The 70,999-nt window shown below is 37.8% G+C and overlaps 7 protein-coding genes and 1 pseudogene across 11 annotated transcripts in view; 4 read left to right on the plus strand and 4 right to left on the minus strand.

The window, feature by feature from the left end:
• Window positions 1–11,542: 11,542 nt before the first annotated feature.
• LOC133728732 (uncharacterized) lies at window positions 11,543–15,678 on the minus strand. Its single transcript, XM_062156165.1, has 4 exons — window positions 14,679–15,678; window positions 14,389–14,538; window positions 12,758–12,943; window positions 11,543–11,996 (listed from the first exon to the last, which is right to left on the minus strand). The coding sequence occupies exons 1-4, from the start codon at window positions 15,618–15,620 to the stop codon at window positions 11,916–11,918; spliced, it is 1,359 nt and encodes a 452-aa protein (XP_062012149.1). The 5' UTR covers window positions 15,621–15,678; the 3' UTR covers window positions 11,543–11,915.
• A 15,819-nt stretch (window positions 15,679–31,497) lies between these two features.
• LOC133733307 (transcription factor MYB86-like) lies at window positions 31,498–33,495 on the plus strand. The gene is made up of 3 exons (XM_062160948.1): window positions 31,498–31,710; window positions 31,807–31,936; window positions 32,309–33,495. Exons 1-3 carry the CDS (start codon window positions 31,581–31,583, stop codon window positions 33,063–33,065), a joined length of 1,017 nt encoding a protein of 338 aa, XP_062016932.1. The 5' UTR covers window positions 31,498–31,580; the 3' UTR covers window positions 33,066–33,495.
• Window positions 33,496–34,381: 886 nt separating this feature from the next.
• On the minus strand, window positions 34,382–37,905 carry LOC133733472 (NAC domain-containing protein 54). The gene is made up of 4 exons (XM_062161098.1): window positions 37,595–37,905; window positions 37,238–37,518; window positions 36,091–36,453; window positions 34,382–34,877 (listed from the first exon to the last, which is right to left on the minus strand). The coding sequence occupies exons 1-4, from the start codon at window positions 37,749–37,751 to the stop codon at window positions 34,635–34,637; spliced, it is 1,044 nt and encodes a 347-aa protein (XP_062017082.1). The 5' UTR covers window positions 37,752–37,905; the 3' UTR covers window positions 34,382–34,634.
• Window positions 37,906–45,874: 7,969 nt separating this feature from the next.
• LOC133732466 (uncharacterized) lies at window positions 45,875–47,803 on the plus strand. Of its 4 annotated transcripts, none has more exons than XM_062160022.1 (3): window positions 45,875–46,114; window positions 47,080–47,309; window positions 47,538–47,803. In XM_062160022.1, exons 1-2 carry the CDS (start codon window positions 45,917–45,919, stop codon window positions 47,260–47,262), a joined length of 381 nt encoding a protein of 126 aa, XP_062016006.1. In that variant the 5' UTR covers window positions 45,875–45,916; the 3' UTR covers window positions 47,263–47,309; window positions 47,538–47,803. The 4 variants fall into 4 exon arrangements, with proteins under 4 accessions (XP_062016006.1, XP_062016005.1, XP_062016007.1 ...); XM_062160021.1 differs by lacking the exon at window positions 47,538–47,803 and adding an exon at window positions 47,446–47,526; XM_062160023.1 differs by lacking the exon at window positions 47,538–47,803 and adding an exon at window positions 47,463–47,526.
• A 2,961-nt stretch (window positions 47,804–50,764) lies between these two features.
• LOC133731129 (uncharacterized) lies at window positions 50,765–51,758 on the minus strand (annotated as a pseudogene).
• A 358-nt stretch (window positions 51,759–52,116) lies between these two features.
• On the plus strand, window positions 52,117–54,239 carry LOC133732628 (pentatricopeptide repeat-containing protein CRR2, chloroplastic-like). The gene has a single exon (XM_062160216.1). It carries the CDS (start codon window positions 52,315–52,317, stop codon window positions 53,929–53,931), a length of 1,617 nt encoding a protein of 538 aa, XP_062016200.1. The 5' UTR covers window positions 52,117–52,314; the 3' UTR covers window positions 53,932–54,239.
• Window positions 54,240–54,566: 327 nt separating this feature from the next.
• On the minus strand, window positions 54,567–60,481 carry LOC133728734 (E3 ubiquitin-protein ligase RGLG4). Of its 2 annotated transcripts, none has more exons than XM_062156166.1 (11): window positions 59,688–60,481; window positions 57,151–57,235; window positions 56,894–57,034; window positions 56,664–56,777; window positions 56,418–56,515; window positions 56,246–56,325; window positions 55,851–56,004; window positions 55,633–55,760; window positions 55,246–55,372; window positions 54,924–54,980; window positions 54,567–54,843 (listed from the first exon to the last, which is right to left on the minus strand). In XM_062156166.1, exons 1-11 carry the CDS (start codon window positions 59,910–59,912, stop codon window positions 54,757–54,759), a joined length of 1,296 nt encoding a protein of 431 aa, XP_062012150.1. In that variant the 5' UTR covers window positions 59,913–60,481; the 3' UTR covers window positions 54,567–54,756. The 2 variants fall into 2 exon arrangements, with proteins under 2 accessions (XP_062012150.1, XP_062012151.1); XM_062156167.1 differs by having other exon boundaries at window positions 55,851–55,956; window positions 59,688–60,478.
• A 9,314-nt stretch (window positions 60,482–69,795) lies between these two features.
• Window positions 69,796–70,999, plus strand: part of LOC133728736 (protein FORGETTER 1) — a 14,866-nt gene continuing 13,662 nt past the window's right edge. Inside the window, exon 1 of the mRNA XM_062156168.1 lies at window positions 69,796–70,432. Coding sequence (XP_062012152.1) covers window positions 69,977–70,432 — 456 coding nt within the window. The 5' untranslated portion in view covers window positions 69,796–69,976. The remainder of the gene's footprint in view (window positions 70,433–70,999) is intronic.

A 70,999-nucleotide genomic window follows, 5' to 3' on the forward strand; every position in this document is an offset into this window, starting at 1 on the left:
ATTCTTTTTACATCCCATTAATAATACCATAGGGCAAAACTCACACAACCTATCACCCGCTCAACATGAGCTAACTTAACTCTTACACTCCTGTCGCACATACATGAGCCAAACAATCGAGTTATGGCTTATATGTTCGGGTTGAGTAAGTTAAAATTCCTTCCTCTAACCTATACTTGGGGGAATATCAAGGCCACGCTCTAATCCCACCAGAGTGACCAGCAGTTACTTCAATATCAAGAGCTCAATGCTCGTGCCTCATCGACATCCTCAAGCTCAATGCTTGTGCCTCAACAGCATCCTCGGACTCAACGCTCGTGCCTTACGGGCATCCTTGAGCTCAATGCTTGTGCCCAAATCCTCAGTCTAAGCGAGGCAGCCCACTGGGCTAACCCAAGTCCAAATTTCTATTTTACTAACTACATGACTTGGGAGACTCGGCGAGTAACCACACTCTCAATCCTAACACATGTGCATCATATGCATACAACATATACATATCATTGTGTATGTACCATCATGTTCATCATCCATTTATGCATCATATGCACTTTATTTGCTATCATAACCACATACATTTCAGACTCATAAGTCATATTAACACTCTACAATACTAGCATACACACAATTTGTAACATACATCTCATATAAACATTTATGCATTTGATTCAAACGTCACTTAGATTGCCCTAGTGCAGTCAATATGCTACTTATCCACTCTTATCTTATTTGCAGGTATTAGCTCGATGATGGGCCCTTTGGCACTAACCTGACATGAAGACTTTACAAGGCCCGCGCGCAGAGTCCCTTCTTGCTTATGGAGTTGGGGAACTAGTATTGGTATGGCTTGCACAGACGTCACTTATACTAGGCGGCATCATGTTTAACTCCTCAACCAGGAAACGCCTCTTCCTCGGAGACTTATGACGCCTCTTCCTCGGAGACTTAGGAGACTTGTACATACCGCTTATATTACATACCGCCAAGCATAAGCAACGACCTCGTAAGTGCTCCCCGTGACATGGCTAGCACCGCCTATGGCATGCATCCAGTAGACCGACACCCGAGCTACCGAGCTATGGTGGAAGTCAGCCGATATCTCGCCGGGAGGCCACCCTCCCAAACTCTCTAAACGGCTTCAAGAGAAGCAATATGTGCATTGTGTCCCACATCAGAAATGTAAAATAGAATGAGACCTCCTTTAGCTATAAAAGGGAATCCTCCCCTACTTAGAAGAGGATGGGATCCATGATCCCCACACTTATATTACTACAAAGGCTACTTAGCCTCACTCATAGTGAAATCTCTAAGTGGATGTAGCCTTGTCTCATGGGCAAGGTGAACCACTATACATGCTGTGTCATCTCTCTCTCTATCTTGCTTCATACTTAGTCTCTAAACTCTCACGCAGAAAAACAGAGTATTGCAAAAACCTATGTCAAAGCAAATTGAGAAGCCATTCCTGCACTATTTGCTAACTGGTGCTTGTTAGAATACATAGATTTTATGGAGAATCCTGGTATTATTTCGGGATGTTCTCTTTATGCTTATTGTAATCTGGGGTTCAGGCTCTATGTCCCCCCCATGTATTCTGCAATTTCATTAATCAAGGCTTGAGGGCAGCCGCACCAGCCCCATTTCAAAAAAAAAAAAAAAAACCTATATATTCGTTATTTTTTTCTATTTAAAATTTTATTTGAGCTTTTCCTATCAATAATTAATATACATACTTGCAAAATTACTTAATACACTGCCATTTTGTGCACAACTGCACACTGCTATCTGTATTCATTGTTATTGGGCATGGATTTCTATATGAAGGCAAAACAAAATCGATTTGACTACTTCTGCCATTTTAAGATAATAAAATCACTTTTATATATATTCCATATAAAAAACAAACAAAATAAAATAAAATCAGGAAAGTATAGTGATCATGTATGTGTGGGTATTGATAGGTTCATAATTTCATACATTTTTATACCCTTAAATGTAGGATTCTAGGCTTAGTTCTTATCATTTTTGAGTCATTTACTTTGTGTTTGTGTTTTGTAGGTTAAATTGGAGAAAAGAAAGATTTGGAGCTTAAAGTCAAATGCAGGATTGAAAGGGTGTTGGCTATCTTGAGCTAGCATCCAGAATTATCTCTGCTGTGCGTCAACTTTGAGGATTAAACTGTACCTTCTCAGAAGGAATTAACAGGCGAGCCTTATACCATTGGAAATATACGGATGTTAGCTTTCTGAGGAATTTTACGGAAGTGGATTCGCATTCTTGTGGAGCAAGTTATGACGATTTAAGTGAACCTAGTTCGGGAAGGCAGATTCTAACGGATTTTACATATCTTTTCGGAATCTGACTTGTGAGGCCCAAGTCCGTTGTTCTTAGCACTTGAATGGAACAAGGCTGAACATGTTTGACATATTTGGAGTAATTTCTTGCATTGACTTTAATAACCCTGCGTTTCTTTGGAGAGAAGAAATCTATTCCAAGTTGGACTAGAAGACCTAAGAAGCCCAAGTCAAGTGGGAATTGGGAGGGACATACAAGGCAGAAAACCTAGAACGTCTAGGGACACAAGAGGCAGCATATTCCGCAGAGAACGAGGAGAAGAGAAGCTCTCACCATCGCTGGACCCGAGTTCCTCAATTCTTCCATTGTTTGTTTCATGTTTTCTTTGATTCTAGTCATGTTTTTCATAGTTATGGATTGCTAAACTTCTAAGCTAGGGCTGAGATGAAGCCCCTAGTATGACTATTCTATTTACTTAGTTGGTTTGCTATTGAATTTCTGGATTTCTATGTTAAACTCTTAATCACCGTTTCAATAGAACTTTTATTCAAAATCTTTGCTCGGGATCAATAAGACCTAGGTTTTGTCTATGAGTTATTTGGTTGGAGAACATGATGCTTGATCAATGAGTAGATGTTTTCTAGGGTGCCAAAAGATAATTCAATCTTGTGATTAAAGAGTTGTGAATTAAGAATACAAGTGCTTGATCATAGTCGATATTCTTGTTTGCATGATTTTCTAGTTCTTTTGTGCTTAATGGAATTGAACATGTTTGATTGAACCTGATCATTAAGTGGAGTAAATTGTAGTTTGGCTACTTGAGTTCTATACAGGATCAATAAGTTGGAATTCATAGGTTAGAAGAACTTTGGCATATGTCTGGGATCAATAAGGCTTATGTACGGAAATCTTTAGCATAAAATCTAGGGAATTCAATTGTTATCATCTAGAGAATAGGATAGAAGTATTAGGTGGTGGATTCAATGCTTTAGCATCTTCATAATCTGTTCTTACACTCTAAAGAATCTCATTGCTCATTCTTGTCTTTAATTTTAGTTTTTCTTTCTTTAATTTTCTGTTTAAAACTCTATCACACCATAAAAATCAGTTTGTTTCACTTAAGTATAGCACATTTGTCATAACAAAATTGTTTCAATCAGTCCTTGAGGGAATGACCTCGTGCTTGCACCTCTATTCTACAATTGATTCGTGCACTTGCGAGTACTAAATTAAAATTGACAAAAGGTATGTTGTGTTGTATAACCGTATAAGGATGGCCTTCCATTTGCCAGGAGAGATTTTCATCCAAGTTATGAAAACTGTTTTTCGTTTACGTACCACTTTCAGATTTGGCTTCTTTCTCGCAAAACAAAAATGATGAAGATATGGCTTCATTCTCTGATCTAATTTGGCAAGGCGCGACAACAGGGCTGCAATCTCCTCAACAATTGGTATTGAAGTAGATTGTAGTCAAATTTCAGTTTTATACGTATGACATACTTCCTAGGATATATCTTTGACATGTTTATCTGCTTCAGGTTATGTCAACTATGGGCATGTTTTGGGATTTGATCATATTCTGAAGGCGGTGAAGCATATTAGAGGGTTCTTAAGTTTGAGTCGATCTGTTTCTCCGGTGGCGATGGGTAGGGCACTTCCACGACGCAGTTGCTTGATATGGCCTTGTTGAGATGAAGAGAACAGAGAAAGAGAAGGGAAGCGGGGGAGAGGATTTGGTTGCCGGAGCCAGCTGCGAGATTGGAAACAAGATATGGGATCTCCCATTTACTATTCTACGTATAGTTCAAAAACATACGGTTCAGAGTACAAATACAAACAAATATGGTGATAAACAAATAACAATTGATGACAACAAGAAAACTAAAGAAATAACAATAATTAATTTTTTTTTTTTTTTGAATAACAATAATTAATACATATTCTGAAAATAGAAAATAATTAATATTTATTTAAAAACAAAATTATTATATTTCAAAAAAAATAAGGAACAAAATATTTATTCTGATAAAAAAAATTAATAAGAATAAGAAATAAACCCAAGAGATAAATGTGGTGGGACCAACATTATTGGAGAGACACAAAAATAAAATTGTATCCTTTGATTACTAGAACCTGTGATAGAAAATACCATTTTGTATTCCGTGGCCGCACCGTATCTAATGAGTTTTTTATACGGTTATCTATATCCTATAAAGCAAAAGAAATGGAAGAAAATTTGTATCCTATGAGACTTTTATTAGTAATGGATAAGCATGCATGATTTTGCCTGACACGGCAAACATGTTTTTTTCCTCAATATGAGAGAGTTAGAAGAGTAAGAGTATTCTAAATAAGGGAAAAGAAAGTATTTAAAGCACGCATATTATTGGATGACTCAGAGCATCAGATCTTTAAGACTTAATCTTTCATGAAGATTGAAAGACTTGATGTTAGTATAGGAACTTGTATGTTGGCATTCCCTTTATACAAAACTAGAGAGTTCTAGCTTAAGAGTGTGTTTGAGAAGAATGATCTTAACAATTGGAATTGAGGTTCATGGCTTGAAACACAAGACAAGATCCTACTGACTCGTATGGAATGTCTGGTAAGGTTCATTCATTACATTGTGCATGATTGAGTTTCAGGATTGTTAGCTGTGCTTCAATCCTGAAGTGGTCTATTTAGTATTCTCACCTTGTACGTTGTCTAGGTGTCTGGGTTTTTTAAATTAATGTCATATCAAGTGGTTCTGTCAGTGTTTAATTCTGTGATTTGGACGTGTATTGTTTAAGGCACATATCTCCTTTTATTAGGGTAAAATCAGTTCTTATTGCATATTATCTTTTAGGGAAATTTGTTTCCTATTAGGTATCAATTTACTTTTATTGGAATTTATCACACCCTAATTGTTTTAGGGGGAGTCTACTCTTGACGCATATATATGTCCTGCATTAGGTTTCTTTTCTTCAAGCTTTGCACGATAGAAAAGTTCTTTTGTTTCATAAGGCAAAGTTGTATCTTGATCATTAATTCATTTGTTCCATGTCTAAGTGAATTAGTGAGTCAAGAATTCATTCATACATCATCCATATCATTCTTATGTTTTGGGAGTTCAGTTAGGAGTCAAGCATATTCAAGAATTGAAGATTGACGAGTTGATACGTGTGAAGTGCATCTAGAGGCAGTGAGAAAATTTGTGTGAAGTAGTTCAACCGGCTTGAATGAGTTTAGCTAGAGGTAACCGCGTTTAGAGTTATCCGAGAGGTTGTAAGTCTACTTTGTAATTTGACTACTATCTTATAGTGTGTGCTTGAGCACTTGGCCTTCAAGAGTTAAGGCCACGCAGTTGTTTACCTCACTTTAAGGATTTTTACTGCGTAAACATCTTCTGTGTTTCTTTGGTTCTTATATGTGTGTTTGCTTAATACGTTGATTTATGCTTGTTCTATTTCTCATTGTCTTGGGATAGCAATCTTATTACAATCCTTGAGATCAGTTTCGATTTTGTGCATACATTCCAGAGCGTTGCCTATTCACCCCCCCCCCCCTCTAGGCCATTCTAGTACTTTCACTTGATCATAATCTGATCTAGTCAGGACCCAGGGGATGTCAATATTGAACAACACCGATACTGATGCAGAGAGGAACATTGATTACCAAGAAAATAACAGGGAGATGGTTGAGCACCACATGCATCAACGATCCCTATATTTTTTACTTATACATGTACAATATGATGCAAAACAAAACAAAAAAAAAAAAAAAAAGTTAGAAGTATGATCTGTACAAATAGAGTTGGCTTTGAGCCTATAAATTACACTTGAGCAAAAGTCTGTCATCTAAAAAAAATAGCAACGTGTCTGCATTTCTCGCTATATTGTGAGGTTAATGAAAGGGAGAGTCTTTTCAGACCTCCAAATTTTCTATTTGGACCTCTCATACTGATTAGACCTCCAACTTACTTTTTCAAGTATATGAAATGCTAATCAAACCTCCTTAATCTCACGAAAATACCCTTGACCAATAAAATCATTATCAATTCAAAACCCCATAATTTAAAATCGTCCGAAGATTAAAGCCTACAACAATGGGTTGTTTGTCGGTTTGTCCATATATATGTATAGATTTTATCCAGAGCGGAGCTCCGCTTTGAAATTAACGTGTGAAGTTCGAGTTTTCTGTCGCATATCCACATCTCGACCGTTCAGTCTTTAATTAGGTACTACTGTATAGATCATCTCTGCAAATTTTCAGCCAAATTGATGATCGTTAAGGTATCTAACTCGCTTAAACTAATGAACAGACTGAATTTGTCAATCTGAACCGTACTAGCTTTAAGGCAGTTATCAATGCCTTAACGATCATCAATTTGGCTGAAAATTTGCAGAGATGATCCATACACTAGTATCTAAAAACTGAACGGTCGAGATGTGGATATGTGACCGAAAAGTGACCAGAAACTTTGATCTTAGAGTATGCAGGTTTCTAATATGGGGAGTCATGGATTATTTGTTGTGTAATACTCAGCATCCAAATCACGAATAGCTGCTAGGAAAAAGGGAGCCAATGCATACTGGAATTCGTATCTTTCTTGATCGAAAGAAAAAAATTGCATACCAAAAGTAATGCCCAGAGACATCGATATCAACTATCAAGGGTTTCAAACTTACAATCGATCATATACTATAATTAATTTTCATTTGATCTGTGTTGTTTGCTGGCTCCATGATTAGCTTGTTCACTCAACTTCCTCATGTGCCCATTGTTTCTCTCTACTTCTTCCCATATCATCATAGTGAGCTCATAGTTTTTGTGAATCAAGACTTTGATAGGAAAGACTAGAAAATTGGAAATTCCTATGGAGGTATCATCTCTCAGACTAAGGAGGAAGATGCTTTGAAAATAGTAGACAAACCGATTAGGTCTGTCATAGAGGACTGGAGGTAGGAAAAGAATGTGTTGATCTGGGTTTTTTCTTTTGGTGTCCTTATTAGTCTTTTCATATGAGTTAACAAAATCAACTAATAATTGAAAAAAAAAATAGAGGTTCAAATAGCAAATTTGGAGGTCTGAATAGACCCTCCAACTGAGTCGACTAAAAAGAATAGTGTATTTTTCAGACATATAATAGTGGTGATCTAGTTACTTTTTCAATTTTACACTTTTATCTATTTATATTTTATTGGCTTAATTTGATAATTATGTTATGTAAGGGTATTATGGGTACTTTAAAATATGGTGAAGCCCTTTGACACCAAAAGAGCGCCTCCATTTGTAGTAGTAGAGATAAAGTAAAAAATGTATCTTTATAGAGAAGTTTTATACACCCTCAATTACTTAATGCACTCCCTCTATATTTTTTTTATGGTCCTTGACCCAAAGCACCAAAATGAGCCAATATTATCCCACTTACCCCAGCAACAGATTTTTATTCTCACTAACCCAATATAATATAAAAAGACAATTTTATCCTCAACCAAATTAAACAATTACCCATGTGTCTCTCATTCCTCCGATCTACACACTCTCTCTCCCCGTACGTACAGATCGCCGGGAAATCTCTCTCTCTCTCTCTCTGTCCTCTGATCTGCAGTCTCTCTCTCTTCGTCGGAGTCGATGCATCGTCAGAAGCCAGAGATTTTCAGACGAAGATCACAATGAGTTCAAATTCGGATTTGGTGCGGAAGCTGGAGTCGACGCTTGCGGTTTCGTTCGGAGGCTCAACGACAGACACAGAAGTGCTGATTGCGACGACTTCAATTGCGTTGATAATAGGGGTTTTGGTGGTTCTTTGGTGGAGATCTGGGGTTGAGTTCTTCATTGCAGTGGTTTGATTCCTTGCCTCCAGTGATCTGGTTATCATTTAAGTATTATGCATTGGCTTTGTTGCAGTTTTGGAGTTGGTTTATTTCAAGATTGCAGGCCCGTCATGTTGGATACCTGGCACCACTATTGACAATAATCGATTCCCCATATTGTAATGGACTCAAATGGGAATAATTTTTAAGCATATCATCATGAAGGGATAATGGGTTCAGCTTTCAAGCAATAATGGGATATATTGGTCTAATTTTGAGATTGATTATTCTAGTGGCCTCTCAGCAACAATTGCTGTTGATTGGACATTGTTTCTACAATTATGGTTTTTCATTAGTTGGTACTTGTCATGAGATTGCTGCTGTGTTGCTTCAGAAAGATTTCAGCGTGATCTCTCTGGGCTTTCCTTCTTTCAGCTATATATATATATATATATATATATATATATATATATATATTCTTTTTTGGTAAAATGAGGGCAGAAAAAAATATTAAAAAATGTTTTATTGTCTCCCAATAGACATCTATTGGGGGGCAATAGACGTTTTGAATTAATGTAATCTCCTTGTTATTTTTCTGTAATCAAAGTTTTATTTGTCTAAATTTAGGGAGATTAGTTCCCATTCTAGCTTCTGAAAATCCTATTGGGGGGCAATAGACATCTATTGAGGATTTGAAGGGCAATACATGGCTGATAGTCGTCTATTGGGGGGCAATAGACCTCTATTGCCCCTCTATTAGGGAGCAATAGATGTCTATTATTAGGGGGCAATAGATGTCTATTGGGGGCAAATAAAACCTTTCCGGTGAGATTTTCAGCAAATTCCGGTGGGCGATGGCCGGTGACCAAATTCCGGCGGCCGGCGATCGAAATCCGGCGAAAGTTGGCCGGTGACCGGGCTCCGGCAAAGTCTCTTATGGTTTCTCTCTCTCTCTCTCTAAGTAACGAAGGGGTGAGGATAAAATGGTATTAAAAAAAATTAAAAAACAAAAAAAAAATCTTAATGGGGTATTAGGAAAGACCTCCTTAGAGTGTTTTGATGAAGAGAGAATTAAAAAAACTTAATGGGGTAAGTGGGAAAAAAATCTCTAAAAATGGGGTAAATGGACAAAAACCCTTTTTTTTATCATCAAACTTTCATTTATACCCCTCCTTATTAATAAATAAATAAATAAAAAGAAGAATTCACAAAAATAAAATAAAAATTAAATATTTTATATTTCAAAATATTAATTAAATATTTTCTTACAAATCTTTTAATCAAAAAAAAAAATCGTTAAGGACAAGTTAATTTTCTCCTTGGCTTCATGATACAATCGACCTCTCTTCAAGATCATGCGTGAACGTTAATGACAGATAAAATCATTGTAGTCCACATGAAGAATTAGCAACCAACCAAATTGATTGAAACATATTGCAAGAGGTTACAAAACCATCAGATATATCTTGGATACATGAACATATCATTATCAATCACTTCGTTTGCAAAACAACCACCATGGCTCATTCTTTACCTATTTTAATATTGACTATGACTATATAGACCACGAAGATATTGACATATTGAATATTTTACAATCTTAGAGGCATCAAGTTTTTCAACTTGAAGAACAACAAAGGCTTTGGACCTCTGCTGGTGACCTTTTGTCTTCAATTGCTTAAGTCATAGCTATTATTTTACAGTTTATATTTTGTTTTTAATAAGTCTCTTCCATGGTACCAGGGTAAGACGAATAGGGCTTTGTGCCGGACCATGCACCTTGTGTGCCTTGTCTGCTCTAGGTAAGCGGCGAGTTCCTTGCTTGGTCAAATGGTCATAGCCTCCTAGTGGCAGGGTGAAGCTAAGTGTCGCCGGATTTATATTCCGGTGGCAACATAGTGGGAAAGCCGTGTTATTTGTTACGATGCTTTTTTGTAATAGAGTTATCTTTCCGGTATGTCACCATCGTTGTAAAGTGAATAAAGTAGCCCGTGATGCACTCTTCACTAGTTGGTGCTTGTTAGAATACATTGTTTTAGTTGAGACTCTTGTTATTATCTCAAGAAGTTCTCTTGATGCATATTGTAATTAGGGGTTTAGGCACCATGTCCCCCCATATATTCTACAGTTTTATTAATCAAGCCTTGAAGGCAGCCACATTGGCCCTTATTTTAAAAAGAAAAAAGAAAAAAAGGTAAGAAAGTTAAGTTATTCAATCTTCTAGCGATATACCAACTTCATTGATGTGATACAGAAGGAATGTAATTTGTAATTATCATATTGATATGTGCCAGAATTAATTAGCAATTATTCCTAAATAAATCAAAAAAATTATAGTAGAAGATGTATTAAATAAAGTATATAATACATAGCCAACCTTTTTTTTTTTTCTTTCAAGTTTTTCTCATTTATTTACTTTATGAGAAGGGGCATAGATGGAAGTTTAATGAAAAAAAATGAGACAAAAAAAAATATAAGGGACATTATGTAATTGAGGGGGTGTAGTTAAAATTTTTCATCTTTATACCACAGAATATGTCCCGCAAAAAAATAATAATGAAAAGAGACATTAGCGACCAAATTTTTGTCAGCAAAAGTGCATCTTTATACAATGGATAGCACTGGCAAAATGATTAGTCAGCAACAGCAGCAGTAGCGGCAGTAGTAACAATAACAACAACAACACATCTTTTGCGACGAAGTATACGTCGAAAAAGTCTTATCATAATAAAAAATTATATCAGTTAGTTGAAATAGTTATATGTACTGAAATGTTTCAAGCACCTCCAAATATGCTTCGCCTTGAGTCCTTTTTTTTTTTTTCCCTTTTTTTAAAAGAGGATCAAAGGGTTTCACTCCTGCCCCCATGGTGACTCGAACTCATGACTTCGTACATAGGTAGTGGGTGCTCTAACCACTGAGCCCTGTATACACAGAATGCATCTTTATACAAAACCTCTCAGACAACCAAAGTCAACAGATCGATGTTAAAGGCTAAAAGAGCATTAGAAGAAAGGCCTTTTACACAGTTGGGGGACGACTAAGATCAGATAAACATAAACTTGAAGGTAGCCTCTGGAAGCACATGATTCAAGAATAATGTGCATTATCTGAATGATTGTCAATAATGCAGTTTCTTAAAACACAATCGATGAGGGATCAAGAGTTGACGAAGTTGCATTGATGTTTGTTATGCTACAAGCCCAGGCGCCAACATCCGCTTGTAATGGAGTTCTTGAAACTTATGAAAATAGTGCTAAAAGGGTTGCTATATCTTTAAGCATTGTGTAAACGGATCGCAATCTATCCCACCATGCTGTCTTACAAATCCACAGCTGAACTGCTCCAGAACATGAACAGAGCCCACGACCAATCCCATTCCTTAGCCGGAAAGATATGGCCATGAACCAGAGATGTGATCAAGAAAGAGTACAACTGATTTAGCTACCATCAACAGTGAAAATGCAAATTATCATTGTGATACAACACAATTGACATAATCAGCTCATTCAGGGCAGTTACTGATGGCATTCAATCAAAAGCAATGCCACGTTGCCTGAAAATGATTTCACTAGTGCTATGCTGCATAGATAGCAAATTATTACAAACAAATGCCGCGATTCTTCTTTGATCGTAGCTGAGAACAATTTAAGAGAACTGAGCTATTCTTTTGTAACAACTAAAAAATGGTACAAGTACAAAAATTTTGGGCAAAATAACTTGAAGTGAAAAGTTTACAGCATCATTGACCACTTCTTTTCTGCATTATGAGCTTCAACAGTGACCATGTTCATCATTAAGTATTAGGAACTGACCATTCCACGGTCACTTGTAGTGCTTGGAAACCTTTTCCGTTAACTTATCCATGAACTGGCATTTCCTGTGAAATCCCCAGCCAGGGTTGCCCTGCAAATCAAAAGTGTGTCACGAACAATAATCATGCATTACCTTTCTTCCATACAAATTTTCATAGGAAAAAAGATTCAAATACATTGAATTGTAAACTGCACCCAAATGTGCAGCATGTATTCACAGGAATAGTATAATGACCACAGGAAACAAGAGCATCAATGTTGAGATTATGTCATACCCTTCTAAATTGTGTTAGACTGTTAGTGCGGCACATCTCATCCAAGGGCAGAAACTAGCAGTAAAATGTACTTTTACCCCAGCAATATGAAAAAAGTAGGATCTTAAGCAAGTCAAATAGTCAGCTATAATTTGGACTTGCCAGTAGGTGGACCCCGCGGGGGGGGGGGATGATTTCTTTGGTCTACACTACTTACTGAGTTAAAATCATCTAGTTATGTTGCTATGACACTAGGCCTCAAGAAGGAACCTTATCCCAAAAACTGAGTCAAATAGTCGGGTATCCTTCTGTACTGTCAAATCCAATCTACAGAACCCTTACTGGTATGGATATGCCAAACTGATCAACCTAGTCTAGTAAGTATTTCAGTGAGACAATTTTAAGACAGCATAAACAGGATGTCCTAAGTAGGAGGCTCAAACAGGAAATCATTCTTACAAGCCAATGTGGTTATAATTAAAATAAAAACAATAAAGATAAATATATAAATAATAACCTAAGCAAGCAACAAGCTAAAAGAAATTGGTTTCTTGTTTTCATGACGAGGTTTTAGAATGCAAAAGGACAAAACTTTAACCTGGAGAGAAAGCACCACGCGATCAGTGAACTGCTTTACAGAATCAGGTACTTTTGCAGGAAGAGTCTTTGCAACTCTTTCTAACTCTTCTTGTTGTTTCTTTGCAGTTACCCTATCTGGTCCGCTGTACTGATCGACAATTTCCTTCAACAATGGAACTCTTTCCATTGTCTCCTTCATGGCTTCCTGATGACATCCAAGAATAGAAGTCAGAGAATAGCAAACAAATACCACCCCACTAGAAGAACTGTATATCATTTCTCATGAACATGCTAGAAGTATGAAGTTCATACAAAAAAGTTCTAAATATTAAACACTATTAACCAGTTTTAAGTTTATGATAACAAAAAAAATTAATTTTTCAATCTGTCATTGATAAGTGATAACACTCAGTTGACTACAAGGAACATTTTGTTACACTGAACTAGGAGATATTAGAAGGTATTGCCTTACATAAGGAGGTTTTGGACTGGTTATCCTATGTTTGAAATGGTTTTGAACAAGGTTTAATGATCTAAAAGAACAGCAACATCCTTGCTGGCCCTTGCTATTCAGTACCACGCCGGAGGAAGGGGAACAATAACGACGCTCTGGAATAACCATTGAAATAAAATTGATTTCTCTCTTCTACCATCGTCCACTTCTTCTCTATTAGCAATAGATTAAAAGTAAGTCAATCTACCTTTATTGGAAGTTTTGAATCTTTTCTGTTCTTTCAGCCGAGAATTCCCTACTTTTGAATTTCTTCAAAATTCATCATCTAGTACCGAGTATTTGTTGAAGAATTTACATGGCATGAATCCCCATTTTCCTCTCACTTTCAATTGCTCCAGTTTTGTTTTTCAAATGTCCTACTGATACATGAATCTTGATGTTCTTTAACTCTCTTCGGTATACGTGCTGATAATTTTGAATTGAACCTTGAGTGGTATTTGCTAAAGAGCTCACTTTTTTTTCTTGTTAAAGGATATCCGATGGAGCAAGAAAATTTTCTGGATTTATCCTAGGTCTCTCAATATGTAGGAAAGTTGAATCATACATAGTTATGTAATTCTGGAAAGTGAGAAACAAAAGACTTATTGTAGGGAGTATTCTTCTGATTAGAAAAAGAATATCAACTATCAGCATACTGAGTTTGTTGGCTTCTGGGAAAAAAAATATATCCTACTTGGTCCCCGACAATACCAAACGTAGGTTATATTTTTAGTCTACTTTTGGTTTCTGGGACTTGATTCCATTAAAAGCTAAGCATCACCTTCTCTTACTAAATCTGTGACATATCTGGTGATGTATTCTGGGACAGAGCCTTTATATTCATGAAACTTAATGGCATATTGTGCATTAACAAGAAAAGGTAGGTACTATAGCAATCTAGTAGAGAAAATTCAAGATACAGTTATTGATGAGCTTGAAAAAGTTTTCTAATTCCATGTTCCAACCCATCAAAATTTTTAATATTGGATATTTAACAAGCAACTAGTATGAGGCTCTGAGTTATCAAAACTCCAGTACTACCAAGCAAACTCCTATGGCATTGTAATATTATAACGTCACACAGATGAACACACAGAACTACATTGCACATTAGCAAAATCAGTTGTCAAAAATGACACAAGAGTATGCAAATGTACCTCCCACTCCTCTTGACTTTGAATACCCTCATATGCCATCAAGAAAGGCTTCATCTTCTCAAGTGCATCCCTGAGAGGAATAGGCGGTTTTTCATCAATATCTGGGTTTTGATTAAACTCCCCCATAAGATACTCCGGCTCAAACTCAATCTGCAAAAACCAAGTCAAACCAAAATCAATATAAACAACCCCATCACAAAACTATGATCCAAAACTAAAAAGCAGACAACACAATTTCCTACAAAACCAACTAAGCTCAGTCAGCAAGGACATTCTACTGGATTCCATACCATACAATTGGTATCCAATGCGTCGACATAAGCATCATCCAAAGGCGACGGAAGCACTTGATTACTCATATCCTCAAATGCTTCAGTCAACTGATTCATAACTTCGGGGCCAAGCCTCTTAGCCAGCTTCTCCCCATCGGCATTGTCCCCAAGATAAAGCCCCGGCGCAATGCCGCCATCCCCATCCCCTTGCCTTCTCCTATCTCCTTCTCCTTCTCTCCTTCCCCTCCCTCCTCTCCCTCTCCCTCTTTCTCCTCCTCTCCCTCTCATCCCTCTCTCTCCTCCTCTCCCTCTTCCGCCACCACCACCACCATCAACCTCCGCTCCCTCACCGCCTCCCTGCTGCAATATCCCCATTGCTTGCTTCACCGCCTCCTCCCGGGTCAATTTCGGCTTCCGGGGCTCCCTCTTGGGCTCCACCGGAGCCCCAATCTGCCGATTCTCCTCCACACTTTGGGCCGCCGGGCCCGAAATGGGCCTCCCCCGCCCGGTTCTGCCCAACGCCGTCATCAAACCCGCCGGTAGATTCTCCTCCGCATCTTCCCGTCTGAAGAAAACAGGCTTCTTGGGTAAACCCGAATCACCTCCCTCACGTGACTCGGCCGGGGGCTGCACGTGACCCGAGCCTCCCCGACCGGCGGACGAACCGGGTCTGATCCCCGAGGCGGAGGAAGGCGGAGGTTGGGATAAGGGTTTGCCGCGACCGTGGCCGGCAGCGGGGAGAGGTGCGGGCGGGTCGGATTCGGAGTCGGGTTGAGGCGGGAACTGGTCGGCGAGGTAGTTGAAGAGAGAAGGAGCGGTGGGAGTTGGGCCGCCGCGGCCGCGACCTCGGCCGCCGCCACCGCCGCCGCTGTTGGAGGAAGTGGAAAACGGGAGTAGGGTTTGTCTGGAAATGGAGAAGCTTGATGGGTTCGCGAGCTTTCTGCCGATTCCTCCTCTCATTTTGGTGATTGAGAGAGTTTAATTTTTGGGGTTTAAGCAAATGGGTTTCTTCTTCGTGTTCACTGAAGCACTGGGTTTTAATTTTCCTGGGTTTTTTTTTTTTTTTAAGAAAAGGCTTACTTTTCAATGTTGGGCCGTTCGAAAAGCAGTAGTTAACGGGCCAAGGGGATTTGGGTTTCTTTGGGCCGAATGGTTTTGATATTGCCCATCAAATAATTTCTTCTTTTGGGTTGTTTCAAAATAACGAGTTTGCAAATTACAGTAAACATGCTAGGTAGAAATTAGAATACGGCAGGTTTTAATGGAGGAAGTTGAAATGGAAAATATGTTGTGAGAGGAGATAAATTGCAGCTCATGTCTTTGCTTGGAGTGGTCATTCTCTGAGAATGAAGGTTTACTTCTTGAAAAATTATTATATAGTCTCAAACAACCGCGTGTATTGTGATCCGGACTGATGTGATTGGTCCGTTTAAAAAGTGTTTGTTTTTTATTAGTTCATTAATATAATTACGACCGACAACACTGACGCATGCACCTCTAAATGTGCAGCTCAAATATCAAAATGAAACTTCTTACTAGTGGTGGATCGGAGTAGGGCTAATTTGAGAAATATATGAAACTTCATATATACGTGAGAGATAAAACTTCATACCTAGTGACGCTCTCAAAAGCTCATAACGACGGAGAAGAATTTTTGACTGGGTCGCTACCATGCATAGCTCTCTTGTTTGTAAATTATGACTCCCCGTCTTCTGATCTAGTTTTGAATAATCACCTATATTATACAATCACAAATATATAAACACAACAACCAAAGGCATGCTAAACATAATGTGCACATACAAAATGCGGGGAGGAGTCGAACATCATACTATCTCAATCTTCTGCAGGTCTCTAAGTCTGAGTAACCTCTCAATGGGCAAGTGACTGTAAAACTTATTATCTAGAAAATGCAGGGACCTCGAGGATAGTAATCCTAATTATAAATCAATTACTCCTCTATATTATGCATATTTATCTAACCAACCCGAGGATCGTAGGTTTTTCTCTCTACCTACTTCTAAAGGCCGGTTTTTGGTTTCTGGAGATCATCCTCGTCCAGCGGCGCCTGGACGCACCTGCTGGCCTCTGGCCTCGCCGTCGTCTTGAGGTTGGCTGCCGGACGGGTATTGGATGGGCTATTGCTCAAGGGATGCATCTGATGGGGTTTGCTCGAGGCTTGTGGATGGTCTGGCTGGGATGGTGATCAGAGGTGGTAGTCGTGCTAGCAGTTCCGGCAATCAAACCTTGATGACGGTGCCACCGATCTCGCTGTGTGGTGGTGGGCTCGGGATTGGTTTCAATTCTCTCCGTGGCGGTGTGGGTCGAGGCGGCGTGGCTCGTGCGGTTTGGGTTGTCGACGGTATGCTCGTGGCGGCACGGATCGAGGGTGGGATGCGTGGGCTGAGGCGGCATGTCCGGCGCGGTTTTGGGTCGCAGGCGGTGGATCAGGGGGCGTGGATCGAGACGGGGTTGGTCGTGGCGGCGGACGAAGTTTTGGCTAGCTGGTATGTGCGACGGGGACAGAGCTTGGCTGGCAGGTGGACTAGACCGGACCAAGCTATTGGGCCTTGGGTGGACTTCTGCTTGATGGATATCCCATTTGGGCTTGAGTTTATGGGCTGGGGTTTACCCTAGTCCAGTAGCTGCTATGTTGGGCTAGGGTTTAGGCCTTTAGCCCAACCCTATGTTTTTAGTTTTGTCTAAATTCCATAAATTCCTTGTATTAGAAACCTAGATTTCTAGCGCCTCTAGCGTAGTACCAAATGAGGATCTCCGCTATCTCTACGATCTGAAATGTATAATGAGTGTGTCTATTTCTACGTACCACTGTGGGTACTACCACACCTTCTTGATCTGTCTAGTTGAAGGCAGCAGAAGGGTATGTAATGGCCATTCTGGCATGTGATGAATGCAACCAGCACCCGATTTGGGTTTGATTCAGAAATTTACATTACTCGATATTCAAGTATTTAAGATTCCTTAATTAATATAGATACAGATACAATATTTATGTTGTAACAGGATTAGAATCTCTATACAATCTAAATCACGGGAAATTCTAGTGTAGTGGTGGGTATCTCATACCCACATTTATAAAAGTGAGATCAAATTTTGTTGTCAAAGTTGTAATTTGAGTCATACTTTGTGTAATCTTAGTTCTAATAATAGTAATTACACCTCTTACGACATTTTACAAGTTTTTGAACAAATTCGTTGTCAATGTTGTAATTTTAGTTCTAATAATGGTAATTACACCTCTTACGACATTTTTACAAGCTTTTGAACAAATTCGTTTTCAATGTTGTAATTTTTGTTTAACTATATGTAAATAGTGTAAATGAATATGATAACTTTTGTTCTCAATGTTGTAATTTTGGTTCAAATACTTGTAAATTTTTGTTCAAATAGTTGTAAATGAGTGTATCACATACCCACCAGTACACTAGCTTGTCTCCTAAATCACTTCATATAAATAATACCGATGAGTCCACAAAATAATTCTTACACTTCTACCGTAGTTTTACACAAAAAGTCAAGCTTTCAGCTTCCTTTGCTGTCAATTATTTGAAACAGTTTTAATTGCAGCAGGTAAATAAGTTTTTTTTGGTCATAGCAGGTAAATAAGTACTAAGAATCAAGTCGATCAATACGTCATATATGGATCGATCTGTTGCACACTGATCATTCGATCTAGAATGATACAGACTGCAGAATGCGTACTCTGAGAGCATGCAAAGTCTTACATGTGTACAGTAAATTTTATATTGATGGGTCGACATTATTGAATAGAGGCGTTTATGTTAATCTTCAATAGAATATGGATTATATGGATTAGTTAAAAGTGTGTATGCTTGAAAAACCACTAGTCCACTTCATTGACACCGGTTTCTTCAGCTTAAGGTTCAAAGAATCAAATATATATAGTTTTCCTTCTTCATTATAATAACTATTACCCAGAACTTTTGCCAACCTAAAATTTATACTTATTTGATACTATAGCTGAGCTAGACCTGCCTTTCTTCTTCATCAAGATACTGTGTCGACAGAATAAACAAGTCTATATTTCGTAGAGGAAGGAATTGAATTACATGCCAACTGTGAAGAAGTTTAACTAGGAGAATTGACATATTGCTCGTGTTATTAGAAAATAAATATCCTAGTGGTTAATCATTGGTGCAAAAAGAAGAAAACATTCACTGAGAGAGAAGTGGCGTATAGGAAAGAATTCAATTTATATCTGCAAGTTCATGCGGTGATATGATTTTTCTTTGATCACACCAAAGTTTCGACATGTCACACTTGAAGTAAGCATTTCTGGCACCAGCAGATTAGAAACGGCGTTGGTTATAAAAAATTTAATGGCTCAACACAAAGTCACTAACAACAATCTGATATGACCTTATCTGTATTAGATCAAGTATACCTAAGATCAACACGAAAGAGCTAGATCATACATATAGTCTTGACTCAGACATATGGATATATTCCTCACCATGAACGTCACTATAGGTTGATGATGACCTTTGAATTTTGCATACTGGTTAAGTATGATAGATGCAGAGAAATATGTAGATTAACTCACTTTAATATTCAGGTGTGCCACCGTGCGAATTGATTAAAATATAGAAGAATATCATACTAGTTACATCATGATGTTTAGGTAAATTTTCCCCAAATAGTATAGCTAGGTAAATCGACTATAAACCACATTGCCAACCAGCAAGTACGGCTCCAAACAACAGATTTGAGCTGAATAATAGAAACCCTAGCATCCAAACTAAAATGCGGAACAGGGAGGATATAATTTCCACCAGCTGAGGAGAAACAATATATACCGGAAAAGTGAATAGCTGTTACCACCTTAACATCCCCTACGGTATTGCATAGAACAATCACCTACACCGGCCTATAGCAGCAGGCTAAGTACTGTTCACATTTTAAAACTTGGGGTTCGTCTAAAGGAAGTAAATGTCAAATATGCATGAATATATTCAACACGGAAAAAAAAAAAAAAAAAGAATGAGTTGAGATCCAATTCGATCATCTATGTACATAAAAAATAGTGATGTGATGTGAAATAGCCTTATCTTTGATAAAGTAATCCGAGGTTCGCATCCAAAACCAATTGACAATGAATGGAGTGGCCCAAACCCTTATAAACCCATAGATAAGGTCCAATTTTTCCCATGTAAGATGTATATATTCTCAACATGTTAGCAATATTACTCTTAATATTTCACATTAGATATGTGCCACGTGTTTGTAATCTGTGTTCTCTAGCTCTAGCATATATAGCTGTTTTTAGCTCATGATTGTACACTGAGACTATCATTTTTTCTAATACAAGCTTCTATTCTCCTATCTATTTCTCTGTTTTCTCTGTTTTCCTTGTAAACTCTATCATGGTATCAAGAGCCAGGTTCGATCAGTGACCACAATCGTTCAGAGATTTCACAGCGATTCAAGCACAGATTCAAGCTTCTACATACTCGATCTAGTTCATCTTCAATTTTCAACATAAACAGATATGTTCTTCTTGCAAAAACCAGATCTAGTTGAACTTTCCTTCAGATTTGTTGCGATTTACTGTTAGTGTTGTATGTTCAGAGCTCAGATTCACTATAATTAGTACTCAATTTGGTTACTGGAAGCTAGGATTTACTATCAGTCTCAGAAATTCATATTTGTTCAAGTTTCTTTGACATTTGCTAAGATCTAGTACTGCTCTACATCTTCGAAGCTCAGATCTATCATAATCAGTGTTCGATTTCATTACTAGTAGCTATTTGCTGTTACAAGCTCAAAGAAGTCCAATTCTTGTTGAAACCCCAGCTCACTTGCTACGGATTTGTTATTAGTTTTACTTCAAGGCTTAGATTTAGTACTATCAGTGTTTGATTTCACTACTAAAGGTTATACCTTGCTGTTCACTCAGAAAAGTGCAGAATTTGTTGTTATCCTAGCTCCTCATCCGAATTTGTTCAAGATCATATTAGAAATTGTTGAAGATCATAGAGCTATTTTGCTGGATTTTATATGTTACTAGTGTGAAGTTGCTATACATTGCATATGCTGGAAGTTGTTAGATTTTGGTTATGTTCATCAGTTAGTCATTGGAGATCATCAGTGGTGAATTTTGAGTGTTGATTTGTGTTGCCTATCATCATGAATACCGATATTGACTTAAGAAATTGTCTATTGTCCAACTTCTACAATTTGATTCCAGTTCACTTAGATGGCTCTAACTATGTCACATGGAAGTTTTTGTTAGAGACAATGTTAAAAGGTTGTGGCCTAATGAAATTTATAGATGGTTCATTCCCCTGTCCTTCTCAATATATGATCACAGAAGAAAAAGAAGGCACATATGAAATAACAGCATAATACATTCATTGGAAGCAAAACGATTATGTTGTTATGTCTTTGCTTGCTGCTACGCTATCTAGTGAGGTTCTCTCTCTTGTTGTTGGCAGTAATACTTTTAGGGAACTTTGGTGTTTGCTCAAAGATAGGTATGCTTCTACTTCTTGGTTTAACAAAGAGCAACTAAAGACCAACTTTTACAAAATTCAAAAAGGTTCAGATTCTATTGACAAGTACCTGGATCGGGTGAAGACTGCTTGTAATCAGTTGGCTAATGTAGGGATTCATATGACAGATGAAGACATAATTGTCTCTGTTCTTCTCGGTTTGCCATCAGACTATACTACCATGAAAACCATAATCAGGGCTAAGCATAACCCGATTTCAACACACGATTTAAGGTCTCTTTTGCTTATTGCTGAAGCTGAACTTGAAGAGGCTAACAAGTCTATGTCTTTGCCTTCCAAGACTGAATTTGTGGCACATGATGATAGTTGCAGAAGCAATGGTGGTATGCATCAACAATATGTTACTCATATGCCTCAAATGCAAACCAATAGTAACTTGTTGCAGCAAGAAACTCCCTCTACATTCACTCCTAGTCTTGCAACCTATGGTGGAATATCACAAGTGCACAATGCTTCTTTTCCTCAAAATTCAAGCGTCTTGCAGCAGCCTAGTTTTTTAAAACTTTCTGTACCATACTGCAGTACCACACAACAATATGTTTATGGTTGTTTCTCTCAACTAGGGCTGGGCATCCAAAACTGAAGTCCCGGTACCGTTCCGAAATCGTCCCGAAATCCACCGGTACGGGCCGGGACCAAAATCTGAAATTTACTATTTGGGCCCGTCCCGTGGAAACAGGCCCGGTACCGGTACTAGCCTAGTCGAAACCGATTGATCCTGTCCCGTCCCGTTTAAATTAAATCTTTAATTTTTTATATTACTTTGTTGGTTTTGATTGGGTAATTTAATGTGGGAACACAAAGGAATGACCACACCTGATGAAAACATTTTGACCTAAACGGCCTAAGGCCCTAAGCCGCTAAACGAACTAACTAAGATCTTCTTCTGATCCCCAATTCACTTCTCTTCGAGTCTTCTCCACTCTCCAGATAGATTTATGTTCTTCATCTAAATCTCTGATCTTGGTGGAGACGACGATGTCGGAGCGCTTCCAGCCCAGCTCGCGTATGGCCTGGCCCATGATCTCCTATGTGCGGCCGCTCGCGTAGACCTCCGCGTTGTCGAAGAAGTTGACGCCGTGGTCGCGGCAGCACTGGAGCTTCTCTCCTCTCTTTCTTATTCCTATTTGCGTATTCTCTCAGTTATGATTGCCATCTTCGCAATTTCGATTTTCACTACTCTTTGATTTGTTGCTGTTATTCACAATTTGGTCTAATTCCCTCTTGCGCAAATTATCATAGATTAGATTAGATTGATCATTGTTTGTTAGCTCAGAATTAGCGTGATCAAGTCAAGGAGTCTCATCCTGTTTTCTGTAATTGAAGAATTTTACTTAAAAATTTGAGCTATTTTTGTTTTTAAATTAATTTCATACTCATCAGATAGCTGCTGATTCATACTTCATCTCCAGGTCAGTTATTTGATTCAAATCTTTCGATGGCTAGAGCGAAGAAGGTAGCTGCTCGGCCTCATCCAACCGCTTTGGGGCTTGAAGACTCTTCAACCGCAACTTCACCTTCTGCTCCTCAGGAAATTGAAGCTCTTCCTCCAGCAAGCTCTTCAATTCATTTTGGTATTTTACATTGTTTGATTTGGTTTAAGGCAAAATTGATTGTGTAGATTTATAAGTTGCAGTGCTAAGAGGACAGCTGCATCCTAGAATGATTGAAATCTGGAAATTTTGGATAGCTATTAAAGTACTTAAGTGTGGAAAAAAAAAAAAAAAAAAAGGAATCGGGTATCCCGAATTGGGCCCGGGCCCGACCCGATCCCGGTCGGTTTCGGTACCTTCGGTACCAACTTTGAAAAAACGTAATCCCGTCCCGGCCCGTGCCCAGCCCTACTCTCAACCTACAAGTTTCATTGCAAAAAGTGGAGTGCAAAGGTCTTATGCTAATGGAATTCGCAATGGAGCACAAAGCAATAATGGTCCTCAACAACTACAGGGCAACTCTCAAAGTTTGAAAAATGGCTTCTCACAACAAAATGATAAAAATGAGCTAAGTAATTCTATTATGGGTGCTTCAGCTTCTACACTAGGAGAGATTTTGTTGGGAACAGATTTTGAGAAAATGACTAAGTTTGGTGCTTTAGCAGACATTGGTCAGAATGTTTCTGAAACATTGGTTGGAATGGATTCTACGCTTCCATTACAAATTGATCAGGTAATGATGGACAAGGCAGAAAAGAAGGATGAACTTGGAGTAAATGTTATATTGGCTGCTAAGACAGGAAATGAAGATAGTGTGATTAATTTAAAGGAAGGGAAAGACGAGCAAAGGTGAAGGTCTCTCACAGCAAGGCTACTCTGTTAAACAGTGACAAGCGTGGCTCTGATGCGGCTGAAATAGCCTCACAATTTAACCCTGCAAAATGTAGTTGTCAGTATAGGATAAGCAGGGATCGTTCAGTCCGGGGATTGTAGGGTACACCTACACAAAAAGGTCAATTAACAAATAAAAGAATAAAATGGGGGGTTTTGAAATTTGGTTTCTAATCTATTTCAAATAAAAATAAAACAAATAAAACTATCTACAATGATCGACTTCTTCACACTCAAATCAGAATTTTCGAACCATATCAACATGCAATGAATTGTGTCAATCTATACAACCTAAAGTCGTGCCAACACTAAATATCAGAAATGAATTCGAAGTACAAGTCTGAAGAGATCGAGTACCTCTTTAATTCTTCTTTTTAATCTCCTAAGTTAGGAAAAGTCCATAACTTAAAATATTTCATATAAAACATCACGTTAATACTGAAGAGCATCCGTCAACATTAAATATGAATCATTAAGTGCAATTAGAATTCTGAATCCAAACATGTATGCATCCATAAGAAGTTACAAACGCACAAACGTGTAGCATATAATCTCGACCATTGTACATAGCCTTTACCACTTCAATTTATGCCCTAAAACGATTAAGTGAATCAGAACACAAATTTGGCTTTATTAACCTGCAGATTAACATCATAATTTAACCAAAATCATATGCTTAAAGATATAAAAGGATGACACAAAATCAGATTATAGAGATATCATAAACAACTCAAGAACATAAAGAAATGAATCTGAAAATTACTAACATAAACTCATTCTTAACAAAAATCCAATTCCAATAACAAAGTTCATAAACGAAATCTGAAATTCAATACTAAAGAGTACGAAAACAGAAATAAGGGCCATGGATTACACTTTTTGATCTTCAAGGAAGCTTGGAGAACGTCAAGAGAACACAGGGCAGCCTTCAAGAACACGAACAGCCTTGGAGAAGTCCTAAAGCTCTTCACGCCAAGAGGCTTTTTTTGAATTTTGGAGAGGGTTTTTGGAGAGAAGAGAGCTAGGCTAATGAACTGAATTTTGTGTAGAAGTGATGATTTTGGAGTAGAGAATGGCTACTATTTATAGTGGAATTCTCATCTCTTATGATGCAATCATGGCCAATCATATAGAGGTGATTTCTCCTCCAAATTTGCTTGATTTTCTCATGACAAAGTCTTGATTTTTCTGATCTCTTTTCCCCTTAATGACTCATTGTATATTCCTTGAATAGTGACCAGATACATCCCTTATTCATCTCCTTTAAATTGCACTAATTTCTTCTTCCAATTGTGCACATAATGAACTCCTACAATCAAGAAAAATCAGAATTTAATTAGTGTTATAATCAATAGAAAATAAGATAATTAGGAATAAATATTGACTATAAACACTCCATTTTATCTCCTCGAATTCATCACTCAAGAATTCTTAATTTGATGGACTCCTAAATTCTCTCTTTAATAGGAAAGTTCAAACAAAGTTCCCTAAAACAAAATAGGAAATATTTCCTAAAATGAAAGAGGAAAGTTTCTAAAATGACTTGTCCTTATTTTACGCTCATTTCTGCTATTTTTCACCTCTTTTCTGCATTTCCATCCTTGAAGTACCTAAAAACAGAAATTATGTTGTAACTAGTAATTTTAAGAGAATAACTTAGCCAAATGAGGGAAAATACATATTAAAAACGTCACACTTTGTGCTCCTATCAGGCTCGTGGCCCATCATTGTACCGATACTGTCATAACTTAACCGCCTGTTAGGTGTTGGGTTTTAATTACAAAAGGCCTCGGTACAATTGGGTAAGAGCCACCCACTTATAAGTTATATTATATTTTGTCACTTTTCCAATGTGGGATATTTCCTCTCCAACACGCCCCCTCACGTGCAACCTAGCTCTAGGTATGCACGTGGAATTAATTGACAAACCCGTTTCCACATTGGAAATCGGGTCACAAGTCCCACATTAGAGACTTGACCAATCACATAACAATCCAAGGCTCACATCGGACACTTGGCAACAATCCAATCGGAAACTTCCGATGGCCAATTTAATGAACCCAAACTAGGTCCATGATTGGAGAGGAGATTGGTGAATCAATTAATGAATGAACCCATATCCGGGTCCATGATGGCGACGTATTGAAGAGCGACCCGCTTTGATACCATGTTAAACAGCGACAAGTGTGGCCCGTGGCCCACCATTGTACCGATACGTACTGTCCCAACTTAACCACCCGTTAGGTGTTGGGTTTTAATCACAAAAGGCCTCGATACAATTGGGTAAGAGCCACCTACTTATAAGTTATATTATATTTTGTCACTTTTCCAATGTGAGATCTTTCCTCTCCAACATACTCAATTTCAATCATGTGTTAGCTATGTAAAAAGACTGGTCATTTTGCATCTAGGTGCTAGCATAGAAATTCACAACCTCAAAACACAGTCTCCGGCCAACAGCTCTTTCAATGTGAAATGCTAAATTTGCTACTCATTTGTCCATATTGCTCCAACATGCTTGCAACGATCTGCTCCTCGACAAATTGTTAGCTCTGGTGCTTCAATAACATGTCAAATTTGTTTGATGGCTGGTCACAGTGCAGCAGAATGCTTCCATAGGCATCACTATGCATTCCATTCACCAACTTCTGCCACACCTCAATCTATTGCTGCTGCTTCCACATCTCAGTCAATGCCGCTGTCATTGATGCTCAACCAAGTTTTTTGTCATCCCTTGTCACATGATAATGCTTTTCAATTACTGTCTCTCATTCCTCCTGGCTGAAGCACACATCCGGTCTGATATCTTGAAGATTTATTCACGATGGTTTTGTGCTCATCTCAACACTTACACATATGTTCCAGCTTGATGTTAGCATCCTACCATCAAGCTGAGGGGGGGTGTTAACAACATTACTCTTAATATTTCACATCAGATATGTGCCACGTGTTTGTAATCTGTGCTCTCTAGCTCTAGCATATATAGTTGTTTTCAGCTCATGATTGTACACTGAGACAATCATTGTTTCTAATACAAGCTTCTATTCTCCTCTCTATTTCTCTGTTTTCCTTGTAAACTCTATCACAACAAACCTTTATTTGGTTTTTTATATTTGATAGAAAGCGACAGTATGAACAATTATTTAAGAAACTTGAAGTTCAAATAATCCTAGCATCATCAACTGAGTGTCCTTTGTTAGTATTAGCCAAGCTAGCTAGGAGCCAAAGTGATTTCTCTACATAGAAGATTAAGTACAATGCAGGTCGAGCAAGACAGTGAGCTGTAAGTTAAGTCACCACCAGAAATTATTCTAAACCCTAATAAATTGTTTTAATTTCGTTATAACTTACAAGAGAGAACTTGTCGTCAGATTAGCAACTAAAAGATTTTCCATTGGGCGTCTCTATATCTACTAACGTTCAAGACAGGACTTGTAGCAAAGAAATTAATGAATTAGATAGTTGAACACCAAGAAGAATCCTCAATTAAGTATTGGATCAAATCAAAAGTTACTGGTATTGAAATAGAAGCTTGAACGAAAGTGGCAAGTATTCTAATGATTTCGGTTTTGAATAGTATGACTCTGCTTTCAGTGGAGGTCCCCTGGGTTGTTAAAATGGTTGGGTGTTCTAGGGGTTGATCGATTCGAATTGAGATTTGTCTTTTCAAGTGGATGTTTGTGTTTCTCATATATTTTAAACAAAATATGTAAATCATCCTTGTGTCATATATACTGTTGAGAATATATATACATCCCACGTGTGCATGCCTCACGGCCACACAAGCTCCACGTCACCCAAAGCTGTCTACGTGTATGGCTTGAAAATTCGCCACACGTGTAGGGGCGTGTTGAGAATATATATACATCCCACATGGGAAAAATGGAACATTGCCTATGGGTTTATAAGGGTTTGGGTCACTCCATCCATTGCCAATTGGTTTTAGATGTGAATCCCAGATTACTTTATGATGTTTTTCGTTGTATACTAATGCATATCTCTCTGAACATCCAAAGAAAAAGAAAACATAGCTAATGAAGGGAGTTGTTGGCCTTTATATTGGATGCATACGCTTGTGTGACCATGTCTAGACTAGCTGTTGTCTGAGACGCGTAATTATGTGTTATATTATATTTATTTATTTATTAGTAGAAGTGATCGTTATATTATATTTTTAGACATATGAACAATTTGAAGTATTGAAAATAGAAGGACTAATTTCAGTTTACCCCCCTGAGGTTAGGGGTCGTCATCATGTTAGTCCCTCTAGTTTCAATTTAATCATGTTAGTCCCTGTACTCTCAAATTTCATCATCCGTATCCAATTTGGACCGTTAAGTCTGACTTTTGAGGGCTAAAATGGTCATTTCAAGACAAAAAAAAAGATTTTTTTTTGAATTTTTTTTCTGTTTTTTTTTTTGCATTTTTTTTTATTTTCTTGTTTTTTTTTTCTTTTTCTTCGCTTATTATTATTATTATTATTATTATTTTATAATTTTGTCTTCAACCTATACACCACAAGTTATAATAGGTTTATAAAAACAAAAAAAAAATACTCTAGGTGGTTAAAAAGCCGCTCGCTGGTCTACGATATTTGTGATATATCTCCGATAAAGCGAAAAATTTTAGGATATATCTGTAAAATATATTTATAAAATATAATAAGTTTATAAAGTGAAGAATAATAGGATATATCCCCAACAAAGTGAAGAAATATCTGTTAAATATGATTAAAAAAATAAATACAGATATTTCTTCACTTTATTGGGGATATATCCTAAAATTCTTCGCTTTATCGGAGATATACCACAAGTTATAATAGGTTTATAAAAACAAAAACAAAAAATACTCTAGGTGTTTCTTTTTTATTTTTTTTTATTTTATATTTTTATAAATTTTTTCTTCAACCTATACACCACAAGATATAATAGGTTTATAAAAAAAAAAAAAAAATACTCTAGATGGTTAAAAAGTCGCTCGCTGGTCTACGATATTTGTGATATATCTCCGATAAAGTGAAAAATTTTAGGATATATTTGTAAAATATATCTATAAAATATAATAGGTTTATAAAGTGAATAATAATATGATATATCCCCAATAAAGTGAAGAAATATTTGTAAAATATGATTAAAAAAATAAATACAAATATTTCTTCACTTTATTGGGGATATATCCTAAAATTCTTCGCTCGCTGGTCTACGATATTTGTGGAACATCTCCGATAAAGCGAAGAATTTTAGGATATATCCCCAATAAAGTGAAGAAATATCTGTATTTATTTTTTTAATCATATTTTATAGATATTTCTTCACTTTATTGAGGATATCTTAAAATTCTTCACTTTATAAACCTATTATATTTTACAGATATTTCCTAAAATTCTTCGCTTTATCAGAGATATATCACAAATATCGTAGACCAGCGAGTGGCTTTTTAACTACCTAGAGTATTTTTTTTTGTTTTTATAAACCTATTATAACTTGTGGTGTATAGGTTGAAGAAAAAATTATAAAATAATAATAATAATAATAAGCGAAGAAAAAGAAAAAAAAACAAGAAAATAAAAAAAATGCAAAAAAAAAAAACAGAAAAAAAATGCAAAAAAAAAAATCTTTTTTTTTTTAGTTTTTTTTTTTGTCTTGAAATGACCATTTTAGCCTTCAAAAGTCAGACTTAACGGTCCAAATTGGACGGAATAGTAGAAATTGGACACGGATGATGAAATTTGAGAGTACAAGGACTAACATGATTAAATTGAAACTAGAGGGACTAACATGATGACGACCCCTAACCTCAGAGGGGTAAACTGAAATTAGTCCAAAATAGAACATAGAAATGCACCGCAAGATCCAGGTGGTACTTAGTGAACCTAAGAATGTTCCATAGAGTAATGAAACAACGTGGTAAATGTTTCAGACTTGTTGAGTTAGCTGTGATAGAACATGTGAAAGCATAATTAAAAGTAACCCACTAATTACTGTCATAAGAATCATACATCATGAAAATAACATAATTTCTCCAAGCATATCGAAGACAATCATAAACTTCAGACACGCATTTAATTTTTTTTAGCTTTTGCTGTTTGACTTGGATTGGTTTGTAACTTGTGATGGGACAATATTTGTTATATATTAATGTCCCCATGATTGTTGGATGTTTTTTGGATTGCACTAGTCAACTAGTGAATGATGAATTCTGCCATTCATTAAGGAAGCTTAGTCCAAATTTAAAAAGCTTCTAGAAAAAATAATTCATACTATACAGGCTTATGCACTACTAATATATATATATATATATATATATATATATATATATATATATATATATATATATATATATATATATATATATATATATATGCATGCAGGCTAGTTTCTCAGACCAAAAGGAAATGAAATCATGGAAAATTCAGAGACATTATAATTACATTCCCATTCCTCGATCTTTTCTTTTGCATATCTATCTATGACTGGGGATTCAGAAGCTGCTAGCTATTTTGAGAGTATAAAAATTACCACTGATTATGTAGTACGTTTTTGTTATACAAAATTACACCTTGGCAAAGCAAATTAATTAGTGATCAAGCTAGGTTGCTTTTCGATAAATTTTTTTTTTTTTTTTTATTTTTAAAAAGCAGAAGTTCTGTGCATGCATCCTCGTTCTTGGGTGCAAAATTCAACTAATGTAATGAGTCAGTAATGAAAGTGGCACTAAGCTATTGGAGGCTTAAGAGAGAAGGCCAACAAAAAGCACTCAATCGATATATATTGTGGTCCTTCCAGCCATGAGTGCACCCCAAGTTATAACATTCCAGCACATTCCTCAGATGGCATGGTGTTGCTTTATTGAGTTTTGGGGTTTACTGGATTTTTGGTTCTGTTAAGCTCTACTTGATCTGGTAGACAAACATGAAATGGGAGGCGATTACGTAGGTGGCGATGATAAACAAATCTTCCTTCGATGCATGGATGAATGTTGGCCAAAATTTTGTCATCGTATTACAATATACATGTGGGTTTCCTGTAACTTTGAAAAACCAAATTATAAAACCAAAGTAGAAAAGATTCCTCATGCTTTATATGGTCCTTGCAGATGAAAATCTAGAAGTTATAGAGGAGCAAAGTAGAAACTTTGGGGGGGGGGGAAGGAAGTAGGGGTATGCCGGCCGTATGCATAATTAATTACTATGATAGCTTTAATCATTTTGATCCACTTATTGAAGAAATATTATTTTAAAATTTCAAAATTGACCCTTTTCAGTTTTTAAATTGTATGCATTCATACAACTCTGTAAGAAATAAGTGAATCTCAATCGCATTATTAAATTTAAAAATGAAAGTATAACAACTTAAAATTGTAAATTGATTCATAGGTATCATATTCATCTGTCATTTACAGTTCCTTTAAAAAACTTTCGTTTGAATAAACAAGACTATAAAATTGTATATGGTTTTATTCTGAAAAATTCACACTTCCTATTTTTCTTTCTCTTGTGGTAAATTATACTATGTAGGAAGATTGCACCAAGACTTTCTTGCCAGGCAGTGTGGTTCATTTTCTATAGTTCCAACTTGTTTTTAGCTCATTTTTTCTCTAAAAAAAAAAACAAAAAACTACAAATACATATATAATATGTAAGTTAGTTCTACGTGGCGTGTAAATAACCTCACTCAAATTTAATTTTATTAAAGGAGTGCCTCTCTAGAATTTCTTACTGTAGTGCTTAAATTTTAGACAAAAATATGGAAGCTAGCTACTTGGCCTTTGTGACTTTGTCATGATGCATATGTCAGACTCAGTATCATTGTTCTCACTTTCACACTAATTAACTAATCAATAATTGACTATTGCTTCTTAATTCTTTGGACCATCTATTTCATATTTGAAAACTGAAATGTTATATACTTCATTAAATTAATTAACGTGTAGTTTTTATAAATCAAAAGTAGAGAAACTTTTCGTTGGAGTCATGGCCGCTTATATATGACAAATGTGGAGCTGAAGAACTCTCGAGGACCAGTGGGTGAACGGTTGCTGAGATGGGCCATCGGTGCTGTGGGAAACATAAGGTTAAGAGAGGTCTTTGGTCGCCGGAAGAAGACGACAAGCTCATCAAACATGTCACCACCCACGGCCATGGCAGTTGGAGTTCTGTCCCTAAACATGCAGGTATATATATATATACCCCATCGATCTCTTTAAGGGTTTGCATGTGTTTACTTACACATGTTATTGAACTGACTATTGTGTACTGGCCGGCTGCAGGGTTGGAGAGGTGTGGAAAGAGTTGCAGGTTGAGATGGATAAACTATTTGAGACCAGAACTTAAGAGAGGCTCCTTTACTTCTGAAGAAGAACAGATTATTATTGATGTCCACAGAATTTTAGGCAACAGGTATGTAATCGGCTAGGAACAGTATGTTGTCTTTTATATCGAGTTACCAACTATACCGTTATAGTATATGTACACATTCACAAATCACATTAGCTGACCACACAAGGTGATTTTCAGTTAAAGGGTAAAAGGGTTTAGTACCCAGGTAAAGTCGGTGTACGTAGAAATATAAAGTAGAAAACTATTTGGAAACAGATTGCATTGGTCAGTTACATAGAAATCAGTAGTATATATTCCTCTTCTTCTACCTTGTTCATCTTCTTCAGCCTCCTCCAAGATTCTTCAAGCTCTCTTAAAATCCTAGCAATTACATCCATTATTTTGGATCAATGGTTAGTTAACACATCATGCTGTTATATCGTGTACGCACAGATGGGCTCAGATAGCGAAACATCTACCTGGAAGGACAGACAATGAAGTGAAGAATTTCTGGAACTCTTGCATTAAGAAGAAGCTCATGTCACAAGGTTTGGACCCGCAGACCCATAACTTGATCTCTTCTCATAAAAGGTCAGTAGCTTCTAATAAGACTGCAGGCAGCAACGCCAAATTACAATCCCACATCGATCAAAAGAGACCAGTTTTCACTGTGAACAATATGTCACAGATGATAGATTCTTCAGCGGAAATTAATTACTCAATTTCACCACCTATTGTACCATTGTCCAATGCTCAACCTCCCACTGTTCAACCCATAATGGCCACACCCACAGATAATCAATATCTTATTCAAAACCCTAATTCCGGCTGGACTAGTGTTACCGATATTCCAACCTTTCCCGGTAGCACACTGAACATCACCTCTGCATCGTCTTCCTCAGCCTTTGGGCACTTGGATGGTAGTAATTGCATCTGGGCAGCTGGTGCTGATCCCTTTGAAGCAGCACCAGGAGCAATGGAGCTGCAGGGAGAGCAGTCAGAAGGACAAGTAGTACAAGTAGAGCAAGAAAAGGAAAAGTTCTTGGAGATGGAAATGAAGGCTATGCAGGACATGGATATTTCTGCTTCGTTTGATCAGAGCTCAAGCTTTGATTTTAGCCTTGTGGAGTATTACTCTACACTAATGTCTGGAGTCGTGCCTCATGATCATGTAAACTATTCTGCCGCTGACTTTACATGGAACTTTTAGACTCGCTATACATGTGCATGTATATATATAACCAAGGCTTTCCTGTTTTAGCTCGCTGGTTTGAAATCATGACTTGATGTTTTTGGAATAACTTTATAAACGCTAGCTGTCCTCTAAAACACAATCCGCATGCATGCGTGAATGGCCAGACTTGAGGTGAGCTCAGTAGGTGACTGCTTTAGGCAGCATTTTTTTGAACTTAAATCCTAATTTTCGAGTTAAAATATGGTTCGAGACTTCGATTACCATTAAAGGTAAATAAATGTCATGTAATGGTCCGTACCTCCATTATCTCTTTTTTTAGGGGAGTGATTTGGAACTCCAAAAAAAAAAAAAAAAAATACTCAACTTTCAACTATATAGAAGTTCAGTGTGTATGTTATAATTTGTTTAAATGTGAAGTACTAAAGTCATTGTACTGCTTCATGCACCGTGAATATTTTTAGAGTTCGAACTCTGTTATTGTAATATTTAGTCTTTTACTTATTCAAATATAGGCTCAATTTCGGGTACCTTAAATTAATTTAAAAAATTGCTTAACAAATAAATTAAGCAGCCAAAGTTTCTTGGTGAAAATTTCTGAAGTAATTAACTTGTTTCGAAAATTAATTAACTATTTATAAAAATTCATAATAAACTGCTCTCATAAGTTAAAACAAGAGTTGCATGCCTATTACTTCAGTTTTTCAAACTGGGCTGCCAAGTTCACTGCCCAATTTCATATCAAGTAATTGATTCATATATGTGATCTATCATTATCCGGCAGAGATATGGCACCAGATTGAGGAAAATGCGAAAAACAAAAAACAAAAAACCATCGTCCATCGAGCTTGAATCTACGCTGCACAGTTAATGCATGTGTAGTGATTATTAAGTAAACTTTATAAACTTTTAAGATCCTACAGCGAAATATCAATAGTAAGGCGGAATGAAACAAACTGAAGGCTCTAAATTTTCAGGTTATAGGGCCAACTTATCTAGATCCGTTGGGTATGGGCTAATTCGGTTTTGCATAACACTAAACTCATGCTAATGAACACTCTTACCATAATATTCTTATTTTTTTTCTTTCTTATTTTGCTGTTGTAATCCTGTTTCAATAATCATCAGAATTTTCAGGTTATCGGGCCAACTTATCTAGATCCGTTGGGTATGCATGGGCTAATATAATACTAAACTCATGCTAATGAACACTCTTACCATAATATTCTTTTTTTTTTCTTTTTCTTATTTTGCTGTTGTAATACTGTTTCAATAATAATCAGCTCATCCATTTCCATTCCCAAAATTGACTTGATCGAGAAGATTCCACACCAACAATATGAGAAAAGGGGGGAAAATCAAAAGGAAAATTACAAAAAGAAAAGGAAAAAAAAGATTGTATGCTTTGACAGAATTGTGAAATCCATTATATATAGCCTTATCATGATGATCTCATTGCTGGCACATATAATCCGCACCACTTCTGGTTATTTAGCCGAAACCAATTTTAGCTCCTACCTTTTTTGTGTCAATGAATTGTAGTATATTTGAAGATATATGGGTCATGGGTGTTAGCTACTGTAGTACTTAGTCTTGCATGGGGAGGGCAACATGGTTGTTGTCTTGAGAGGAACACAAAGAGAAGATCTCTTCCAATGTTCCATTCATGTAGTCCTTCAATCTGTCGCATGACATGTAATCATCGATGATTTGGGGCTTCGATGTGTTTGTCTCGGCAGCTAAGTTAATCATCGGGAAGTCTTCAAGTTCCAAAGGTGGGTAAGGAAATTGGTAATTCTCGAAGCTTGTATCGCTAGGCATATATGTATCCTGCAATAATTTGACAATGCGTACAATGAATTTCCCGCAGGATAACATGTGAATAAAAAATCAAGATGCAAAATGTAACGCAAAAATCATGGATTTTAGAGTGAGAGAAGTACAAGAAAATATAATGATGAACGAAACAAGATTACACGAAGAAGAGTATTGTAAAGAATTATAAGTTGGCATGAAGAGCAAAGATAATTAAGTTTACAAATGTTACTTTAGGAAATTTGTATATGGTGTTTTCAGAAATTGAATGGTGTTTAATCCGCAAGCAAAACCATTAATTATAGGACGGACGTCTAAGCTACAAAACTAGAAGTTCAGTGTAGGAAGGAAAAATGTATCAGGCATCTCTAATACTTTTTCTGGATGAAAAAAAAAACCCAGTTTTATTAATTTTAAAAAGAGAATCGGGGATGAATTTAAGGATTCAAATTATCAGGAACATGATTAAAAGTAATTGAGGATAGAGAAGTCTGAGTGAGAGGAACACCGTGAGGAAAATGGGGAAGAAAGATGTTTAAGTCAGTCAAAAGAAGTTATAGAAGATGGTGAAGAAAGCTTCACTCGAGACTTCGAGTCAGTCTAATAAGAATTTTTTAGAGGTAAGCTTAGCTTTAGCAAAAGATGGGTTATATATCACTCCCTAACTTTTGTTACTTTAAGATCAAAAGAAAGAAAAACTACGAGGCCTCGTTTTGTGGGCCACTTCCAACCAATCATGGTAGGGTTTGCGCGTGTTTGAATGTGCCCTTGGCCATGATGATTTTATGTAAGACTGATTATTAGCTTGATCTTCAAAATTATATATGTGAAGTGTGAACGCCAAGCAGTAGAGTATATATAAAAGCAATTGGTTCTACAAAGTAGGCAATGATATCAGGAAGATTTAAAAAAGAGTAAAAAAAGAAAAGAAAAGGAATCCGTTTTATGTTATGTATATACAATTTTATCTCAGAGATCGACAACACTATGAGATCCTCATCGATCAGTAAACTTTAATTGTAATATATAGACTAATTTATATCGCGTATCATCTTTCTATCATAAGAAAATATAGTTATATATCATGTGATAATGACTCTATCAGACTATCAGTGCATACCATGTCTCTCTGTATATGACATGTCTAACATGAATCCATATATGTCTAAATGTACTATGTAGATCAAATAATGAAAACATATGTTAGCGATTGCACTTGTATACAAACCTGAAATAGATTATTTGAGGAGCAGTGGGCGCCAAGAGAGTAGAGATTAGCTGAACTGTTAGCTTCATCAGAAGCAAATGGAGCTTGTAAATCATCTGCTATGCCAGTTTCAGTAGGTGTCCCTTGAGTGAGATCAGAAGAAGAGGTATCAGAGAGAAATTTGGGATAATCAGGATTAGAATAATTCTCATAATCTTGATCTGTTTCTATCCCTCTTGAAGCTTCTCCCTCGTTAATGCCAGTACTGGTGTCTTCCCCTAATTTTTTGTCGTTCAAGAGAGTGTTTTTAATCGTCTTTTCTTCTATGTTATTCTTGGGTATTTGGATTGTCTTTTTGAAAATGCGGCACAATGCATATGAATCCTGGGTTCAAGAAAATCAAATTCTGTTAATATGGCATGTTAATTAAAATTACATGTGCAATGCATGTAAGAAACATAAGGAAGACTAGGATTGGAAAGCAAGTCCAGAAAGAAGAGGGAAAAACTAAAGCACAGATATATGTGTATGATTTTAAAGCGATCTAAAAAAAGATGGTGCAAGTACAGCTAAAGTATAGACGGAATAGTCTTTAATCATCATGCTGATAAGCTACTCCTTTAAAAGGACGGGAAAAAAAAAATCAAAGGAACAAAAAAGAACAAAGATCGACCAGTTGATGATCAAATCTACTTTATTTGAGTCGAATCGAGACATAAAAGACGATGCATGAGATCAAACAGTTCGATCATCAAGTACTACGTACTGTTCCTAGCTAGCTTACACCTTACACCTTATACAGGGCTAATTTTGATGGGTTTTCGAAGTTTCCTAATTATATCCCATTGAAGTAATACAGAAAACATATATATTGGGTAATTAGGGGTTTTTACATATCATTAGCTTTTTTGGGAGGTTTTAGGCCTCTTCACAAATGTTTCCAAAGAACCAAGAACTCTTGCATGCTAACTATCTAGAGGGAATTGAATATAAATTAACGTTAATATCTTTGCAAACCCTAATTTTCTTTCTCTTGGGAATTTCACTAAACCCTAATTAAAGCCTAGCTACTAAAATGTATATCAAACAGTGGAGATCCCTCTCCATGTAATCAGATCAAGAAAAATCACAGATTGTGAAGAATTAGAGCGCGCTGCATATTAATTACCTTTAGAGATGATGATGGACTGCCACACACCGAGTCGGTGAGCCGGTACTCATGCATAACCCAGTTGGTTCTAATGCCATGAGGAGCTCTCCCTCTATAGTACACCAGTGTCTTCTTCATCCCAACCGCACGCCTGTTACTGTTCACTGACCGGTCTTTTCCGGTGGCTTTCCAGTACCCTGCCCGAGTAGCCCGATTCGTTCTTGACCCATTCGGGTATTTCCTATCCCTCGGGCTGTAGAAATACCACTCCATATCCTTGCTAGGCAAGAATGACTTATCTGCGGTAAACAAAGTAAATATGTCAAACATGATTAATAGTATAATTGTTTACACAGTACAAAAGAAATGACTTACCAGGCAAATCCCATGGTTCACATTTGTAGAGGTCGACCTCTGGAATAATTTCAAGCTCAATGGTGCGGCCATTGATCTTTCGGTCCAGATAGTAAGCAACGAGCTCTTCATCAGTTGGGTGGAATCTGAATCCAGGAGGAAGACTCATGGGTGCCATTGCAGTACTACTTGAGAGAGATGAAGAAGCTCTACAGAGAAATTTAGAGAGAGAGAGAGAGAGCAAACGAATGGAAGGTGAACTGAACTGGCTTGTACGATAATGGACTATATAGGGCCACTGTTGGTCCCAAAGATATAGGATGATTGGCCCTTGATTTCAAAGGTATTACAGGCCCAAGAGTGGTATGTGATGTAATTGAGATGGGGAATGGAGGTGGAAAAAGAGAGGGAATATAAGATGGTGATGTTTGGATCTATGGCTTTTGAAGAGATTCTATGTGTAAGGGTTTGTGTGAAAACCCAGAGGGAGGGGATAAGAAGCTTCGCTGCTTTTGTCTGCTCACAAACTAACAAAAATGAAGGGGGGCCTCAAGAAAGGCTCTGTGGTCCACCCAACCGTCCATACCCTACAACACGCAATACTATGACCTAGCTTAGCTCCCTCTTAATTTAATTGCATTCAGAATCATACAAATAAAATAAATAGTTATATACTGTGTACTTTTCTGAGCCATTTCGATATTTACCTAATTCCTATCTTGTACTATGAAAATCTGACGGTACCCTAATTCCTCTAAGAGATGAAAGTATTGCATGGTGTACTTTTCTGAGCCATATCGACATTTACCTAGCTAATATGATTACCGACATTTACCTAATATGATTACCCATAGTTTGGTGGTACCCTACATGGATTGTTATCCATATTGGAATTTACTCAAGTTTTGGATTTTTCCCTCTGTTTTGAGATGTAGATCGCCTGAAAAACTATACCAAAATAAAGTATATACGTATAAATGATCTATTTCATTCTTATTTCTTTTGCATAACAATAGTCACATAACCGTCATTTTCTCAATTACATGTACGTATCGAGTCATTTCTTACTATTTAAAATTAACTTAACACAAGTGTAGATATGAAAATAACTCCTCACACGTAAGGAACCAATTATTTTTCATATGAGAATGTCTTTTGTCATGAAACAAGAACTCATTGCGCGCTCTATATGATTACACCATTTATCTTCATACTCTTCATTTCTTAACGTGAGCTTTCAGTTCTTTGCATTTCTGCTACATTCTTTCTTTTCTTTTCCTTCCAAAACTGTTAAGGGATTTAGTTTCCCGCCACCCCATGCGCCAATCGGATAAAAGAGAAAGCTGTTTAAGATTTCATGAATCGCATTAGGGGGAATGAGCAAGAACCCTAATTATTTAGTTGAGCACATTTATTGTCTGTTAAAGTAACAACACTAGCGCAGGGGACTGATATTAGTGAAGAGAACTAGTATAATTAATCTAAGCTCATTGATCATGAATGTTATAAAATAGCAAGGAGTACAAGAAAGTTGATAGATATATAGTTAAAATATATAAATATGAACAACCCTTTGCAGACAATTAATTCTCAATCATGCCTTGAAAGAGAAATATCTAGTAATTTTCCCAGAAAATAAAGCTATAAACTGTGCATATACTCTACTTTTTTATATCATACGATTGTCCGATAATTTGTGATCTACTTTTTAGTGTAAAAATCAATGGGAACATGACACTATACATTCAAACTGGTATGATTGTGGCTCCAATAATCATTTTCAAAGTAATACTTCTCAAATCAAATGGACCCCGAAACCAAGTCTATTTATACGGGGGAAGTCTAAGGTGTGTTCATGTTTGTCATGCATCAACTTTTTAATAAATATATATTAAATTAAATTAGTTGGTGAAACCTGTTGTACAGGTCAACAGGTTATTCACTTATAATTTGACATGTGTACTTAAAAAAAAATTACCATACTAAGTACTCATTTATTGTTTTATATGTAAATCGTTCAAAAACTTGTAATGAAGATAGTAAATGTAGTAATTACTTTGATTAAAACTATCATTATCACTAAATACGTCCAATGTGGTTGTTTGTTGTAAAATGTCTCATCGATGATATAATATTATAATTTACAAAAGAAAGGACTCTAGTCACAAAAAGAACAACTGGATTACAAGAATAAGGACTTGAAGAGTTTTAGGTCTAATATGATTATTTACCATATAAACAAAACATTTGTTGTAGCAGTGGTAAAATGATCGTTTTTTTTTTTGTAAATAGAATTACATTTCAAGTAATTATCATAAAAACAACATAATTACAACGTTATACCTCAATTGTTGTAATTTATAGTAAAATGCATTGTCAAACAAGTAATTATCTCATGAATGATGAGATTTACACAAGAAAAGTATTAAATTATAAAATATAGAACTTTAATACACAATTAAGGACTTGCGCCTCATTTACAACATATACATAAAGTTTTACCACTTTGACAGCAATTCGTTGTCACATTAGTAAAATGGGTCTCAGACTTGTAATATAAAAAATTACCACAAATAAGAGCTTGATTACTACTTCTACAACAATTCGTTGTCTCATCGGTCAAATGGTTCTCAAACTTGTAATATTAAAGAATTACCATAAATACAACCTTAGTTACTACTTTGGACCTCAATTGTGGTAAAATCAAGAAAAAACATCGTTAAATAAGTAAATAACTCTTAAAGGACAGTAGTTACAAGATAGACAACCTTATTACACCATAAAGGACTCACCGCAAATTTACTTAAATATATGAAGTTTTACTATTATAGCAACACATTCGTTGTTTTATTAGTAAAGTGGTTCTGAAAACTTGTAATAATGAAGTATTAACACTTATTATAACTAAATTACCACTTTTGACCACAATTTGTTGTTTTATTGGTAAAACTGTTCTCAAACTTGTTATAGTGAAATATTAACACTAATTACAACTTGACTACCACCTTTTACAATAATTAGTTCTATCAAGAGAACATAGTTAATCAAGTTGTGTGTATGTGTTTTTTTTTTTTTTTTTTCGAACTGAGGATTGGGGGTTCTCTATTTGCCTTTGTCTTCCAGCGTCCTTCTTCCTTCTTGGTCTATAGTTGAAATTTTAGCGTGTCAGATCCATGGCTGCCTGAACATCGCTCCACTATCACTTCTCCGCTACAATTCTCTCCATCCTTAGTTTCTCTTGTCTTTGAATTTAAAGAAATCTAATCGAAGAAGCCCCAAAACCCCCAAATCAGAATTCCCAAACCCTAAAATTTTCAATCTCTCTTAGTCATCCTCGGAGCCAGAAGCCGACTAATTCGAACTCCAATTCCAGTAATGTCCAATCCGTTGGGGTTTTGTTCCCTCCCTGACTCATTACTTCACCAATATTCCCTTCTGGTTTTTCTCTTCACCATCACATTCTCCTCATCATAAGGATTGGTTTTGTCTCAAGGTTACTTCACTACTATTTTTTCTTCTTTATCTTCCAGAGGCGCGACTCGTGGTAGCGATGTGGAGATGTCAAGTCTGGAGGAGGAGGACTGGAATTTGGGGCTTTCAATGGTGGAAGGCTCGGAGGAGGAGGGTCTTCGTTTAGGTTCGACAGGAAGCAAACAAGGTTAATTGACAAAAAACTTACCAGCGTGCTGCGACATATCCTTCCTAGATCAAGCTCTTCCTCCTTCCTATCGTCTTCTCCTCTTCAAATTAGGGTTTTCTCTTAGAACAAAATTAGACAAAAACTGAATGACTGTTGTAAAAAATGGACGAGTAATCTGGACGGGGACAATATTCTTCCTTTAATCTTCTTCTTCTCCTTTTCAATTTAGGGTTTTCTAAATTTTTTTTTTTGATATGTAATTGGGAATCTTAAAAAAAAAAAAGTAGATACAAGTTTTTTTTTTTTTTTTTTTTTTTATCAAATAAGAACTTCATTAATAATGAACTGCTTACAACGAGTTTTTGGCGACATCTCTGACTCAGAAATGGCCACTAGACTTCCCACTGGAAACCGATGTACTGACTCTAAACTTGCACTACAACTATATGACAAAGACAACAAGCGCATGAGCAGTAAATCCTTGACATCTCACCTCTCGTCCAGCCAGTAAGAACTCTAAAACTAGACAACTCACTTGTGTCGACACTAACTCACCAACCAGAGTCCTCCTGACCAGCTTTTGATCGACCAAGCCAACACTCGTTGTGACCTAAACTCGACCAAAAGGATTGCCAGACATTCAAACCTGGGACTAAAACACCAACACCATCACCTCCCTATTGCCAACACCATCCATCCACCACTGCTCCAAAACGCCAACTCCTCCGACCCAATCCCAGACAGGAAGGACCCATTAGAAGGCCAAGGATGATTGTCTATGCCAGACTTTTCGCCACCGCTGCTGACTTAACTCCAGAACAGGAACGACCCCCAAGACTACGAAAAGAAGATTGTCTCTGTCACACCTTTAGTAGCGACATATTACCAACAATAAAATAAAACCAACCCCTAAACTAACAAACAAACCAAAAAACAAACCCTAAATTAAAACTGGAACAAAAAAACTAGAGAGCCCAGACATGGCCCAAAAAGATGGACCAAACCCGAGCTTTGACCCATGAGAGAGGACGACCCCAAGAAGCCTGCCATGCCTCGCATCCCCGCCCCAGCCTCCGTCGCCAGACCACTGCACCACATCGCATTCGCAGGACCGCCGACTTGAACCCACTGCCTTTCCCGACGAACCATGAATAATCACCGCCCCAAGCAGACAAACCCAATCCCAAGCCGGATCCAAGGGTTCCAACCCAAAACGGATTGATCTGATTGGCAGAAAGCTGTGCCTCCAAGCCATGCCACCACCGACCAACCTCCGAACGGTACGACAACACGCCACCACAAGCATGTCACCAGCAGACCTCCGATCCCCCAACACCGAACTAGTCCGCCGCTGAAACCATCGAATGGTGAAACCAAGTCTGAGAACTACTGTGATCTCTTCCTTCCCCATTGAAGCAACTGCTACCTCGACCCACACTCAGTCAACTAAAGCCCGTCCGACGACGGCGCTAGGGCTCGCCGCCGGATAGGGATGGAACGCGAGAGAGAGAGAGAGAGAGAGAGAGAGTTTTTAGGGTTAGGTCTAGAGTAAGACTTTTGCCCAATCGAAGTAAGTAGATACAAGTTACCTGGTAAGCAGGTTACCACTATTGAATATTCCAGACCGTCAGATATATTCAACTTTTAATTAAATCCAACAGTCTAAAATATTCAAAAAACTTAATGTATGGCATACGACAGGGTAAAGCTATGGTATGTCAACATATACTAGAATTTTCCATTTATACGTACTTCATGCATAATTTTGAACAGATCAAAAGAAGTAATGCATGTTAGGAATCACAGCATCAGATTATACTTTTCAACAAGTTTTATCCAAAATTGCACTTGGACATGAATAAAAAAGTACTGGATAGAATATTACATCATCACAAAACGTATATGGATGATTTTTATTCACTAGTTCTTTAAATTTTTTGCTTTACATGATTATATGGATGAGTTTGATGGGGTATACCCAGGGTATAAGCTGGGGCCTTGAGATAAATTCTGATGATCATCTTCTCTTTAGTTTTTTTATTTTTATCACAAAGGGAAAAGAACACTTTTATCATTCAACAGTTGATGAGTTGATTGGGGACCCATGATAATCATCTGAACAAATACAAATCTACCTGGCTCACCGTCACGGTCTTCTTTTTCTTTTTGATGATTTTTCCTGCCATCCGAATGCTTTTTCTTTAGCAATTTTTGTTCTCTATAGTGAACCTTTAGTTTCCTTTACTTAAAATATCATTTTCAGTTGGGTAAAGACATCCTAACCTCTTTAATGATTACGCTACAAAATCTTTGACTGGTCTCTCACCTCTCTCTCTTTCATATGCAATGCAAAAACAGTGTCACACTGACATACACATGATTGATTAGAGGAAAAAATAGGAAAAACGCAGTAGTCACCAAGGAAGTGATGCTACATCTTTCAGTTAGTTAAGGTTCAATCTTGAATTTTGAAAGCAGGATTTGTAAAAATGAATAACAATATATGACTAGATTAATTTTCATGTCTCTGTCAAAGTTTCAATGTATAAGGGAAAATGTATGCCGTGGGAATAAATCCATATCGTAAATCTGCATCTGTATACTTAAAATGGAGAGGCACTTCTGAGTGATTCAACGTTGAGGGGAGTGTTAACGCGTAGAATTCCTACGACAACGTTTTACTTTTGGAATGACGAAGATGGACATCATTCCCCTATAAGCACGTTTCACAATATACATAAATTTTATCTACCCATGATTATGAGTACTTCAACGAATGTAACAGTATTGATTTGTACCACTTAACTGATCAACTAGAACTATTTCTAGACGTATGGTTGAATTGTATCCTATTGAACTCTCCTGTGTGCTAACGAACTCATTAAAATATAAAACTAACTGTTCGATCGGAATGTTTATTTCTGCAAGGCGAGTTAAAGTGGCAACTAATTGTCTTCTTGGTGGCAGGGGGGCTTCCCATGGTTAAGAAATAAGAAGTGAAACTCTAGGCATGATGACAGAAAAACAGGCCTTTGTATGCTTTCTTTTGTTTCTTTAAATGGCTTTATGGCTTTAACACCTCAAGCATGACATCAAATGAGTTGTGCATAACCAATTACATTAAGAGGCTAGGGATCGATATTATACTTACTAGGGGTTCTGAGGTCTTTGCCGAAAGAACTTTTTGTAGTCTTTACTAACCGTCCCGCACAATATTCATCCCTTAAACGAAAGGAGAACAGCATTGGCCTGATATATCAACCTTGAAGGAGGAGCTTTTGATCATTTTTTGCATAAAGATATTCCATTTCTCCAATCTAATGACAAATCCCATATGCCTTCCTAATAAACTATGTTTTGATTCAAGATCTTACCATAAGTAGGCACACATTATGATTCGATCTAGATCATTCAGTCAAATATCTCTTTGCAACGTGATTTTAGTCATTTAATCCTAATTAGTGAGAGAGAGAGAGTTTCTAAAGCCATGCAACCTTTCACACGACGATGATCATGTTAAGGGCAAGAGACAAAACAAAGGTGGTAAAGGGCAAAGGGTTTGGGATGGTGGGGGGTGTGGCTTTGTCACTTGTGGAAGACTGTAGAAAGAATAGTGGGAGACTAGGGCTTTTGAATAAATATAGGTATAAAGATTCCCATAATGTCGGCTCTGTGTATCCATCTCTATCAATATCTATCATTCTAGTTTGTGCAGAAAAGACAAATGTTTAAGCAGATTCTTTCTTTTTATCCCAGCAGCAATGAGATCGATGTAGCTTTCATGTGGGTTCTGGCCCTTCTGGTTCTGGGAGCCTCCTATCCCTCTGAGGATACATCTGTCATTTGCCCCCTAACTGCAACAGCTTTAGTTATGTATATTAGCTTGAAGAAAGTTGGGACCAACTCAAAATCCGAGAGCTTGGTGCCCTGCAGTTTGCAGCCGCAACTAATTAATAAGGAACTCGATGTGAGAGTCCAAGTCCAATTGTAACTATAAACTTTTTCAGTTAGTTCCTTGGAGATATACAACATTTAAAACGTAAGCTCAGAGGGAACTACGTACATTGATGTGGTAATAGTTGTAGATAGTTTGATACATAGGTACGTAAACTTAATTTAACCCGGGTTACCCACTAAATCTAGTATTCATAAGAGTTAGCCGTGGAATGTGAGAGATGTGATGATATATCATATCTGAGATCATTTTCCGGTGAAATGTCCATCAACCTAGCTCACTTTAATTAATGTTGAGAACTTGAGATAAATAAGTCATCAGGAGCGATGACACCTGAGAGTTATTCTTTTATGACAATAATTAAGTTAATAAACACTATATAACATTGTCCAAAATGTTACATTAGTTTTGTTAGTTTGACAACGATGGAGGTGCAACGCAAAGAGCTCTACATACTTCAAGCTCAAATAGTTGTAGTACCTACTTATCACCTCTCTGTGATTGCATGCATAACTTAACCAATAAAAACATACAAATTGGTGTACTCTTTTCTTTCGACCTACTCTTTGCTACATCTCGGATTCATCGCCTCCAGTTATTTTGATGACAGTTTTCACACCAAAAAAAAAAAACACATTGAAATATATTGGGCCAAATTTAGTTTGGGCCAGTCAAGCCCAATCAAGACTTACAAACCGACTCGACTGAAAAACCCTGCGAATTTGCGGAAAAAAACGGTGACTGAAAAATGTCGATTCTATTGAAGAGCCAAACATGGAGGTGGATAGTGACCAAGACCCGCGACTCCAAGCCCTTCTTCTTCACCTTCGCCACCGTATGCGGCGTCGTTCCGGGCATTATCGGCTACTTCGTTATGCAGACCACCAACTCCGGCAACCCAGAGCTCGAGGCCGAGCTTCGCCGCAAAGCCCGACCCGATACTGTGGTACGTTTCCCTTTGATCCAATTCTGTTTCTGGAACTATAGTTGATATTTGAGATATGGGTTATTGATTCTTGAAACCCAGAAAGGAAAAATAAAATTAAGGAACTTGCTGTTGATGATCAAAGTGGGAATTGAATCTGTATGGATGGTTTGCTTGTTGAGTTGTTGATGGAGCTGTAATCAGTGTGATGGGTTTTGTTAAGTTAACTGATATTGTTTTATGACCAAGATCATGAGATTTCTAGTAATGCAGGATATGCTAGTTTTAGTAAGCTTCAGACTGCAAGGAGGATTTTTGCTTACTAGTATATGTGGCAAAGTGCCGTAATGTCTAGTAATTTGGGTTGGTGTAGGAAAATGGAACCAATTGAACAAACAGGACTTCTTCGATATCTGTTTTGAGTTAGTTTTGTGAAGAGTATCATTCACTACATTTTCAGCACCTCACCCCCCTATACTGTTGCTTCCTGCTTCATATTTTGCTTTCAGATTTCTCCTACTCTGGTTTTTTTTGACAAATTAATTGCCTTTAATTTGATCCCGCAGTTCCAGCTGTGTTTAGTGTTGTGTGTCTGGGGATTGTCTTTTTTCTTTTTATAACTATCCTGTGTCCTGTGATGTCATCTATATGTAGATTCAGTGCATCCTTTTATGAAACTTCTGGCCTTCCTGTTAGATCTGATGAAGTTTCTGGCCTTGAAACCCATTATTTAGATGTCAAATCCCTATAACAAAGTCAGCTTACTTCATTCTGGTACTAAATCCCTGTCTTCCACCAAGAAGCAATGAATAATATATCCCATGTTACATATTATCAACATGGCAGATTTTAAGTTCTAAGAGCAGTTGTTATTGAAGGCTAAAGTATGTTCAGTTTAAATAGATTTCAGTCTCAGTTGTTTCTTAACAGTACTCTCGTTCTCGAAGAGAAATGTTGACAGTCTATTGCTTAAAACTGTGAATCAGATGATGGGGCAAACAAATAAAGAACGATTGGCAGAGTACCTAGGGGAGCTGCAGCGGAAAGAGAACACAAATGACCGCTATGTTGCTGCACTGAAAGGACAGACATTGACTAGGAATCCATATGTGAGAATTCAACCAGTTCCAAAGGAAAGCAACACGGAATCTAACAAGGAACAGAAGTAGATCAGGACGTGCATCCACTACCAGCATGAATGTTTTCTGTTTTGAAGGTATCTGTATATCTCGTTAGAACAATTATGCAATGGTTATTACCGTTTCTTGTTGTTATGCAACATTTGGTTGGCTGTTGTTTGTTTGTTGAATACTTTTTTTTTCCTTGATGAAGTACAAATACTTTGTTTTCAGACGTTTCCATGTTATAGGATAGTGGATGTAGTTGTTCAGATCAACTGTCTATTAATGGAAGTGGTGGTCTTCTGAATTGAATTGATTTGCAGCAAAAGGAAACCTGCCAGCATGAATTAAATCTTTTCAGCAAGGAGGAGATGTCCTCCTCTACATTCATTGGCTTGATTTTGCTTTTGGTTTCCTTGACGGCTTGACCGGTAGTGAAAGATGAATTCATGTTCTTTACATAAAGTTATACAGCAAAAAAATTAGTTGTATATCTCTATCTCTTTGTTTAAACTGAGGCGCAAGTTTAGTGTCATAGGCTTTAGATGCCTATAACACCCTTCAGAATAAGATAAAACAAATTTGCATATACACTTCTATCATAAAGATTTTTTATGTTCATTCCAAACTGATTCAATCCACCGGATATGCAGGCTATTTCCAAGATAAAATCTACAGATTGTTTCATGCTGTCCGATTAGAGGTTTCTATAGAAAACTGTTCTTGGTAAAATTCACTATGAACTCGAAGATCAGGCTGCAAAGCCACCATCTTTCATCCCCATACCCATCCCCATCCCCTTCCCCATCCACACTCACATTCTTTACCATTATCTTCACCCCCAATTATGTGGAAACGGACCTCAGCTGCTCCAATGATGCCAGAACTGACATCAACTCCTCCTCCCAGATGAATCCGTCTGTTTTTTCATCGAACAGGCTTAATGCCTCTCATATGTCTTAAATTGGGTTCGTCCATCAATTCAGCTCCACTGAAAAACTCATCTCTGTTGACATTGCTTATCTCAAGCTTTGCCAAATTATTGCTTTCAAGCTTTGTATCATCGATACTCTTCCCTGGCACTTCCTCACCTGTTTGACAATGTTTGACACCTATAATATAATAGGATCAAACCTAAAGGAGTGAAAACATGAAACCGAATTATAAATTTCTCCAGATTTTCAGCTCAAGGAGAGCAAGGAACTGAGTTGTCAGTGTCTTGATCGAGAATATGGACCTCCATATTATGATGGCACAGAGGAAGCGGGAAATTGCAGCCCAAGCTAAGAACAAACAAGTTGAAAATACATACAGAAAAATTTCCATACAAAGATTTTAGATTGTGAAAGAGATCTCTCTCATACGTATAGATAGTGATAGTTTCCTTGCTGCGGTTATATCTTTTAGTAAAGCTACTTGATTCCAGACATGCTGCTTTCAAGTCTGCTGTAACCTGTAAATGATGTGGACAATCTATAACACTACAAATTATAAAATTTTAGGGAAAGTCTGCTAAAATCTAAATATAGGACCAAAAAAAAAACCTCTTCAGCTGATGATTAGCTGTTATCGTTTTTCTGTTATGGTCGATGAGATAGATTTGGTGCCCTTGTGCTTTTCAATCTGTACATTAGACTTGACCCAGATGTATGTGCCCATGCTTCTTGTTCTTCCTGCGCTATCTTGTTATTTCCTTTCTTGCCACAGATATGCACTTGAAAAATCACGAGTTTAGACAAAAAAAAGAGAAACCACAAGAGGTTTCTTACCTATGCTATATTCTTCAATGCAACTGAAATAACCAAAATCGGAGATTACCAAGCAACTAATTAATCCAAACATTACTCTCTGAGATGGTTATTCCTAGGCTAAAATCATGGACTATTCGTCTCCAAAATTAAAAGAAACTCCAAGATAGACGGTGATCCCATATTATTAATAATCGAACTTCCATTCCTCCGCTGCTTCAGAACTCAGGAGTCGAAAGTTACTAAAATTCCAAAGTCTCACCTCTGCCTAAAAAACCTTACTCTTCATGCTTCACTATCAGTAGACGAGGCACCATCTAGGCATTTCTAAATTGCTCATTTATATGGATACCATAAATCTCAAGTTCTACACTTCCACATAAACACAGAAGGGAAAGCAGCACCACTCGATGAACTCAATTTTACTAGAATACAGATAGGACGTCTTGCGATGGGCTAACTGGAACCGAGGTACTTATCATTTTTTTTCTTTTCCAGTTTTCTTTTCTTGTTTTGATAAATACCTCAGTTCCAGCAATGCCCAATGCAAGTCCTATGTCAGCTTCATAAGATTGATTAATGCCTTACAGCACAGCAAGTCCTATGTCAGCTTGCTTGAAAGCAACCAGCTTAATTTATCGTATATTTTGCTGTGCTGCTAGTGGTTGCCTTCAAGCAAGCTGCAATACATGTGTGCTTGAGAGAGATCATAAGAGGTTTGTTCACTATGTTTTCTTCTTCAGCAACCTCCATTTACCAAGAATCAGAAATAAGGACAGTAAGAAAAAGTTAAAAAGAAAAACCAGGTAAGTTCAACCAGATCATGTAAAACAAACTATCAAGGGGGAAAAAGTATAACAAAACCTTATATTGTTGCTTCTTGTGATGGCCCCTATGCTAAAGCCGGCCCTCGATTGTTCAGACAGCGAAGTTGGAATTAAGTGATGCTATTCTTAATTAGCTGCATTATGTCAGTTCTCCCATAGTACTGCTTAATGTACTTATCTACCTTGCAGTGGCACAGAACTCTGAAGTTTATCCATCTTAAGTTCTTAACAAACAAAATTCCCCTCGTCAGAAATCATCATATTAATCTGTATCACATTTTTTTTTAAATGAAGAATCCAACATGAGGAATGCTATGTACAATTATCTGCATTCCCCTTCAAAACCTTCCCCTCCTATGCACCAATCCCATTTCTACCTCCCATTCTGCAGTGTATTTTTATGATCGGAATGGTTCCCTTAAATCACCCTTTAACAGATCATTTTCATTGCTAAAAAAAAGGTCATCTAACACAATAGTTGTAATTACTGATACACTTTTCTTGCCTTGGTGTTTGTTTTACTTTTCTTCCCCAGCCACAAGACGCATACATCCAAATCGCTTGAGGTGTTTTCTTCTTTATTTGCTCAGTTTTACTATGATATAATAATTCTGCAGTGAAGCTATGCTTAGGACAATCTTCTGGGAAAAATATATAGTATTCTATTGTTTATCATAGAGATATCTGAATGAAGCTCTCATGCTCTTCCCTGAAATGCTACCAGATTGTGACGCATGCTTTTGTAATTGTAAGTTATCGAACGTACTAATTACATGTGCTCTTATTAATAACAAAATCAAAACTACAATCATAGACAACAACACAAATGTACAAATGAGTATCTCACTACGGATTGCAATAGGGAAACCAACAAGACAAGCACATTAATTGATTTGCTTCAATCACTCAGTCTGCAATATATATATCATCCATTTTACGTGCACACAATGCTATCTTGAGGCAGGGGAGAAGGGATCAACCGATCAATAATGATAGCTGCAGGACTGAAAATGGTAAAGGAAATCGATCAAGATTCAGGAATTACTTTTGATACTTAATTAGGCTTATTTAGCAGACATAACAGAGAAACTGTTTATATGATGGTGAGTATGATGACTACAGCAGCTGCAGCAACAGAAATATATGTCCAGGATGTGTTGAAATATTTGTGATACAAGTTTGCTTTCCATTTGTTCCAATGCCTTCTACAGTGCTTGTTCAGGTTTTCTAACTAAGAGTAGCATAATCGAAGTTATTGGAATCCACATTGACCCCATCGGCAAGGTTGTAAATCAGAGTAGCCCCTGCACTGTCGTCGCTAAGCCTATTTTCAACAATGCCATACTTAACAAGCAACTCCACATCTTGTGAGGTGTTAACGAGACAATCCATGATGACAACATAATGCAATGGTACTGTTCAAAGGCCAGGAGATTTCTGATCGTAAGCTCAGTTTCATGACTTCATGACTGATTGCTAGTTGTCGGATTTCAAGCATCCCCTTAAGAAATTGTATGTCAAAAAAGTTTTCAATTGATCTCACCTTAAACTGGACTCCAACCGAGTGTAACTCTGTCTTGGTGGGTGTGGTTAGACTTTCAAGTTTCCTTTCATCTTGTGTTGTTGGGGTACAGTTGCAGTTGCAGGTGGTTGTTGTCTCTGCTGTAGCGGTAGATTAATATAACTTTCTTATAAAATCAACAAAATGTTCTACTTTAGAAGAAGAAGAATGCATTTTCTCCAACTTGTCTTTCCTTCTCTCTATGTGCATCAGGCTCTGGAAGAAATAGTGAGAAAGATCAACCAATGAAAGCTTCTTGATGAATTTTGTTTCAGTCGAAAAGCTCATCAAGAATGAAGAACTGCCACTGATTTTCAAGCAATGCCACACATCTTGTACCATATATGGCTTGTTAAATATGAGATCATTCTCATCTCTTAACTCATCGAAGCGATACATCAATAACATCTCTATGATGAAGGCGGCATCCACTAGAATAATCTTTACAAAAGCATCACTCTTAAACCAATTGTTGTTGCGCAGTTTTTGTTCTTGGTCCCTAATTTTCACTAGATAATCCTCCAAGCATATTTATAAATTTTGCAGGTACCTCATTTTGTGCTCTTCCACAGTTCCGTGGCTATTAAACCTTCCTTGCCATGGTGAAGTGGACTTATAGATACTACCTGAGGTGTGTAGGTATTTGGACTACCACGACGTAGTCCAGTGGCGGAGCCAGGTTTCGATTTAAAGTAATATATAAAAAGGGAAGCTAAGGTTGTCGCAATTGGACACAAGACTATGTGAGTGGAATTACTTGCTGGATGTGAAATTTAAGCCCAAAGTGATATACTACTATGTATCAATTATTACAAATAAATAACAGACCGCAGTTCATGAGGCCCCAATCATTTTCACTATGTTATGCTATGACTCTAGTTATAGACTATCGCTAGTTCACCACTCTAGTCTCGACTGAGGTAGTGAGGTACAAATATCAGGACCGTTTTGCTGCAATGGCGCTATGACTGTGCGACCTGTAATGTTGCCGCTACAGAAGACCCAAATGAATGGGTTAGCTAGACAAGCAGAGCGTTTAGTTTCACGAACCGAAAGCTTTAATTTATTGACGTTTTTCATTAGGGGTAGAAGAACATACATGAAACCCCATTACAGAAACTCCTATGATTACACAGACTTGCTTCGACATTGCGGAAACACCAAATCAATCAAGAAACTCCACGCCCAGATCATCATCGGAGGTCTACACCAAAACCCATTTGTGGCTTCAAAGCTAGTAGGCAAGTACGTGGAGTGTGGTGACTCAAGTATGGGAGATGCACGGAAGGTGTTCGATGAATTGACTGAGAGAGATGTGTTTGTATGGAACATGGTCATTCAGGGTTATGCAAATGTTGGTCCTTTTGCTGAAGCCCTTAAAATGTGTAATAGAATGAGGCTGAGTGGGTTATCCCCAAATCGGTACACTTACCCTTTTGTGCTTAAGGCTTGTGGAGCAATGAGAGATGGAAAGCAGGGTCAGGTTGTTCATGGGCAGATTGTGAAATCTGGGCTTGACTTGCAGTTGTTTGTGGGGAATGCTCTTGTGGCATTGTATTCTAAGTATGAGGAAATTGAGGTATCGAGACGAGTGTTCGATGAATTGCCTCTGAAAGATCTTGTTAGTTGGAATTCCATGATTTCGGGGTATGCCACGAATGGATACCCGAATGAGGCTGTTGAAATTTTTCATGCAATGATACAAGGTCCTACTACATGCTTGCCTGACCATGCCACTCTGGTTTGCGTGCTTCCGGCTTGTGTTGAAGCATCTGCTATTGAAGTTGGGTTTTGGATTCATTCTTACATTGTGAAGACGAGTATAAAAGTTGATTCTGCTCTGGGCAGTGCTCTCATTTCAATGTATGCAAACTGTGGTCGTGTAAGAGTTTCCAGAGTTATCTTTGATCGAGTAAGTGATAAGAATGTGGTGCTGTGGAGCGCCATGATGAGGTGTTATGGAATGCATGGGCACGCAGACGAGGTGCTCCAGATGTTTTCGCAGTTTGAGGAGTCAGCCTTACATCCAGATGCTGTTGTGCTTTTGTGTTTGTTGTCCACTTGTAGTCACGCAGGGATGGTTTCAAAAGGCTTGGAAATTTTTGAAAAAATGGAAGATTACGGAGTAGAGAAAAACGAGAAGCATTATGCTTGCATTGTAGACCTTCTGGGAAGAGCTGGGTTACTTGACCGGGCAGTTAAGTTTATTGAAAGCATGCCCATGCAGGCAGGGAAAGATGTATACGGTGCACTACTTGGAGCTTGTAGGATACATAATAACATAAAACTTGCCGAAGAAACTGCAGAGAAATTGTTTGTTTTGGATCCTGGAAATGCTGGGAGGTATATTCTTCTGGCCAGCATGTATGAAGACGCAGGGCGATGGGAAGATGCAGCTAGAGTGAGGAGGCTAATCAGAGAGAAGAACATCAAGAAGCCAACTGGACGTAGTTCGATTGAGGTGGATTGCATCTATCACACATTTGGAGCTGATGATGAGTCTCACCCATATACAGACCAGATATTTGACACATTGGAGAGATTGGATAGGATAATGGAAGAAGCCATAGTAATGGTTTAGTGATTACTCTGCCTCAGAAGAGGCACTGGATACTTTAGCTGTAGAGCCATGTATAACAAGTATGTACCCTGAAATTTCAAATTAACTTCATTCTTTATGCAAATTGAAAAAGGAATTGTAACTGGATCAGACGTACTTTAGAATTCAAGAAGACACGAAAAGAAAGGCATTAGAATGTAGTTCTAGCTAGTTTTGCTGTATGTAGGACTGTAGGTCTGTCTTTTGTAGTTGGTTTGCTCTGTCTGTTGTTTTTCTGTGTAGCTAATAACTCTTACAGCCCAAGTGTTGTCTGTACCATTATACATTGTTCTTTGGTAGGTGGGTACTGGGAAAATTAAAACCAACTTTGGCAATTATCTTAGTTGTGCAAGTGTAACAGCTTTTGCTACTCAAACTCGGCTAATTTCTTTTGTTGATACCTCCTAAATCCAAAGGAGTCCTGGGTAGCGTTGAGAAACGTAATTCTCATAATAAGCTTGGTTATCTTCCTCTCTGCTTTAAAACTTAATTGTGTTTTTGGCATGAATATTAGACGACGAGAATATAACTTGGATGTGATTAACAGGTCATTGAGTCTTGCTCCTTGAGCTGGATTTTGATAAAGAATAGTAGAAAAGCAGAAGTTAAAATTCTAGTGATTTAAAGAAACTATTTTATTTGTATACTTGTATACATAACAGGAATGGAAATAGAAGCAGAACTACAAGTTTGGGCTAGAAAACAGGACTGTACAATCTGGCACAAATAGATATCTGGGAGTCTGAACAACTTCAGAGAACAGATATACACAACTTGACGAACAAATGACTCCCTTTCGATGTTCAGTTATCCAGAGTAAACCCTGAGACGGCTGCGGATTGGCTGGCGGCATATGTGACAGTTGGATAATCTTGCTCCACAGTCTCTGCAGGCCTGCAATGAAATGATTGTTAGTGGCATGTAGAGAGCACAAGGAAGGAACAGACGCAATAGTTACTGCTAATGCAGCTCACCATGTGTCCACAGCCAAACGCCAGGTCCTTTGCATTAGTCAGGCAGATTGGACAGACCTGCATTGAAATTGAAAAAAAATAAATGAATAATCTCAACTTTTAGTCCCAGAAAGCAAGATGTGTAGGGAAAGTCTACCAAGTCTTCACAAATGTGATACAATTCAAAATGATTCATCTTTGCTAGCATATTAGAAACTGCTTCAAACTTTAATTTAATTTATTTATTTTCTTTTTATGTTGGTTACCACCATTTTTCTTCAATATCAGGTATCATACTTCAGAAAGTAGTTAAAAGTAGTTACAACAATGCAGGAAAGCATACCAATTCATCGCGGTCATTCCCAACGGGTGCTGAGATTGCACTTGGTTCACGAGTCGGAGGTGGACGATGAACGTATGGAACTGGTGGAGGGCGTGGAACTGTTCTCTTCCCTTTCCCTGTTGTACGTCTTTTTTCCCAGGTACAATAAGACTTATATTAGAAACCATGCAACTGACTAATTCAATCAAAGTGATCTATCAATATAATCCATTCTTGGTTCTCTAAATTTGTACGTATTGACTAGCAGAAATTTTTCTCTGAGAATGACTGGAATATGAGTTTGCAGCCAATGCTAACCGATTAAAAGGTAGTGAATATATGATGGTCCACTCAAAAGAAGATGAAGAAAAATGAAGCTTAGTCATCAGAAAATTTGATAAACCATACCCAAGAATACCAAATTCAATAGTTGCCTTATACTGGAGTGGGATTTCCATGAGGGCAGCAAGAGCAAAAGCAGCCTCTTTCTCAGAGGCAGATACTTGTTTAGCCATAATGTCCGTAAAATTAACAAACTACCAACAGAAAGAAACTAGTTAGAGATTTCAGGTATTCTGAATAACTCTCCATTTGAAGTCTATAACTCACTGCTATAGCTACAGTACCTGAAAATTATCGAATTCTCGTGCAGGGAGCTTGTCATCAAATTTTTTCATGTCTTCCCAGGGACCATCGCCGACTCCAATAAGAATAATGGAGAGTGGATAGGAACTGATCATGTAAGTTGTTAAAGTATAAATTATATTCTGCTTAATATGCCTGCAAGTAATGACTGATAAGCTGACACATCTAGTGCCTTAAAAAATTCCGCTTAAACTTTTGACAATGAAGACATGATTAAACATAGGAAATGCTGCCCAACTAGCTGAGAACACCATACAAATTAATAAATTAGTTAGACAGAGAGCAAGAATTTCCAGCCTACCAAAATTATAAAAATCATGGCTGAAAAATTTAAGGGCCATTTGAATCGTAAGAAAAAATATTTTCCAGGTTCTACCTTGCATCTGCAATTGCTTTGATTGTCTTCTCCTCTTGTGGACTCAATTCCTTGTCGTTGGTATTGATGCTTCTTGTAACCTTTACAATTGTGGAAACTGTGTTAGTACAGATTGTTCACACACATACGCATATGCATACCATTAGAGAAAGAGAGGACTCTAGATATAAACCTGGCCATCTGCAATGATAACTAACACATGGTATTGACCTGCACTTTTATCAACAATGTCCATTGCAGCCTCAATTACAGGTCCATAAGAAGTTGGCCCTTAAATATAACATATATCAGTAAAGCTGTGATTCTTATGATAAGCAACAGAACATATAGGCATATGATTAGAAGATGTCCAAGTTACACAAATACCTTTAATTTCAGACTATAAACAAAAGAACAAAAAAATTTCGAATACACCAACCTGATAATCGTAAAGTAGGAACTATTCTTTTGTAGCAGGTCAAGACTTCTTCGAAACCATGACAGGGTGAATGATCAGTGTGAAAGCTGAACACCTCTTGATCATGAGTGGTAGCTAACAGAAGGGATATGAGGGTGAATGTGAAGCCAGTCCAGTGATCAAAATCCGAAATGAAAGAAAATATAAAGTTCAAGAATTTGTTTCAAATTTTGGAGGGAGCAAGCGCTTACCATCACCAAAGCCAAAACAAGGAATTAAGTTGTCTTCATCAAAGGGAGACAAAGTTTTTCCGATTATAGAGATAGCTTTTTCGTACGGATTAGGTACATCGCCAATGGCATGTAGGCTTCGATTGTTGAATGACTTCATGCCTTCAGTTCATTTAAATTGAAAGTTATGTGATCAGGTGGAATCAGGTATAACTAGTAATTGTGTGGTTTATGATGCTGAATCAGAGTCCGGTAACATAACATGTACGTTCACAAACCTGTCCATTCATTGCTTTTAGTGAAGTCTATTCCAACAATGAGATTAGACGACTCTAGTCCTTCCTTTCTCAATGCATCTGTAACCTGAAAACGAAGCAAGTCGATTACAACTTGCACTTTTTACACCACTTGAGCAGCAATGAGTTTCTACATTGCTGGAGATCATGTTCCATGTTGTTCCAAAGGGTTTCATGCCTACAAAAATGCTATGGCAATTCTAGTTGGATGGTTTGCATTCTGTACCAATCCAGAATTGCAGAACAGAACTTTTGAACATGGGTGAATTCTACAGAACAAGATCTGCAGTAAAGAATCACTCTTTACTGTGTTTGTAACCTTTTACCAAGTCCAAAACAAAAACATGTGAGTAATGAATGCGACTAGATGCTGACTATGAATAGCCTAAACTTCTCGTGTTTCACTTGAGTACTTTACTTCACCATCTTCTTTTAACCGTCATTATCACCAGGCCCATCAGTGAAAGTGGGATCTGTATAGATAAGCAATAACCCCACTACTTTTCTCAGTCTGATCTGTGTGCCTTGCCCACTGGCTACACTAAGGTAAAAGCTTTAATAATGGCTGAAAAATAAGATTCCTGATACTTTATTCTCCAGACGTATCCTTTCTTTTAAAGAAAGACGCCACCAATATCCAGTAACGTGATACCATGCTCCACCACCATATTACGTAGGCCTAGACAATGCCCGTTAATGATCCAACCCGTTGACCTACAAAACCCACGGTTGTTGGACCTAGTTTTGTTAGCAGAATTTGAACTTGAGACCTCATGATATCATATAGTTAGCGGAATTTGAACTTGAAACCTCATGATATGAGAATCGGAATTGGAAGCTAGCTTAACCTCGATCTCCAACATGTTTGGATACAGTTAAAACGACTTGAAGTCAACACTTGGATGCATGACTAACTACATATGTACTGACCACACATTATTATCCACAATGGATGGCATATTCCAATCCAAGAGAGCCCCTAACTACAAGTCAAGTAGTGCGTGCATCTTGTGTTGTTAAGTGTGATTAGAGCAAGTAGATCATTTTTATATCAACAACAACAACAAACAGTCAAGACTCAGGACATAAAAGATGGCACATTATTAGGAGTGGCTCAATAATGATATCACGTCGTTTCTGTTACTCTACTTATTGTTTGGATCTTAGTCATTTTGAATTGCCTGGAGATATGGGGTCCAACTCCAACAACCATGTGTACTAGGGTTAAAGAAAACATTCAATGATTCAATCATAGCCCGAGATTACAAAAAGATAGATTCAAATTCATGTTTTTGTGAGACTTATAATCATAAACGACGTAGTTTTAAAAAATAAGCACATCATCATTCATCAATGACAAAAGAACTAGTGGAAAGTCTCATTCCAATAGTAACATAACCCGAAAGACCAGAACTATAAAGTCAATAATTTTGGCAAGACAATTAAAATTAAACTTGAAACTTAGAGCCTGATTATTCCTAAACCGAATGTGAGTTTTTCCATTTTTATTTGCCGTGATCAAACTAAAGTGAATAAAATTGCCGCTGGCAAAAATACTTTGAATTTTGAACATTTAGTTGGGGTTGAGATTTCGTACATGAAAATTCCTACACCAATATGAAGAAAAATATCATTTGACTAATTGCTATGAGATGGCAAGTCAAGGCACTACCGCCGGAGGCGTTGCTAAGACTTTTGACAGTTCTTTATTAAAAAAAAAAAAAAAGACTTTTGAAAGTTATTGAAAGAGAAAATAGAAGTGTTAATTTTTTCTAATTTGATTTTTCTCTAAAACAAAAAAGTCATTGTATATATCTATACTATTATTAAGAGAATAGGCTTTGTTAGTCAAAACTGATTTTTTGTTACCTTTTTAACCCTCAAAGATTAAAATATCATGGATAACATTTTATTCATCAGAGACAAAAGTGTCAAAACATAATAAACAAAATAAAAAACTAATTAAAAAAATTTCCTAAAACTACTCACTCTAAGCATAACTACCCACTACTCCCACACCCATCGGGTGTAGACAATTTCTAGTATTAAATAATTCGGGCGGGATGGTAGCCTCCTCAAAATAGTATTTTATCCAAAACAAAACCACATGATAGTTAAACAAGAGAAACACAATCAAATTCAAAAGATGAGCTAATTAAGGGGGGAGGATTCAGAAACATGAATGGATCGTTGGATAACATCGAGCAGACTTTTTAGTTATTAAAAAAAGTATTAACTACAAATATCAAGAGTTGAGGTAATCTAATAGAAAAATTTGCACTAATTAAGCTAGTATTTCAAACAACATGAGTTCTTGTAAAAATTTGGATCAACAAGAAAAATAAATATCAAGGTTCATGTATACTATTCCCCAAACAATAATTTCGGCATTATGTGTAATTAATGGCAGACTTTAATTCTTACCTAATCTCAGTCAAAATTGCAAAAATTTGGGTCAACAAGAAAATGAACCAAAATCAAGAAGCAAGGGAGAGAGAGAGAAGAAGAAGAAGAAGAACCTGTTCAATGGATGTGAAGTTATCAGGAATATATGCGTACTTGTGCTTCTTCTGGGTTCCTGTATGTGCAGCTTTATCACCACTGGTACTACTCATGCTTGATGATTTCTTCGAACCATAGGATGACGTTCTCCTAGTCACGCTGCCGCCAGTGTCGCCGGTTGTGCTTCTTGATAGTGAGCGGCTCCTGCTACTGCTTTTGAAAAATGACATCATGCCTCCCATAACATCGATCCGCTTCCACACAAGTATATATTGACAAAAAAGAGAGAGATGTATGTAAATATATAGAGTGAATAACTATGTACTGTGTATTAGCTTACAGAATCTGAAAAAAAAAAAGGTGGGTTCGATCTGTGTGTTCGAGGAAGGGAAGGGTTCAGACTTGAAAGTTGGATGTGGATTCTGAACTGCAGAAGGAGAAAAAGAATAGGATGCCCTTCTTTAATTATATATTGGTTGTTTTGCTTAGTGCTAAATAGGGTATTAACTATTAAACAAAGAAGAAGTGTGGAGATCACAGATTAAGGAGCAGGAGGCTTTTCTGAGGAATTTTTTTAAAGAGTTTGCTTGCAGAACAGAGAAGAGAATTTATGCTGTCGAGTGCATCACGTCTGGCGATTTGAGGGGAAATTTCTTATGGGAAAAGAATCTGACCGTGGATCATGACTGTGTCACCTGTGTGTTCCATGCTTTTACTTTTACTTTCTTTTGTTCTTCTTCATTAAGATGAAGTTATAACTACAAAGAAAGCTGGACCTATCTATTTAGTGAAATTTCATATGCCTCACCCAAGGCTTAGTGTGTGCATAACCAAGGTTTTAAATATCGGTATCTTCATATGTATTGGTACTTTGAAAAAGGGAGATATCAGAAATATCGGGGATACAGGGTAAGAGCAACTCCAACAGCTTCCCCATATTTTGATTTTTCTTTACTTTAGGGAAAAATGAACCTCTTTTGCTCCAATAGATTCCCTATAACTATCCCTATTTTAGGGAAAGTGAGGAAAGAGAAAACCAAATTCCCTATATTTACAGCAATCTCTAAAATTTAAGGAAGAATATAGAGATTTTAGAGATTGCTGTAAAATAGAGAATATGTTGGAGTTGGAGAATAAAAAGATGTTAAAGCTTTGACTTTTGCTTCCCTATTATACAGAAATTATAGGGAAGCTGTTGGAGTTGCTCTAACAAAATGTCGTTTTTGAAAAAAAATCATTTATTAGAAATTTAGAACTACATATAAATACATATGAATGTCAACTTCATCTACATCCAAAAAGAGACTCTAGGCGGTTGAAAAGCCGCTCGCTGGTCTACGAAAATGCAATAATCAGACCAAGACATATGACCCATATAGTGCGAATTGTAGTGATGAACATGATAGTTATAGATCTCTTTAGAGTTGCCGACTGTATAATAAGGATGAACCTAACTGGATGACTGATCATATACTTCTCCATATTGATTATATCCATAAGCATCATAACCAAATTGATTGTTCCCTTCATGAGATTCATTTGAGATCCCATTGCGCTCTGTGCCTAAACTGATAGAGTCAAAACTTAAGGCAATTGAAGAAACATCAGATGACATGGGGTACTTTGATCATCAGTTGCACCTCTAGTCCTCCTCCCATATCGGGTCTTCTCTTGAGCACCATGACAAGCTGTTCTCACTCCGTGGTCTTCATCTTGGGTGGTATGATCAAAATTACTTTCACAGGTAAATTGGAATCCTCCATCCACAGAAGATTGTCCATATTCATATCTTTCACCTCCACCACCTGTTCCGCTTCCACCCTCTCCACCATCATCAGAACTATCTAGAGTTGCTGTACCACCCCACGCATCATCACTATTTGAATTATCTTCTGGGTTTTTAACAACTTCTTCAAAGAAGACTCTATCTAGCTACGTTGATTCCAACATTAGTTGCAATTTCTACAACTTGTGGAAGAGGTCTTCCAGCTTCATCATCGAGGTGTGCAGGCATAATCCAATCATGAAGTGGATCAATGCCATTATCAAGCGGCTCGCTTGCAACATGAAGTAGATCTATATAGTTGTTTTCATTTACCACATTATCAAGCGATTCGCCTTGAGGGGATTTTTTTTCCTCACCTAGATTCGCCTTGAGGGGATTTTCTACTCACCTAGATTCACCTTGAAGGGATTTCTCCTCACTCAGATTTGTCTTTAGGAGATCTCTCTTCATACATATTTTCATTTAGAGAATTACTGAGTTTTTTTTTTTATTTTTACCTCAAATTTTACAGATATTTCTTCACTTTATCGGGGATATATCGCAAATATCTAATATATCGGGGATATTTGACGATGTCGGAGAAATTTCGCAGAAACGGTAAAAGATAAGATATTTACCCCCCTAGATATATCGGTCCGTCGAAAAAAGGAGATATCGGAAATATCGCAGATATTTAAAACCTTGTGCATAACTACACTCTGTTTGCTCATTCGAATATGCTTTTGTTAATAGGAAACTTTTTTGTGAGTTTCGTCCAAACTTGAAATACACGAATTGAATAATGAATCGAGTAAATTATAAGCTAATATCAAATTGGGTTGTTGCCCCACTATACACATTCGATCCATAAATCTAAATTTTAGAATATGTATTATTTTAGGTTTAACTTTGATCAATTATGTTCAAGTTATGTGCTCGACGAGACTAGCTCTAGGGAATGTGACGAATCCTCTTCCAATTCTTATCAAACCCTAGCCGCTATGGTTGGGGGCCTCAACAACGGTGGACGACGCCAACACCAAGTGGAGTCTCCTTCTTTGCCTCTCGCTCTCTTCTCGCGGCAGTCCAACATCTCTTCCCTTCGAGGCCGCTCTCCTTTGGTCTTCCCTTCCATTGCATCTCACCTGTGTGTTTTGGGAGAAAATAATAAATGTCCAGTAGTGCGTTGGATTCTCTTCGCTAAGGATGATTCTGATCAGAATCTGAGTCGAGTCTGACCAAGCAGAGCATGACTTAAGGCCAGTAGAGGCGTCGCCAGGGTGCTCTGATATGTGTTGGGTGTGTGGATCCGATTCCACATAGGATAAGGATTTGTTAATCCTTGATCAAAGAGGAATTTTGATTGTTTTCTACCTTCTTACATAATCCTACTTGGTAATGGCTTCTATATATATTGGGAATAGGTTTCAAATGTCTTATAGGGTCTGGTTAGATATCTATAAATATGGGCATAGGTTGTAGTAGTAGATCAAGTCTTTGAAGCATTAAACAGAGAGAGCAAGTGAGGTCTTGAGAGTTGGTGAGAACTTCTTGTGAGAGACTCTTGTATTCCTTTTCTTCTATAGTGAAACCCAAGCAGCCCGGGGACGTAGGCAAAGTTCTTTGCTGAACCTCGTTAACAAGTTCGTGTTTGTTTTCTCGATCGTTTATCTATATTGTGTTGCACTTGTCTGCTTCCGCAAGAGGAATTCTAGGTCAAATTCCTAACAAAGTGGTATCAGAGCTTAGGCTCTAGAGTGGAAACAATGAGCATAGAAAACGTTGAGAAGAGGGTCAATAAGTTCGACGGTAATGACTTTAGCCTATGGAGATCACAGATCGAGGACTACTTGAATATGAAGAAGCTTGCTAAGACTTTAGAGGGCAAGCTCCCAAAAGATATGAAGGAGGAAGAATTTGTCGAGATGGATAGGATGGCCCTTGGAGCCGTTCGACTATCGCTTTCGAATGATGTACGGCGATTTGTTATCAAGGCGACTACGTTGAAAGGGATGATGGATAGTTTGTCCAACATGTATGAGAAGCCAAATGTCGTTCAACAGTTGTACTTGATGAGGCGGTTGTTCACTTTGAAGATGGGTAAGGGCATATATGTTCGCCAGCAAGTTGGGATAGTTGGTGATATTATCGAGCAACTAGCATCAGTGGATGTTAAATTCAACGAACACATCAAAGTTTTGGTGTTGTTGACTTCCATGCCTTCGGATTAGGATGTGACTGTGAACTCGATTTGTAGTGGAGCTGGGACTACGAAGAAGCTGAAGTTTAATGATGTGCGTAACATTCTTCTAAATGAAGAGACGCAAAGACACAATAACCTTGAAGATCCTTCAAGTTTTGTGCTCTCTATAGAAAATAGAGGTAGAACGTTCAACAAGAACTCAAACAACAATCGTGGAAGGTCCAAGTCTAGGGCACCGGGAAAAGGCCGAAGCCTGTCCAAGTCAAGAAAGTGGTCCGCCCAGTGGAAGGAGACAATGAAGATGGCAAACACAATTGAGTTTGATTCGGATGCACTTGTACTAAGCGTTATTGAAGCACCATTGGAGTCATGGATCGTAGACTTTGGAGCGTCATTTCACTCAACTTCATAACAAGAGCTCATGGTGAATTACTGACGTGGTAATTTTGGCAAAGTGTTTCTTGCTAATGGTGGAGCCTTGGAGATTGTGGGAAGGGGTGATGTGAAGATTTCGCTGACAAATGGTGGAACATGGACCTTGACCAATGTTAGACACATACCGCGGTTGAAGAGGAATTTGATCTCTGTGGGTTAGTTAGATGATGAAGGATGTCGCACTACCTTTGAGAAAGGTACATGAAAGGTGTGTAAAGGAGCTATGGTGTTAGCTCGTGGAATCAAGACAGGGACACTTTATACGACCTTGAATATTGTTGCTATTATTGAGAACAATGAAGGCATTGTGATCGTTGAGAAAAATGAAGATGCATATTTATGGCATCATAGACTTGGGCACATCAGTGAGAAAGATATGGCGTACTTTAGTCGAAGGGTAAACTACATGGTGTGGACTCAGTGAAGATTGGGCTTTGTGAAGACTGCATATTTGGGAAGCAAAAGGTTGTTAGTTTCTCAAAGGGTGGCAAGGCACCAAAAGAAACAAAACTGGAGTTGGTTCATACTGACGTGTGGGGACCTGCACCGGAGCTTTCGTTAGGTGGCTCAAAGTACTATGTGACTTATATTGATGACTCCACAAGGAAAGTATGGGTTTATTTCTTGAAAAATAAATGGGAAGTATTTGATACTTTCAAGAAGTGGAAGGCGATTGTAGAGAATGAGACCTGGTCGAAGATCAAATGTATGAGGTCGGATAATGGAGGTGAATATTGTGGTAATGATTTCAAAGAGTATTGTGCAGAGAATGATATTAGAATGGAGAAGACAATTCCCGGAACTCCACAGCAGAATGGAGTGGCTGAACGTATGAATAGGACTCTGAATGAGCGCGCAAGGAGTATGAGGATACACGCAGGATTGCCAGACATGTTTTGGGCTGATGCAGTTAATACTGTTACTTATTTAATTAACTGTGGACCATCAGTACCATTGAATCATCTCCTACATGAGGAAAAATGGAGTGAAAAAGAGATAGGCCTATCGCATTTAAGAGTGTTTGGTTGCGTGGCATATGTTCACATTGAGTCCGGTGCGAGAAGCAAGTTGGATCCTAAGTCTCAAAAGTGCATATTCATAGGCTATGGCGGTGATGAGCTTGGCTATAGGTTTTGGGATATGCAAAATAAGAAAGTTGTAAGGAGCAGGAATGTCATCTTTAATGAAGAGGTGATGTACAAGAATAGGCAAGCAGCAGAGCCTAAAAGTCCTATAAGAAAAGATCGGCAGTTTGCAAGGTTGGAAGAATTGTCCAATGAAGATGTGTCTAAGGGAAATCATGGGGAGGAACGACAACAACAAGAAGCTCCTGAGGTCGCATAACCTGAAGAACAAGTTCCTAGTGATGGGCCAGTGACACCTCCTTTTGTGCTAAGAGTATCGTCAATAAGTACTAAAGGAATACCAGCTGATAGATACTCACCTTGTGCTAACTATTTTCTATTAACTGACTGTGGTGAACTCGTGAGTTATGATGAGGCAATGCAACATAAAGATTTTGCTAAGTGGGAGGGTGCCATGCAAGATGAGATGGACTCTCTCATATCCAACAATACTTGGGAGTTAGCTAAGTTACCAACAAGCAAGAAAGCATTGCATTGCATAACAAGTGGAAGCAAGAAGTTGATGGGAGCAAATGTTACAAGGAAAAGTTGGTTGTGAAAGGCTTTCAGCAAAGGGAGGGAATTGATTTTGATGAGATCTTTTCGCCGGTTGTGAAACATACCACAATCAGGGTGGTGCTTGGTTTAGTGGAAGCTGAAGGTCTGCATTTGGAGCAGCCAGACGTCAAGACCGCTTTTCTTCATGGTGATTTGAAGGAGGTCATATACATGAAGCAACCACAAGGTTTTATAGCACCTGGTAAGGAGGACTTGGTATGCAAACTGCAAAAGAGCCTTTATGGCTTGAAACAAGCCCCAATACAGTGGTACAAGAAGTTTGATGCTTTCATGTGTGGGAGTGGCTACATAAGATGTCAATCCGATCACTGTTGTTACTTCAAGAGGTTTGACAAATCTTATATTCTTTTACTGTATGTGGATGATATGTTGATAGCTGTGGAAGACTTCAATGAGATTGAGAAGTTGAAGAGAGAGATGTCAAACCAGTTCGCGATGAAGGATTTGGGTGAGGCGAAGAAAATCTTAGGTATAAAGATTATCCATGATAAAGTGGCTAGTACTCTGAAGCTTTCACAAGCAGAGTATGTTGAGAAGGTGCTTAAGCGATTCAATATGGATGAATCGTAGGCTGTAGGAACACCGTTGGCGGCTTACTTTAAATTGTCCAAGGAACAATCACCCAAGAGCAAAAAAGAGAAAGAATATATGAACAATGTACCTTATGCATCGGCAGTTGGATGCTTAATGTATTCTCCAAGGAAGTGAGAATCTTGCTGATATGTTGACTAAGTCTGTGCCAATAAGTAAACTGAAGCTGTGCTTGACTTCAGTTGGTCTCCAAGTTTGAAGAATGAGATGTTGGCTGTAATAATGGGTTTTGTGTTGCTATGATTGAAGAGTATTGAAGAATGTTAGCTACTGGCGTAATCGGCTCCAAGTGGAAGATTGTTGAATGTGTGGATTCGATTCCACATAAGATAAGGATTTGTTAATCATTGATCAAATAGGAGTTTTGATTGTTTCCTACCTGCTTACATAATCCTACTTGGTAATGGTTTCTATATCTATTGGGAATAAGTTTCCAATGTCTTATAGGGTCTGGTTAGATATCTATAAATAGGGGCATAGGTTGTAGTAGTAGATCAAGTCTTTGAAGCATTAAACAGAGAGAGCAAGTGAGGTCTTGAGAGTTGGTGATAACTTATTGTGAGAGACTCTTGTATTCTTCTTCTTCTACAGTGAAACCCAAGCAGCCCAGGGACGTAGGCAAAGTTCTTTGTTGAACCTCGTTAACAAGTTCGTGTTTGTTTTCTCGATCGTTTATTTATATTGTGTTGCACTTGTCTGCTTCCGCAAAAGGAATTCTAGGTCGAATTCCTAACAATATGCAGGATCAAAGGCAAAGAGTTTAGTGCTCCGTTCTGTGGCTGCTGAGGCGAGGGCTGCTATGGCTCGTCGAATTCGTGTGCATCTGGTGACATTGAATGGACGCTGGCAAAAGGCTGGGCTATTCTTGAAGAGGCGGCAATGGCAGTCAGTAAGCAGCGGCGGTCCTGATGGCAGCAGAGATCGCAGTGGTCAAGGCATGGGCTTGATGAAACTGACAAGGTGGTGGTGCGAACTGCCGAGGTCGTGGAATGGCGGCACATTGCCTAAATCATTTTGGAGGCCTGATTCAATTGGGTGGCCCAGATTTGACTAGTGATGAAATCTGATAGGGATTTAGGCGCTCCAAACATTTGAGTGTATTCTTTGGATTTGGGTCCATTTTTGGATCAAACTAATAGGCTCTGGCCCTATAGGGTTTCGTATTTGAGATCCCGGAGGACTGATCAAACTACATGCTCTTATGGGGATCATAGGAGAAAGTGTGAGTTTCTGGTGTCTTGCTTGCAGAATGATGGTTTGTTCCTTACATCTAGGTATTGATAGTTTCTGACGCACCGCAATTGAGCGCATTGGCAATAAAAACTTTCATGCACTATTACCTTTTGTTTCAAATAGATTTAATCCTACAAGGCTTATGAATAAATGAGCGGAAATTTTTAAATGTAATGGTACATGAATCACCCCACTAGGGAATCTGTATTTGTGTTATTCTGACCTGAGTTATTATATGAATCGAGTACTACTTATTTAAAAAAAAAAAATATAGGTTCAAGTTATGATGAAAATCTCCTGATGATGTGATTAGTATAGCATGACGGCTTCACCTAGTATGGCCGTATGATCTTTTAGTCAATGAAATTCTTTTACTTCCTCCCAAAAAAAATTATGTTCAAGTTGTTGTAGAAAATCTATTTGCAAATTGAATGAGACTTATAAACAAAGATTGGCAGGCCTGCCCAAAGCAATAGAAGGCCAACCAGGATATAGAAGTAGAAATAGAGAAAAGGGTCCAAAATATTACAAGACAAGGTCCAAAATTGTGGGCATCTCACTTCTCTGGTCGAAGTCATTGAACAAATATGTGTTGGTCCTTTTGGATGAGGGAAGTATAAACGGGCCGCCTTTCATTTGCTTACTATGCTTTGTCTACCTTTCACTCTTTCAGTTTGGACTGTGCAATGTCATGGAAATTGGCTATTAGAAGCTCTATATCTCAATTAGGGCGTACATGGTTTCAGTAACCAATTCTCGAACACTATGAAGAGTGACCAGTAGCCAACCATTGAACATCGTATGATTTTTCAAGTTTTCAAAGCAAGGAGTAACTAGGCATTTCTGAGAGAGAAGGCTGCGAAGTAGAGCCAGTGCTAGACTCAAGTTCGTTATTGTCATGTAGGTGAAAATAATGAGCTTTACCAGTCGAACTCTCAACAGTCTCTTCTCTAAACGACTAAACCCGAAAACTATTGCTGTAGATTAAGCATGTTCTAGGTCTATGACTCTCATTATCTTGTCCAGCGCAGTAACAAACAACCAAAAGCTTGAAGCTTTTACGTGAATTGGGACAAGAAAGCAAGGAGGAGAATGCCTCAATAATGATATGATACCATGTGGTAAACTGGTAATGTCTACAAGAGGCTCCGATATCTTGTAAATCAAACAAGAAAAAGAGCGGAATGTATTTACTATTTAGTGCTTGAGATAGAATAGGTTTTAGTGTTTTACCAGAATAGACAAAAATAACACTTCATTTTAGCCCTAAACTAGATAATTACACTAATTAACTACTTGCTAAATTACCATAAAAGTTTTTGTTTTTTTTTTTGGAGTATTGAGGATAATCTTCTCTCCAAAATCCGCACTCTCACAATTGCGAAGTTGGTATACGCCAAAGAGGAAAGAAGACAAACCTTATGCAACTCATGCAACGATTGAATCAAGGCTCGCAGAATCAGTAAAGTTCGACCAACTGTTATTTAATTTTACAACTCATTATATTTATGTATAGGTCCCAGAGTAGACCTAGAATCACCGATGGAGCAGACTGTAGATCGGGTCCTACCAAAACAAACAAGGTCATGGAGGAGACCGGGATTGCTAGCTTACGACTCTCCGATGCCTAAGTCAGATATATGTGGAAATATTGACAAAGTAATGGTAGGAAAAATAATAGTTGCTCACTAGAAATAAGAGTAAATGCGAGTATAAATAGTATGGATCATGATTTGCGTCCTTTCCATTTTCAATGTGGGAATAAATGAGAGTATGAGACTTGACGAAAACGTAAGGTCTGAAGTCTGAACCTCCATTGCACCGGTCCCTGGGGGCAAATCTAGGTCAATGCATGTGCCAAGCCTTGTAGAACTGGATGCAGGCTGCTGTCTTCTGGCGGTGCATGCTTGATTGATTCTCGCTTGACTCCGTGCCCAGATACTTGTAGCGTTTGTGCTTCACACATACATATCCCAACAACCGTCCGACCATATATAGAAAGTATGCATCGGGCAAAGACTTCTCTGTGTGGGGGAGATGACAGTTACAGTGGAAGTTACTGTCCAGTTACAGTAGGTCTTTGGCCTTTAAAGGGGAATGTCACGTGCCAAGCGCACGTGCCGGGTTCAGGCGTACAGTTAGATTGGGAGAGGAAATCGCAAACGTCATTTTGATCTCTCTCTCTCTCTCTCTCTCTCTCTCTCACAAATAAAAGCCAAAAAAATAAAGACACAGAGGGAAAGTGGGAAACCCCGAAGTCCCAAACCCTCTTCTCTTCGCGCCTTAACTTCCCAAATCATCCTCTCTTCCCTAAACCATTCTGGCTCTTCCTCCCCGCCACAATTCCAGACCGCGCTAGGGTTTTGATCCACCACCATGGCGCAGCAGCAGCAGCAGCAGCAGCCTCCGTCGGTCCCGCCGCAATTGCCGACCGCCGGCGCCAGCGGGCCCGTCGGAGGCGTCCAGGTGCGGTGCGCCGGCTGCCACAAGATCCTCACCATCGCGGCCGGGGTCACCGAATTCGTCTGCGGCACGTGTCAATTGCCGCAGATGCTTCCGCCGGAGCTGATGAGCCGGGCCCAGGCCCATAACCAGCCCAACAAGGGCCCGCTTCCCCTGCCCCCGCCGCGGCCGCAGCCGCAGCACGTGGCCGCCCACGGCGTCGATCCTTCGAAGATCCAGCTCCCCTGCGCCAACTGCAAGGCGATTCTCAATGTGCCTCATGGACTCTCTCGGTTTCAGTGCCCTCAGTGCCATGTTGACCTCGCCGTCGATGTGTCCAAGCTCAAAGAGTTCTTGCTGCCACCACTGCCTTCCGAGGAGGTCAACGAGGTAATGTCACTCACTTTGCTAAGAATTTAGGATATGGAATGCAGAATGTAGAATTTTTTAAGCTGCTAGTGTTACTTTATGAGTGCCGGAAAGTCTTCATATATTATAATGGTTTAGGTTGAGCTCTTTCGGAACCCTTTAGGCATATGTAAAAGTGATTACCGAGCACATAGTAAGGGACTGCTATGATTTTGAAATTGGTGTTATTATTTGTAATAATGTTACTCAGAAGTGACTGACTGGATGATCGCCAATAAATTATAACTGTCCATTTATGTATTCAAAATCTAGAGTTCCTCTTATGTTTGTTTATCTTTGGAGTTCCGATGAATGTAATGAAAACTAGAAAGGAATAGCAAAAGAGGAACACAAGATGGAATGTTTCACTTAATTTGAAAGAAGATTAGCGCAATATTCAAACTTAAAACTTTTTAATGGCTATATTGAAAACATGTCTAGAAAGTTCAACTTATTTTCAGAATTGAGCGTAGTCAGAACTTATGATTATGATGAGAGAAAACCTGCAAGTATAGCGTGCTTCTAATCTAACATTGTGATGCTGCACCC

The sequence above is a fragment of the Rosa rugosa genome, chromosome 2 (genome assembly GCF_958449725.1).
Source record: "Rosa rugosa chromosome 2, drRosRugo1.1, whole genome shotgun sequence".
NCBI lineage: Eukaryota > Viridiplantae > Streptophyta > Magnoliopsida > Rosales > Rosaceae > Rosa > Rosa rugosa.

Bases quoted from the DNA above. Each gene is read 5' to 3' on its own strand.
- LOC133733472 (XM_062161098.1), bottom strand. From the start codon at position 37,751: ATGGCACCCATGAGTCTTCCTCCTGGATTCAGATTCCACCCAACTGAT. The intron at 37,519-37,594 runs GTAAGTCATTTC...TGTTTACCGCAG, and splicing joins TGAACCATGGGATTTGCCTG to ATAAGTCATTCTTGCCTAGC. The intron at 34,878-36,090 runs GTTTGTATACAA...AAATTATTGCAG, and splicing joins CCTCAAATAATCTATTTCAG to GATACATATATGCCTAGCGA.
- LOC133728734 (XM_062156166.1), bottom strand. From the start codon at position 59,912: ATGGGAGGCATGATGTCATTTTTCAAAAGCAGTAGCAGGAGCCGCTCA. The intron at 56,516-56,663 runs GTTGGTGTATTC...GTTATATTTAAG, and splicing joins TCCTACTTTACGATTATCAG to GGCCAACTTCTTATGGACCT. The intron at 55,373-55,632 runs GTATGGTTTATC...CTGGGAAAAAAG, and splicing joins ATTGAATTTGGTATTCTTGG to ACGTACAACAGGGAAAGGGA.
- LOC133728732 (XM_062156165.1), bottom strand. From the start codon at position 15,620: ATGAGAGGAGGAATCGGCAGAAAGCTCGCGAACCCATCAAGCTTCTCC. The intron at 12,944-14,388 runs GTACATTTGCAT...GGATGTCATCAG, and splicing joins AAAGTCAAGAGGAGTGGGAG to GAAGCCATGAAGGAGACAAT. The intron at 11,997-12,757 runs GTTAAAGTTTTG...TTTGATTTGCAG, and splicing joins GCGTGGTGCTTTCTCTCCAG to GGCAACCCTGGCTGGGGATT.
- LOC133733307 (XM_062160948.1), top strand. From the start codon at position 31,581: ATGGGCCATCGGTGCTGTGGGAAACATAAGGTTAAGAGAGGTCTTTGG. The intron at 31,711-31,806 runs GTATATATATAT...GGCCGGCTGCAG, and splicing joins TTCTGTCCCTAAACATGCAG to GGTTGGAGAGGTGTGGAAAG. The intron at 31,937-32,308 runs GTATGTAATCGG...GTGTACGCACAG, and splicing joins CACAGAATTTTAGGCAACAG to ATGGGCTCAGATAGCGAAAC.
- LOC133732466 (XM_062160022.1), top strand. From the start codon at position 45,917: ATGTCGATTCTATTGAAGAGCCAAACATGGAGGTGGATAGTGACCAAG. The intron at 46,115-47,079 runs GTACGTTTCCCT...ACTGTGAATCAG, and splicing joins AAGCCCGACCCGATACTGTG to ATGATGGGGCAAACAAATAA.
- LOC133732628 (XM_062160216.1), top strand. From the start codon at position 52,315: ATGACTGTGCGACCTGTAATGTTGCCGCTACAGAAGACCCAAATGAAT.